The sequence below is a fragment of the Xiphophorus hellerii genome, chromosome 23 (assembly GCF_003331165.1).
Source record: "Xiphophorus hellerii strain 12219 chromosome 23, Xiphophorus_hellerii-4.1, whole genome shotgun sequence".
Taxonomy (NCBI): Eukaryota; Metazoa; Chordata; class Actinopteri; order Cyprinodontiformes; family Poeciliidae; genus Xiphophorus; species Xiphophorus hellerii.
In genome coordinates, this window is record NC_045694.1 from 21,149,368 (window position 1) to 21,221,456 (window position 72,089).

The window sequence follows — 72,089 nt, forward strand, 5'->3', positions numbered from 1 at the left end:
CTCAGACATTTTCAGTTTGTGCCTTATGGTTAACCATCTGCTGTTAAATGTTTTAGTGTTATTGTTTCTGTATCTCTGTAGACAGATTTCTTTCTTACACTACTTTTTTGGGGGGTTGTTTTATACCAATTATTTCATCAGCAGTCATGCTAAACAACAGTAGTTTGTAGTTTCTGGATGATTTAAATGATTGTAAGTCATGCATTAACAGAGTAATTTTTAAAAGTGTCTGTTTTTTTGTATTTCCTTCTGTTGTATAATTGTTACTAATCTCTGATCTAGCACCACGATAAGACCAGCAGAGCCTGCTCTTCTACTTTCACAGCCATTTTTTTTTTCCTTTTCATCTCAAGTGACTCTGTCATGGTGTTTGTTTGCCCAAGTAAAGGGACCAAAGGGTTTAACTCTAGATTCTGTTTCTCTTTCATTTATCTTCTTAGCAATGAATCATACCTGAAAAGCCTGAACGAACAGGCGCAACTCAACACATTGGATCATTAAAAAGTTATTCAGTTCAAGAAGTAAATCTTGTGTCGATTCAATAAGTGAATCGACACAAGAAGTGAACATCGAATTTCAGAAATTTTTTTTGATCTGAAAATCAATGTTCAGATAAAAATAATTGGACTATTTGAGCTGGACAATTTAAAATGGTCCAGCTCAGTCACTGTTCATGAGGATAGAATACAAAGTCTTTGCTAAAGAAGCTAACTGTTCTAAAACAGCTAAAAAATCTTGCTAAAGCAGCAGTATAACTCTCACAATTTATTTTTTTTTACATATTTATTCAAACTCATGAAATGTGAAAAGATGTAACTCATCCACCTTCTCCCATTGCTACTATTGTTGTCTGTAAAAATACACTGCTCCTGATCTACAACTAATCTGAACCAAAACGAGGATCTCTGCACTGTCAGTCATGCTCTTGTTCGTGCTGCTAAATGTGCTAATGGTGGAGGAACAACTTACTGCTACAGGAAAACTGCTTATCCAGTCATCAGAGGCCACGCTAACTACAGCTAGCATTCATAGCAAGCTCCATTGTGATGAACCAGCTGCAGTGTAGCAGAGAGCAAGGGGGAGGGTGTGAGCAACGCATGCATGAGGATGGTTGACAGCACTACAACCCTCCTCCTGGTTCTGATTAGTTGTTTCTGACAGAGGTGTGTATCTCTGTAGATGACAGACTACAGGAGAAGGCAGAGGAGCTTGAATTGTTTTTCCTGAACCAGAGGTGAATTCAGTAGCACGATACCTGGGAAAAGGAGAAACATCTAAAGTTTAATGGAGACACCAGAACCAGCAACGTGAACAGGCTGAAGGCCTCTATTAAAGCAACCTTTCTGATACAGAAGGCCAACCTATTTTACTGCTCTTATGTAACATTCTAAATTTTAAGTCTTTCTTTTGCTGTAATCGAAACTACCATGTTATGATTCAGTACAAAATCATCCTTTTTATTTGAATCACTGAGATGAATTAACTTTTGGATGGTACTTTTAACTTACTTAGCTATACCTCCTGTACACACCGAGAGGATTGCTGTAAAGGTAAAAAAAAAATGTACTGGCTGGATTTTACAGAGAGTTTAACAATTACTCAAGACGGCGGAACCTTTTAGTATATTTTCTTCCATAAGAGTGTAAAAATGACCGAGGTGGACTTTGCACGCAGACGGCGCTCATTTTCCCTCAGCTGGCAGGCCGAGCCGACACCCTGAAGGCCGTCGCTGGGCGATGCGACCCTGTGAGGCGGCTTTAAGCTCTCACAGCCATCATCACGCTTACGTCCACCTCTGATAAGAGGTGCTCAGTGTGACTCACTCCTTCAGTCGCTCTACATCCCTCTGTTTACCTTCGTCACTTCGCCTCTTACTGGCGGCGTCGATCCAAATGTGGCCACCTCCGTCAAATGACACAAAGAGCATAACTATATGTTTCATGCACTGCATGAGGTCCACACTGAATATGCTTGAGAAAAAAAAAAACCTTGCACCAAACACGAGCTGATCCAACTTTAAATGTCACATTAATGAGACAAGAAGGGATAAATTGTCTTTATTTCTGACTAAGTGAGTCATACCATGTAAAAAAAGGAGAGGAAAACTACATATAAAACATAAAAATATAAATGTATGTATAGAAAATGATTTATCATTTTTGTCATAATATTGCCACCCAGTGGCTGGTTAGAGGAACTTCAGGCACATATCTATAAGTCCATTTGTTGAGGAAGAATGAAAAGCCGGTTCTGCTCAGGAGGTCTTCACTCATGTCGATACTAGCAAGATGTTATCTGCGCAAAGGTCTTCTTCTGTGGTATAATATTAGACATTTGATGAGGCCAAGGAAGCGGTCCCTGGAGACGAGTAGAAGTCACAGAAGCCCTCCTCAGACAGGTGACCGTACTCGTTGTTGTAGAAGGTCTGTCCTGTCAGCTGGCTGAAGAAGTTGGGACGGAGTCCGGAGCTGCCGCCGTTCTGACCCAGGGAACAGTGGGAGGCCGTCAGCGGCTCCGTGCTGCTGGTGCTGCTCATCCGACTGGGGAGACGGCAACAAAAGTCAGAGCTCAGACTTTACCCACCTCTGTTTATAACTGAGCAACGCGGCCTCCAGTTAGATTAGTATTGGAGTAACCAAAATTTGCTTTGAGAAAGAGCACTACTGCAACATATTTGGTAAAAAGGTCACTCAAGTACTATAAAGATGATGTGGGGAGATAAATTCAGACCAATCTTGGAACAAAATGTTTTAGAGGCAACAAAAGTCTGATGACTGTGGTGGCGTTTTATCTTCTAGCATAACAATGAGATTAAAGCTACTGCAGGATGATTTAGGTCAGGGGTCGGCAACCTTTTTCTTTCAAAGAGCCCCTGCTGCTACAAATGAAAACTCACCTAGAGCTACAGAAAACTGTTTTGTACTACATCAAATGTTTTATTATGAAAGCCAACAAAATTTCAACTAAAATGTATTTGGAAATGTGTTTTAGAAAAGAAAAAAACACTTTGTAGAATGAGGTGAGCACTTTCTATCTATATTAACATTGACAAAGAAATTGGTAGCATATAAACTAGTTACTTTTAGAAACTTGCTGAAAATATTAAGATTTTGCACAAGAACTTGCAGAAACTCTCCAAAAAACAACATTTCTTATTGCATCCATAGTCATAAACATTTCCTTTTTGGTTTTGCAAGAGCCACAGTGGCCAAAGACCCACATGTGGGTGTGGAGCTGGAGGTTGCAGAAGCTCCTAAACATACTTGTGTGCTAAAATGAGTCTGGGAGGCAGAATATGAATATAAGCCACACGTTTTAGTTTGTTTGTAAAAAAAAACAAATGAAATACAGTTTTTAAATTATACAACCGTCATCCACACAATACTTTGTGCTGGTCCATCATGACATCCCAATACGTTAAAGTTTGAGACTGAAAATTTCAAAAAGTATGAAAACTTTGCAAAGAACTGTACACCCAGAACTCAAAGTGTTTCATGGTTTTTCAAAGTCTACTTCATGCAATTCTTTATTGCTCACAAATTAAATAGTATTACTTTAAATATTGCTTGATCATTTAAATTTAGGAAAGCTTTAAAGAGCTGCCAGAAAACTTGATAGATTTAGGTGTGATTGCGGCTTTTTGAGTTTCGTTAAGACTGAATACATCATCTGTGTGACTTACAGTAACCTGTTTTAGCTCTGACAGCTAGGAACTGTCTTTAAGATCCTCTTTTACACTCTGCAAAGTTGCTGGGTCCGGTATTCGTCTTCATTTCTACTCGCAGCTGATGTCATTTCTCAAATATTTTCTGAAAAGCGCTTCTCAAAACATGACTAAAAATGGGGCCCCAAGGTCTAAATGAGTCATATGTAGATTGAGAGCCTGCTCATGCATATTTTCTCTGCAGAGCTGGTTTCGCTGCACATGAAACAGCGAGCGACTCCTCCACCTCTTCCTGCCAAGGAAGAATGTTTTCTCATGTAGACTGAAACATGTGGAGCATCATCTGTTTGCTCATTGCTCTGAAATGGTGTCATTTGGGTGAGCAATGAGCGCGCATCACGGCAAAATGTGAAACGCTGCCGCTCAACATCCGTGCTCAAAACCCGCCTCGTGTGTCACTTTCCGCTTTCGGTGACGCAGAGCGTAGCTTTTTTGAGTGACAAACCTTTTCAACACGGCTCCCCGGTGGCTGTGCTCGATTCTCTCAAATTCCTCAGAGGCCAGAACCATCCCGCTGTCGGTCTGGTTGTCCTGGAGGAGGGCAACATGTAAATTAGGTAGAGGTTTGGAAAGCAGCGCCTTGCCGGTAATTATCCGAGGAGAAAAATCCCCAAAGACCAAAATCATTCAGAAATAAAACAAAGTCATCATTTGGTTTCAGTCAGTAAGAAGGGAATCAAAGAGCTTACCTGTGGAGGTTTCTGTGAATTCATCCCCAGGGGCATATCTTCAAATGTCTCGACTCTGGGCTGGCATATTTTAGAGGGCCCCACAAACACACAGCCGGCAAAGGGAACACAGTTATAATACCTGGACAGGAAGTGAAGAAAAGCTTCTCAGGTTAAAACCGCAAGGTATGCAGCTCAAACAAGACAAAAACAGCTTGTACTTGATGCCTAACAGAAGGTTCCGGGATTAAACAGATGAATTTAAACATTTAATTATCCTAATAAGATAATACAGAACATTTTCTACAGTTTATTCTTACATATTTAGTTTTTATTTTTCATCGTACCAGTTAAGGATCAAACCAACGTTATATTTATTCAGGTTTCCACACCTTCCAACTTTTTCTTCTCAGAATCTCACGTCAAGTTATCGACGCCAATCCAAGTCAGCCTTGTTGCATATTTGTCTTTATATTTTTTAAATATGAATTAAAATGACAATGAATGTGCAATATTAGGGAACATTTTGTGGAATCTTTATGATCGATGTTATTTTTAGACAGTAATGGTGTTCATTAAGTAAAAGATATAATGTAGTTCTGCTGTAACATATTTGAAGATTCAAGATTTCTTTAAAACAAAGTGGTGAGTCCAGTACGAGTTGGTACGCATATCTACTTCTTCCAACTCTCCATAATTTCATTTATTTAGCAAAAATAGGTTATCAGATTTCTGCCAAATGTTGGTTGCTTTAATATATCACCGTACAAAATGGCTTTCACCTGAGAAAATCTGATTTTCTCTTTCACTTTTGTTACATCATTCGAGTCAAAAAACCCCCCCAAAAAAACACATGACCATTGCCACCGATTCAGGTTTTTTGTGTCTTGACAGCAAAATAATGACCAGAAAAAGAAAAAAAGCCTAAATAAACCCCAAAATAATTTTTTTGTATAGAGCACATTTAATTTAATTCCCTCCATATTAGTTATACAACTCTGATTCTCAGCAAATGTTGTCTCAAGGGACTTTGTAAGACAAACATCTATTTTATTTACAGGAGAATATAAATCAATCCAGACATGTAGACAAAGTCAAAGCCAGCTACATGTGCTTCAGTTCCAACCTAATTATAAAACAATGCAAGCTCAGTTATTAGGTCAAATGGGAAAAAGTTTTGTTATAAGGAGACACTTGATTGCATTGAGTGACTGACTGGTATGAGTAAAGTAAGTGAATTGTGTGCATATAGCAGCCTTTACAGTAAAAAAAAAAAAAAAACAGATGCTTTCCAATAAAAAATGTCCACATGAAAATAAAACACAAAGAGAGAAATGATACTGACCTGATTAATCTACCTGCCAACAGGTTGTTCAGGAGGCCTATCAGAATAAATTTTGATTTTTTTTTTTTTTTGTCGAATCAGATAAAAATGTTTGGAATCTGCCATTTTCTACTGATAATATAACTGGAATTGTGTGTCTTCATCTGGAGAGGCTAACACTTTAGATGGGTTTGGTGTTAAATACAGGCAACATTTAGAAACGTTGCTCTTCCCCACCGTTGAGTAAGGTGGATGATCTATGAAGCAGCAAGAAAACTGAAATGTGCCGTCATTTGGTCTTTCATTGCGTGACCCAGCTTGTTGTGTGTGCAGGATGTATCGGTACCTTGTGGGCAGAGCGTTGCAGGCCATTCTCAGTTCCTCCTCTGACGCAGGACGAGATGAAGTCTGTGAGAAACCGTCATCTTCCGAGTTCTGCGAGTGGTTCAGGGGGATGTAATCCTTCCCATCCTGAGGGGAAGGAGAGGAACTTGAACCCAGAGCTACACTGTGTTTTGTAATAACCGCGGATAAAGGTTCTGGTTGTTGCTGCAGATCCAGGAGAACTTACAGGTAGACTGTTGTCCTGCAGCAGGTCTCCCAGGATCTGAACCAGAGCAGGGAACATCGGCCTCTCTTTGGGCTCGCCCTGCCAGCAGGCCAGCATGATGCCGTATCTGCCAGTAGAGGGCAGTACAGTCACAACAACAGCACATCATCTTCTAACTTGGCAACACAAATTAAATCCTGATTGATTTCCTCAGCGTGCCCGTCAGCTGAATGACACTTGGCTGCAGAAATTGGCTTGATAAATTAGAGGGATTTCAACTCATAAATCCTACTTGACAGGCAAAGAAAGCCCATTTCTCCTTTATACGAGGAAGAAATATTTACATTTCAGGAGAGGCCGTCTCCGGTGCTCTCATTCTGACGCCATCTTTCAACCGTTTGCAGAAGTCTTCATCAATCTGCACCCCCGGATACGGAGAAGCACCTGCGTGCACACAAAGGGGAGACCGGCGCATTAATTAACATGTCAAGAGACCGGGGTTGGGGAACAAGCCCACTTCTGCAAGAGTTTGCGCTTTTTTGATATGAATGAATAACAAACGACGGACCTCAAGTGTGGTCCGATTCTGAGATTACCGAGTGAAAAGATTTCCCAGAGGAGGACTCCAAAAGACCACACGTCACTCTGGCTGGTGTACACTTTGTCGAAGATGCTCTCTGGGGCCATCCACTTCAGAGGCAGGCGAGCCTGAGAGGCCGCCGAAGCAGATAAAGCGTGACAGGAGCAAAAACACTCAAATGTAATCATCATGTGGGTGGTTTAATACAATAACACAAAGTATTTTCTTGTCCAGCTGCAGGAGATAACGGTGCTCGGTGGGACTGAAGGAGACAGACATACGTTGCCTTTCCTGACGTAATCTGGGTCTTTGTAAATGTCTCTGGCCAAGCCGAAGTCGCAGATCTTCACCACGTTGTTCTCTGACAGGAGAATGTTCCGGGCCGCCAGATCTCTGTGGATGCACTGCAGACACACACACACACACACACACACACACGGTCATCAGTATTCTGCAGACAGGTGTCTGTGCATGGAGACGTTTCAGTGCATTGTCTCCTACCTTGTTTCTCCACTGAAGTGTGGGAATTTTCTTTTAAATTTTTTATCTGAAGCAGGCAAAGAGAAATGTTCTTGCTTTGTTTGTTAAAAATGCGGATGTGAGAGAGTGTGCAGTGTTTGGCTCCAGCTATATAATTATATAAATTACATCCCAATTTAATTCAAACCCTGTGATTATTATTGTGACAATTATTTGATTTAAAATTAGCTCTTAAATGTCACCTCATTTTTTCAATTTAATTTGCTGTTAGTAATTATTTGCTATAATTACTAATTATAGTAGAAATAATAATATTGTGTTATTGATTAATTGTAATTGTAGATGCATCGTTTAATCTCAACTTTAAACTTAGAAAAATTCTAGACTAGAAAAGTTAAAAGCTAACAAAAAGAAAAAGATCCTGTAACTATGCGATTAAGTGACTGAATTTGTGGAAACTGAACCTCAAATTAGTACTTAAAATTTATTGGTTGGATTTTCTTAGAAAACATCTTACAGATTATAACCTGAACTTTCCTGCATTGGTAAAGTTGGATTGAATTAGATTCCATGATGCTTGCTGACTCTGTATAAGATTTTATGATTCGATTTTGAATTTCTGCGGCTGATCCGTTTGTTGATGCTATACAAATAAATTGAATCAATAACTGGCACTCTAATGATACCCTAAATGTACTTAATATTTCTTCAAAGGTTTCACATGCAAAATCTGTAATTTAACTAGCAACTACATTTGTTAGATAATTATATGGAATAAGTTGACACTTTGAGATATAACTTGAAAATAGATGGCGTTTTTTTCCCTGTTCTTGTTTATTCAGCTTCCTTTTTGGGCTACAACACACATGATCTAATTTGTGTAAATTAGTTTTAATTAGGATTATTGTTCTATATTCCTCACTAAACTCCTGAGGTTTTGTAAAGAATTTGTCTTGGGAACAAAAGTGGAGGACACTTTGAATTATGATGCATTTAATGGGAAAAGAAAAAAATATATATTTTTCAGTATGTGACCTCTCAGTCATTGGTTAATAAATTAGTGTATTATTTATCATAAGGTATACAAGTTAAGCTCCATTTCATATGTACTTTTTTATTGGAACCATGACTGCCATCTTTAATTTTAGTACCTGTATGTGAATATTCTTTGATATACAATCTTTATTTGAAGTTCATTTTAAAAGTTAAATCAAAACCACATAATTGGTTATTGAGCAGAAGAAATAAGCAGAATGATAAATTCTGTCTTTGAATAAGAGAACTGGATGAGCCACAGATGGCTCTACATGAAAGATCCAGGTTTCAACCTGATCCATCTAGTCCACACAGCCTCATTTGCTCCTTTTTCACAGCGTAACGGTGACATTAACCTTTCTGGAGGCCAGGAACTCCATCCCACGAGCCACCTGGAAGCTGTAGCATATCAAGTCCTCTATGGTCAGCGGGGTTTTCCACAGGTCCTCCGCTAAAGCGAGAACACAGAGGAGGAAAGAAAAGATCATCGAGCTGCCTTTATTTGGAAACTATGAGTGGTGTAATTCATAACTCTGACGATGTGAAGCTGACTCACTTTTCTCCACCGCCTGGTTCTGATTGGATGCCTTGGATGATGTAACCCGAGGACTGCCGAGCGGCGAGGAGGAAGCCGGAGGAGTCCGCCGAGCTCTTTGATCCGTCTGACCGGCTTCGATCATCCGCCTCATCTGGCTCTGGGTTTTTGGTGAGCGGTCCTAAATAGGACACAGATTGTTGATTCATCTCCAAAAATAAAAAGAAAATCAATTCTAAAAGAGTTACGTATGTTGGAGCAGATTGAAACTGTTAAAGAAAAAAAAATTACATAAGGGAAAACAAAACATAGATGGAAATATTACACGGAGTAAATATAGCATGAAAAGCGGTTGAGCCACAATCAGAGCAGAAACGATTCTAGAAATGCTGAGAATGCTTCAGTGGCTGCTGAGCTCCGATACCCTGTAGGGAAGGAAGAACTCCCTCTTGGCTCGTAGGAAGTTGGAAAGATTCCCATATTTGCAGTACTCCACTATCACCATCAATGGACCTGTTGATGGAGAAGTTTGAAACATTACATATAGAATTGACTCAGAAAGGAGTTTGATCTACAACTTCTATGTGCATAATAATGAGACGAGTGAGCGTTTTGGCTATGTATAAATTTGATGCAAATTTTATTCGCCAGAATGTTTAGTGGATTGCAGCATACGAGAGATGTACATTTATGTAAATGGATACCTCAGTAGACCAACAACTTACTGTAGATCGCAGTGTGTATAATTATTAGGCGTGACAGGAAAAAGAAAATCTAAATCAATGAAGATTAATTTAAAAAATCAAACCCCAAACCCACTGGCAGGTTTTAAAAGACACTTTCTCTAGCATCAGCGCCTCTTCTTCATGAGGACCCTGAGAAAGAACCACCTGTCCTCAGAGATCCTCACGAACTTCTACCGCTGCACCATTGAGAGCATCCTCACCAACTGTATTACAGCTTGGTATGGGAACTGCTCTGTCTCCGACCGGCAGGCGCTGCAGAGGGTGATGAAAACTGCCCAGTATATCGCCGAGGCACCGCTCCCTGCCATCAAGGACATCTACAGGAAGCGGTGTTTGAAAAGGGCCGGGAAAATCACAAAGGACTCCACTCACCCAGCACACACACTCTTTTCCCTCCTGCCCTCTGGGAGGCGTTACAGAAGCCTACGGACCAGAACCACCAGGCACCGGAACAGCTTCTTTCCCACAGCTGTCACGCTTTTGAACGCCTCCCGACATAAAACATAAACTATAAGGACTGTACTCCCCTATCCTCTCATACAACAATGGACTATCCTCACACACACACACATCACGGACTGTTTTCTTCACACACACATACAACCTGTAAATTTTATCTGCCATTATTTATCTATAATCCATTCCCTAACATTCTTGTATATTCTGTATAATCTGTGCATATAGCTCCCATATTTATATTTATACACAATATCTATATCTCTTGCTATAACCCCTTATAGTCCATACATACATAGTCTTGTACACCTGTAAATAAATATTTATATCTCGTAGAGCACTTCTGGATAGATGCAAACTACATTTCGTTGCTTGTACTTGTGACAGTGCAATGACAATAAAGTTGAATCCTATTCTATTCTATTCTCTAAACAGAGGCGCAGGAACAAGTCTGCACCTTTCGAGACGTACACAGGGCAACACTGTGGTGCAGTAAAGATTTAAGATCTTACTTAAAGAGGAAACAGTAAATTAAAAAACCCCCGAACTAAACCATGTTGAGGACTTGTGGACTCTTCTTAGACCGTACGATGAAGAAACACAGTCCACCTCTCTGAACAGTGTCTGGGAGGATCTGGTTGCTGCCGCACAAAATAATTGATCATCAACAGATCCAGGAACCGATGGACTCCATGAAATCTTCTGATTGTTATTTGAAAGAAGAGTAGCTACATTGCTTGTTATGTCAGAAATTTGAATCGTTTATTACTCTACCTTAACCGTATAAAAAGGCAGGATGGGAGCATTTTATATTCATTTAGCTGGATGATAATTATTCACACTAATTGTTGCATAATAACTGTGCACACACACACTTGCATATTCCCCAGTGAAAGGTTTAACATTTTAGATTGACAGAGCACACTGCTTGTGTTCAATCATAATATTAAACTTCAGAAATGCAACTTGTCAAATAATTATGCACAGTGCAGAAAAAAAGATGATTTTTTTTCCTTAGCATATTCAGACATTCTGCAGCTTGAGTCCCCCACCCCTCACCTTGAAATTATTTACTAGGCTGCTTTTGTGTAGGATAAACATTTTCAGATGTACACCAATAATAATGTGCTCCACATGTCTTACTGATGTACAGGTTTAGGAAAGGATCTTTTTGTTTCTTATTTGGTTTATTGGCATAAAAACTGGAATGAATGCTAAAAATATCAAAAAGATGTTCCTGAATTAAAGGCAGCAAAATCATTTCACTTACACCATTTTATGACATATATGTTTGGTTGTAAACAAATTTAGTTTCAGGTTTTTAATTTGTAACTTTATAGTAAAGTTGTGAACCACTTTTTTTTCAGCCCATCTCATGAATCTCAGTAAAATATGCTGCAGCCTGTGGCTGTAGTATGATAAAATGCGAATACCTTTGCAAGGCACTTAAAATTACTGATAGGATGAGGTTTTTATACAAAGATAAAAATAAATCGGGTGATCTCAGGACTCACCACTGGGTTTGGTGCAGGCTCCTAACAGGTTAACCACGTTCAGATGGTTACCGATGTGAATCAGGATCTTTAGCTCCGACATCAAAGCCTTGTGCTCACTGGCCGTGGCTCCATCTGCAACACGCGCACAATTACTTATTTCAGACGGCTGTGCTTTTTCTCTTTGTGCTGCACCTCCATTTACACCTTCCCCTGATGTTTCCCGTGCTCACAGTGGAAGCCTGAACAATTATTTTAACAAGCTCGCAGAGATTTTCTGCAGGTGCGGCTGATTAACACTCAGCTCTGAACCTCCTTTTGAAGCTGTTTACGGCTTCACACGTCTTTCTAATGCTTCTCCTGGGGTCCCTGTAAAAGCTGCGAAACAGGCACGGTTCAAACCAGCCAATCTGTCTGGGGACGAGTAAAGTTTATGAGTAATCAGCCATAATTCACACAGAGTGGCTCCTCTCTCAAGCCATGTTTCCTGTTTTTGTCTGAAACCCCTGAGTCCTTGCAGCTGTAGGTGAAGACAAAAATGGATTAGGTGAGGGTTTATCTAGTGAACCACAACAATAAATCTGAGTTGTAACCAAAGGCTTTCCGCAAAAGACAAACTTTATTGAATTTGAAAAAGGCCCAGGGGTCTAACAGTTTCACCAAACCTAATTGACTCACAATTGTACTTAAGTTCAACAGCTTAAATGTGCTTCCATTATTTGTGTATCAACGACTTACTACAGTGCCTGATTCACAAAAAAAATGTCCATACTAAACCCAAAGTTTCACCTTTTAGCATCTTGACGGCCACCGTGTTTAAGCTGTTGCTCTTGTTGATGCCGTAGATCGATGCCTCCATCACTTTTCCAAAGGCACCGTGGCCCAAAACTTTTCCTGTGTCATTGAAGCATAGAGAAAATGACGCTAGTTATGCAAATAGTTGTGGCAGGGCATTTTGCAGAACAAACGAGGAGAAATTATGATACCAATTGCAGCATTCGGGGGGTAAAAAAAATGAAGGTACAACGTGTTGCCATAAGATTCTGTTGTGAAACAGATGCTTTTCCTTGGGGCGTTTTTAAAAAGCTCTTGTGGAAATGAGCGCATTTTGAACATTAGCGCTCCACTTGGCAGCTCTCAGCACAGCTGGCTGTGATTTAAATGCATGCTGTTATGGATTCTGGAAATGGAAAGATAATTCAGCTTCTCCCATCTATTAACGCTCAACCATCCCTGCATACATCATCACACACACCCTTCCCTCCCACATGCCTTGTTGACCATCTGTCTATCCCTCTGTCTGACTTTTCCCAAGATGCTCACCCAGTCGGAGTCTGTCTCTGGAGATCTCCCACTGTGACGAGTCGTAGGGCAGGTACTCCGACTCCAGCGGCACCTCCCCAGGGTCCATTATGATCGACAGATAGCCTGTCTTTATGTCTGCTGGGTTAACCTGCAGTTCACAGAGGGACACTATTCTTGTAAGGCAAGGAGGTAAGAGGTCAGGATAAACATTAGACGGGAAGAATACAAGCTAAAAGATGTCACTTTGCATTTAGGTTTGTTTTTTTTGTCTGTTTGTTTGACGGCGTCAAGTAGACCAACATTTAGGAGAGCAAAAAAAAGACAAAGTGTCGACTAACAGCCAGAACGCTGTGGGTTTAAAAATGATCAGTGTTTAAAATTACTTAAAAATCTTCATGACAATACCTGGAAATATTTGTAACAATGCGTGCAATATCTTACAGCAGGTATGAGTCCAGTACAGTGGTAAAGTGTAATGCAGAGGAAACGTTAAAACTTTTCCTAAGCTTAATGTTATAACATGAAAGAAAACATTGTTTTTTGTTATACAAGAAAACCTCAGAGAGACAATGTGGGCTGTTGCTCATAAAAAGCTCATACATGACGTCAAGCCGTTAGTCACTGTGACTGTTTATAGAGCATCACTGAGTGATTATGTTGATGATTTATGTAATTATGGTTTAAGTCCACCGACTCAAAGAGGGAATACCTGTTTGTATAACCAGCGCAGTGCTATTTCGTTTACATAATTTCATTCTTTTCTAGCCTTTTTTGAGGTGACAAGAAAATGTCAGATGATGATTCAATCATTTGTGATTTACAAATGTAACAGTTTGAACAGCAGCTTAATTTAGAGCAGATTATCTGCTGGTGAGATCTAGAATAGTTTACATCTTGCCAAAAATATTTCAAGGTCTAAAAGCTAAACCCTTTTTCAATTATTGGATTTTGTGACAAAATAATAATGATCTAGTATTTACCATATTCTACAATTAATACATCTGACATGAAACTAATTGAAACAAGAGACTCCTCATTGCCATTACATATTAACAAAATATGACACCAAATTTAAAAAAAAAAGAAACATGTGAAAATTAACCAAAACTAGCGGTGAATTTGAGAGCCACTTTGGGCCGAACTCTGAGATACTATGAGTCTAACACGTGCTCCAAACAAACTCCAGTCCACTTCTGGTTATATCAGTCCAAAAGTGCAAGAGAACGGAACATCCACTGCAAACAGATTGACCAAGTCCAAACATTTCACAAAGTGCTCCGAATGGGAAGACAAGACATGGTCAACAAAAATGATGAAATCCATGGGCTCAGCCCACTTCCTCATCCATCAAAAACCAGTATGCCAGTAAGCATGCCGGTCATTCCTCGTGATGCACGCTCCCACATCAACTCATCCACCATCCAAATTTCCAGTGCTGCAGATACTAGCTTTCACGCAGCTCTCCCAATGTTCCAGCTTGGCATTTTAATCAGGTTTGGTTTTGGAACTCTATTAGAAGAAATAGATTTTCTTTCATGCTCATGATCGCTCCAATAAAGCTTTTTTTTGCTTGAGTAGCTTTTTTACCTCAGGATGATAAATTAGAATTTTAAACCTTTTCTTTTTATTTACTCAGGTTATTTTTGTCTGCTATTGAAATTAGACAAAAAACTGGACAAAAGAGGGCAAAAAACAGAATAAATATGTAAACCATACTTTCTAATAGTACAGCCATGAGCATTTAAAATACTAAATTTAAGATATAATGTAAGACAGAGGTTCTTTGTGAATAATCTTTACTGTTTGAATGATGGACTTTAAACTGTTTGTAAATCACATTACAGCCCCTGCCTGATGGCACTTGCTAAAGGCCAGGACATTTTTTTTCATCCAGAAACAATAAAACCCAGTGCCCCATAAAACTGATAAAACTAATTTGAGGCTACTTTTTTACCCAGGCATTTTCTTCTTGAATCGTGTCTCATGAAAAACTGTTTATGAACAGCAACAATTAAAAAAAGGACAAAAAAAAAAGACACAACAAAAAAGAAGAATATCTGAATAACAGATAAAAGGAGAGTCGGAAGTCTCTAGATTAATCACAAAATGAGTAAAAATAACAGCAGAAGGAATGTTATCATGTTCAAGGTTGTCAGCAGCTGATATTAATGATAAGAAGGCAGGTTGTAGACACAAACATAGAGGGTGAAAAATGGCGGCGTCTGACCCGTTTCACGTTGCAGAAGATGAGGATGAGCAAAGCCCAGAAGAACACAGCGATGACTCCTGTCCCGATCAGGATAACTATCTCCACATTGGCCTTGTCGCTTGAACCTTTTCAAAAGGAGGAAAAAATTAATTTATAATAAGAAATTAACCTCCCCCCATCCTCACCATCCTGCCTCAGTCCTTCCTCTGTGCCACCTACAGGGGGTGCTGTAGTACAAAGCATCTGCCCCGTCTCTCCGACATTAAATCGTGCTGAAATCAGTGTGCTGAGCAGACTCCTTTCAGGTATTTGTGTTGGAGGCATTTCCAGCAATCCCATTAGATTACTCACTCTGCATACAAAATGTCCCAGAAGTCAATGACTTTAATTTGCTTGTGGAGAGCCGTACATCGGAGTAAGCACAAAACTTCAGCAGTGAAAGGTCTGAGAGTTGGAAAACCAGGCACGCTCCGTGTGTGAGGCAGGAGGTCAGGCGCAGCGGTGATTTCAGGCCTGAGTGCACCCGAGAGTTATCTGTGTGTGAGTGCGTTTCTGTATGTGTGTAGCTGTCTCACCGATGACCCTCACGGCGGCTGAGGAGTGGACGCAGCCTCGCTGGTTGCAGGCGGTGCAGGTGTAAAGTCCAGCATCCTCCTCTGTGACCCGCTGGATACTCAGCGTACGGTTCGAGTCATGCAGCTGGATCCCTGTGGGGGAAATGGAGAATGGTTCGTGGCCCTTGCTTGCACTTTCTGTGGAAAACTGCTTCGCTGCAACTCTTTCACCCCTCACAAGATTTTTCTTGATTTATAAAGATTCTTGTCACAGGTCTGGACTTCCAAGCAGAAGCTCTCATTTATTATTCCATCAACCTACACATCTTAGGAGCCTGTCAGAGCAAACTCAGAAAATTAGCTGTCACTCAAACTTGTGCTGACCCACTCATCTTCACCCTTTTATGAGAGATTCTTAGAATGAAAGTAAATATGAAAGAAAAATTCCGTCTAATTCTGTTTCTTGAAATTGTATCCTTACATGCAGTGTGGCTGTTTTGACATATTACTACAGCAAATGTAAATGCATCTTATTGGGATGTTGTATGAGAAATCAAAATGAAGAATTGCATACACTTCAACTGGAAGAGAACATTTTTCCAAGTTTTTTTTTAATTTTTTTAAATAAAAATGTGAAAAGTGTTGCTTGAATGCTAACTCAGCTCTCCCAGGGTCAATACTTTGATTGAACCATTTTATCAAAAACAAAACCTTTGGATACAAATTCTTCAGTTGTACCTCTGGTTCATTGTTTAGGGTTGTTGCTTCAACTCTTTTCCTTACCCTGTATTTAACTCCATCCTTTTTCCCCGTTAACATTGATTAAGTTTCCTGCAACCACCTTGTGTTGTCATAGAGATGGTTTGATTGTTTACCTTTCCACCACACAGTATTTTGAATGTAGAGTAAGTTTAATCTCATCTGGCCAGAGCGTCTTCTTGTTTTCCTGTTTGGGTATGACTTGCCAGGTGAGCTGTGGCTCTGCTGGATCACCTGTGTGGGTATATTTGCTCACCTGACATTTGGTGGAGGGGTTGGTTGTCTTTGAACCAGGACAGACGGGGCAGTGGTCTGCCCTCCACGTCGCACTCCATCCGCAAAGACTCGGTTACGTTCACCGTCTGGTTGCTGAGGCTGCGCTTGTACCGAGGAGCCTCCAGGGCTGTGAAGGTAAACAGAGATGCACGACGGCAACTAGAGTTTAGATTTATGGTCCGAGCCCAAGGCGTGCCCAACCTGAAATTTGGGCAGAAACGGGCTAAAATTATTTGCTTTACTGTCAGTTCCGGTCAGGGTCAAGCTTCTGAGGCACGTTAGATAAGTGTGCAAAACATACAGGGCAGAGAAAACCAAACAAGAATGCACAATGTCAAGTTCTGTTAATCTCCTTATAATTGCATAAATAGAGGAGTAGCTAGCCTTCAGTTTTTCTACTGTGTTTTCTGTCAGCACATATTTGTTCCATGAAAACACCAGGTGCTCCCTGTGTCAAGCGTGGATGTGGGTACCTAGGTGCGTGGGCATTAGTGAGTAGGTGTAATTGCGTGCCTCTAGCATTTAAATACCAGCTTCTCACTGCTATGACTCTTGTGTATCCCCAATGCTGGGAGCTGAACTTGAAATAGCTCCAGTTAGGCTGAATCATTCCTGTGTTGTGAGCATCTCTGTGTTTGTTGCTTTTTGTGCTCACCTTTGACAGAGATGTATCGAAACAGGCACTGTTTCTCCTCGCTGCGTCTTCCCTGAGCTTTGCACACGTAGTGTCCCTCGTCCTGCAGCCGTACGGACTCCATGGTGAAGTCCAGGACCCAGCTGTTGGAGTGCGGCTGGAAGGATGGCTCGGCCAGCAGGGGCTCAGCGTAGTGGTGCACGCTGCCACAGTCCAGCCCCTGGGGCTTGCCCTGCTGGTCCTGCAGAGCCTGGGGGTTAAGGCGAAACCACTGCAGCTGATCGTAGGTGTAGTTGTCGGCGCTGCAGGACAGAGACACTTTGTCCTGCTCCAGGGGATTCTCAGAAGGACGAACATCCACGCTGAAACCTTCAGGAATGGCTTCAAAGTAGAGACATAGGGGGCAGTGAGAGGTATGCAATATGCATTTATGGAAAGAATTGCTTTTAAAGCCAAGCCATCTGAATTGCAACAATATATAAAAAGGGCTTACAAAAGGTTTTCCAGTGGCCCATAGCCACAAAACGCAGATGAAATGGTCTTTGTTTGAGGTATCTCAATAAAATGGTGCAGTGGAATGTAATTTGGGGTGCTCACAGTGGCTCACCTTGTTCTGGGAAGTTTTATTAAGACGATTTCTTTGGCATTAAAGTATTACAGGTTATAACGTACACAGAGCCCTCCAAAAGTGCTCATTCTTTTTTAACGTTTAATATTTTGCAATGAAAAATATCTTTTCTCCACCACAAGGTACTGCATAATTTGTGAATCTAAAAGATTCAAAGAAGGAAAATACACAATTTGGAAAATGGATTGGAGAAAATTGGTTTAAAGCAGGTTATACGGTTATGACAGGTTATAAAATAATAATAATAGCTTGGGTTTTCATCAAACCAACTGATTGTGTGGTTGTGTGTGAGAGACACCAAACCCAGCATACTCACTGGTCACATAAAAGTAGATAGGGAACTCATCTTTGCCCACTTTGTTTTCAGCAGAGCACTTATAGATGACGGAAACGCTGGCGTTGCGTATCTGAAGCCTGCTCACAATCTATTAGGAGAGGAAAAACTGAGTTAAGAGTTGGATTTATGCTGAGGAAGAGTGCAAATTTAAAAAGGAAGTGATGTGATGCTGTGATGTGATCTGTATTTAGATCAGGTTTATCGCTGACTGGCCAAAAAACTGGCAAACCTAAACTGGTATGATTGAAAGAAATAGGATGTTTATATGTGTGAGCATGAGTATGCATTATTGTGGCCATTTCCTTTAATGTGCAGGCGTGTGTGTGTGCGATTCACACACGAGTCTGGATGTGTTTATAACCAACTCCTAAAGGAAGTCTGCAAAGGAAGCCTGTTCTAAATATTTCTACAGTGGAAATGGCTCCTGACTGGTAAGCTATTCTGTTTTGGAGCTCAGAAATCTGGACACTTTTGTAAAATAGCAAAACGATTAGTCTTATTTAACGATTGGATTTACAGGTTTTTAATCAAATCTCAACATGCAATGTATTTTTCTTAAGTATAAAAACATAGTAGTCTTATATTCCTAAGGAATTTCAATACAAAGCAAATATAAAAAGTTGTGATGAACCTTCTCTTGATTATCCACCACTTCAACAGATGTGTCAACAGGTTCAATTTCATTCATGGTGTTTTCTGAGTAAATGTCCTGCCAGTTCTGACAGTCTGCGGTCCTGTCACTCCCGCTCTTCCTGTCTCGCTGAACTCTGGAGGGAAGCACAGACACACCTCATGACATCTCCTCCTATTGACATGTGCAGCAGAAAGTAACCAGTTGGCAAGAATTCAGAAACATCAATCTACATCCTGGGCTTTAAAATAGGACTTTTTGTCCCCCTTCTTGCCCAAGTTGGACTTTGAAATTATCCTACAAGTCAATTATCACAGGTCTCCTAGCAACTAATGGAAAAAACCATTTGTATCGTGGCGATCCACAGTGTGAACGTCGTAGCAGAGCTAATGAAACATGAAATGGAATATTTTAGCTTTCTTGCCCAAAGGCAACGTTAATGTATTAGAAGAAGGTAATGGGATTAAGTTTCACTTTACTGCATAAATAATCATCAAAAATTCACAGGCTACCTAAACATTTCTAATGACTTAAGAAATCAGTACTATCATTAGGAAGTTATAATATTAACTGCCCTTATCGTCAATATATTGGCACCCTCAGCATCCTGTACTGTAATTAGACCATCATACTTTTCTACATACAGACCCAGATTGGATGTATAAAAGTACCTTGAAGTACCTGGAACAGTACTCAGTTCCAGGTACTTCAAGGCATAAGGTACTGTGTTAAATTTCGCAATAATAGTAATATAACATGCAGTCAACATCCATCCCGCTGACCAGATATGAAGAGTGAGAATGCAAAATAACCTACCAAGTTTACACCAAAAACGTCATTTGCAGTGTTGTATAGTAACGAAGTAAAAATACTTCACTACTTTACTTAAGTATATTTTGGAGTACTTCATACTTTCCTCGAGTATGAAAATTTTTGATGACTTTCACTTTTACTTCACTATATTTCCGAACTTAATTGCATACTTTTACTCCGATACATTTTCAATGTGTGGTTTAGTTACTCGTTACAAAAAAGCGAGAGAGAGAAACGCAAGTGTTTTGATCCCACCTACTGATTAGCAAGTAGCAAGCAGGCTACCGAACAAAGTCCGTAGCCTGCTTGCCTGGGCTTGTTCATCACCACCAATAGGATACACCTGTTTCGCTTCTCCCATTAAACACAAAGCAAGTCTCGCAATCAGCAGCAGCCACATGGAGGAGGAGACGGAGACCACAACGACTGCAACTACGTCGGACACGGCTCCAGGGGAACCACCAGCTGGTGATGAGAGCCCATAGCCTTATTTAAACACAATACACTCTTTCGTGGGTGTTAAAGATTCGTCGTACCGCATGCAGTTTATGTTATTCCTGCCCGAAGATGTGGAAATTCTATCTTACAAAAACTCCCCGTCCAACTTGAAGAAACACATCGAGGTAACTTCTTATGAAATGGTTATAATCCTCCTGTTTCAGTAACTATAGCTTGGTCACTAGACACTACTGTATTGTGAAACGTTGACCATAAATGAACTTTGTTTGGCATTGTTTCAGTTCCACACGTGGTGTATTTAGCTTAGGCTTAATGTTGACTGTAGCAGGCTACCTAGACTCCTCTGTTCAAGGGGGACAGAAGCCATAGCGATAGCAATTTAGACTAAATTTAACGAATATAGGAAAGGCATGCAAGTTCAAAACCAGGTTTACAGATGCCAATAAGCTGCATTTCCCTCCCAATTCTTTTTTTCTTTTGCATAATGACCAGTTGTGTGCACCACCTACTGACTGTAGCATTGACTGATTCACTGATTTGTGAAGTAGAGTAATCATAACAGCTCTTTTTCTTCATGTTGGCCGCATTTTCTGTACTATTTATTTTTCTCATTTTCAGCACTGACCTTACTTGAAGGGAAAACTTAAGGCTTACAAAAACTTTGTATTTTCTGTCCTGGAGGGTATACTAAGAAGCTGGTTCAGTTGTAAAGCAGGTTAAGTTAACCTTGTGCTATAGGTAAAGCACCTAATTTTCTTAACTAAATGATGCCTGCAGGTATATCTATTAGCAGGTTTAATTTTGCCTGCACTTGGTTGGGTACATTATTTTAAGTGTATTTGACAAGTTTACCAAAATATAAAAAATGTCATTCAAACTGCATTTGCTTTGTTTTACTTTTTACTTGTACTTTTCATTACATTACTTGAGTACATCCATTTTTACAGTAATTTCCATACTTAAGTACAAGAAGTTTCAGATACTTTAAGACTTTAACTCAAGTAACATTTCAGTCAGTGACTTGGACTTTTACCAAAGTCATATTTTGGAGAGGTACTTATACTTTTACTTGACTCTGAGATTTCAGTACTTTATACAACACTGGTCATTTGTGCTCATGATTAGGCACACGTTGATATAACAAAGATGAGCGTGAGCGATGTAACCCTAACCCTTAATTATGATCATGTTCCTTAAAAGGAAAATACTTCTGACTGAGACGATAAACTCCAGAGGTTGCTGTGAACATTGTGATTATTGATAAATCTCTATCCTCTCTTCTTACAAGTTTCACCATCTCCTGATAAAAAATACATCTAAAACACAGTGGTTACATCAAACTAAAATTATTTTTATAAATACTTATTTTCTTTAATTGAAGACGTTAAATTAATTATTATTATTATTATTACCTTCTAGTTTAAAGTTGGATTTTTCTACTTCCCAGATGGAATTACAACAAGATCCCTGAAGTCGGAATTGTGAGTGCAAAGGTCAGAGGTCGCTGACCAGCCCAGAGTTCAGTAACCACTATTGCTGCTTTGTACAGCAGTAAAATGCTGTGATGCGTTTCTGACAGTTTCTGCCTGTTAAACTAAAGTCACACTTAGCACTGTACAGCTTCCATGTGTGAACATGTTTGTGTTTAAAGGCATGAAATGGTAACAGGTGTATTGTTCTGAAAACAATTTGAAAATCTCAATGGTTTTCTGACCTACAATTTTGGCAAATGTGGCATTAATGCCAGATCAGAGCTTCCACTTCCAAAACAAATCTAGTGTACCATTAAATCCAAATAATAATAATAATAATGCTTCCTACAGCAAATGCCATCGGACCAATCATGAAATAAAATCTTATCGTAGAAAGATGAATTTATTTTGATTAGATGTGAAATATTTGTATAATGACAGTTAACCCTTTTCATGCTTTTTTATGCAATAATTAGCAGTGTCAATAGAAAAGATTAGTTGATTGATTGATTTTTTTATGCCGGAAAGTTCAATATCTTAGCAGTAGAATAAGCTGAAATAGCAACATTTAATGACATGGAAATAGCTTGGCACCTTTTATTCATAGCTTGTGGTTGCAAATCAATTCCTACTGGGCAAATCCAATATTGATGCTAAGCTCAGCAATTCATCTGCATAATGTACAGCTTGAATTTCATCATTCGCAGAGATGAAGATCTTCTGTCTTACTCAGAAACTAAAGGTCAAACTATTAATGTATCCAAAACATTAATTAAAAAGTCTAAACTTTTTGATTTATGTTCGTACATAAAGAAGAAGCCGCTAATTTCAAAATCATCATATTGTTCTTGGTGGTAGTCAACAGCTGTAGAGACACAAGACAGTTTTCTCTTTTACATTAGAACTTAAAAGAAAATTCAATTCGGATGCACTGCAAAAGGTCAAAATGTAAATACATCAGTCACTGTCCATGAAATGTTACATTAAATGCACCATGCATGACAAAGAACATGAACTGGGCATTTTGAGCCTAATTTTAACAAAACATATTACTCTTGCATGTTTCCATATGTCTGTATCTGTACTGCCATCATCGCTCGGTTGCTCAGACCCGCATAGAAAGGTTAGAGCTGCGAAAGCTTAGGAAATTAAGCCTTGAGGGGAAGATGGTGGAGGTGTATAGCTATCTGAAGTACTGTCAAATGGAAGTAGGCATAACACGGAGGCTTACAGAAATAGGAACCAAAGTAAATATGGTCTGTCTGGAAAATCCATTATATCGCGCTGCGCCCTTCAGTGGAGATAGAGGCAGGAAGAAAACAAACCCCGGAGCAATGCTTAGTGATAAGTCTTTGTGTGTTTATGTTTTTTTTTCTCTAAGAATGCATGTGTTTTATATATCACCATGACAAACTAAAGCACACCAGAGTAATTCATGTGCTGTTCTAACATGCATGGTTTATCTGCATCTGTGCCCCATAAAATTTTATTTTATACAATTCCAACGTCCCCTTCTCCCAAACTGCTTAAAGAGTGTATATATCTGTGATGTATATTGATCTAATGAGGACAAAAGTGTTTCTTACAGCCATTTTTCAGTGTTGTTGACGACACAGGGCCCCCAGGCTCTCCACTGCCAGCTGATGTTGGGTGCAGGGAGTCCGTAGGCAGTACATTTCAGCGTCTGGCTGCTGCCAATGCGATAAGGACTGGAAGGAGCAGCTGCTTTTTTCTCATAAATCTCTGGGGGAACTGAAGAACAGGAGAGCAGATCTATAAACCCAACAGGCCAGCAATAGGGAAAAATCACAGTGGAAGGAAACAAGAAAACATCAGCCTGAATTTCTCCAAGGCTTTTCCTGTCTGGTACCAATTTTCAGTTTTCTTTGAGGTTGTTCCTATTGATTTCAGTTTTGACTGATTTTTAGAATAATTTCTTTCTTATAGGACTATAACAAATAAAAGGAGTGTATAAAAATACAAAATAACTTAATGTAAACCAAAACAATTTAACAGTCAGACAATAAGGAAAAACGTGTTGTATTTTTAGTCGGGGGTCATAAATATCAGGAATCAATTGTATAAATACAGACTGTCTGAATTTTGATGGACTAGATTTGTCTATGCACACTACCATCACTTTTGCATTTGATGCTTATTTATAGTAAGATTACTTTGAATAGTTTATCTAATAATAAAACAAAACATGCCATCTGAAGCATCATTATGAAGTGGCATGTTAAAGTGTGAGAGACAAAGAGCTCAAAACTGTAAAACAAAAATATTTATAGTTTCACATTTTCTAAAGCAGGTTTTTCTAGAAAGGTGCTGATAAATGTCTCCACAAAATCTGACTTTGGAAATTATGTGCTGTCCCTTTAAACATTTAAAGCTGAAAAATGTTTTCTTATTGGTTCTAAGCTGATGAGAGTTTTAGGAAATGACAAAATACAAATTATATGACATTCTGAAGTTGAAAGATATTTTTGGTAAAACACATTAAAGTCATTAAACAGTATTTTTTGGGTTTTTTTATTAATATTTTATTGGGATGAATTGATGTTCAATGATTTTGGTCTTATAAATTCCTAACTTCTATTTTTGTAACGTTTTCAGTCTCGTCGTCATTCTGTGACCTTGCAGTATCTAATAAACTTCAAACCAAACTGAAATCCAAGTTTAATCCCAGGAAGACCGGCCTCTGCTACAAATCCTTTTGAAGAAAGTGAAATACCAGGTACATACCATTGACAACAACAGTGATGTTTAGCCTCTTCTCTAGCAAAGCGACACTGTTTTTCAGCACCACAGTGTACAGACCAGAATCCTCCTGACAAACATCTTTAATCTCCAAAGCGTGGTTAGAGTGCATTCTTATCCTTTTCTTCTTGAACTCCGCCCGTTGGTTTATCAGCATGCCATCTTTGTACCTGGAAAAGCCACACACACACACACACACACACACCCACACACGCACGCACACACACCTCAGCACAAAACACACTGCTCCTCAGGTGCTCTGCACCCTCAGTTAATCTCTAAATTGCAGCCATGTCAGGGCTAATTATGCTTCTGAAAATATCCCATTGCTTTACTGTGAACACACCCAAGTGGCTTATCTTACCATTGCGTTTCAGGTGTGGGAAAGGCAGAGACGTTTAGTTGTAATTTGAAGGACTTCTGGCCAGCAGTTACCTCCACCACAGGCCCATCTGTATAGTCCAGGTTGATAAATGGCCCTTCTGGAATTGAGGACATTCAGTTTTTACATAAAGCACTTTTGGCTTAAAAAACTTTGTGTGAATGGCTGGCATTCATCTCGGTGGACCGGTTTTTCAAATGTTTTTATTGATGTCTTCTCACATCATGCTGTGGTTTCACACTTTTCTACACCAACACGTCTTTTTTTCACCTGAACTCATCTTTCATTACAAGTTTGTAATGTGGACAAGAAATTGTGAAATGTTGCAAAACATTTAGATTTGCTGTTTATTTTAAAATATTCACTTTTAATATGTGATATACTATGATGAAATGAAATGTAAGAGTTAAGCATGAAGCTTCAACTCAATAACATAAAAAGAAACATGCATTTAAATAAAAGAGTAAACTTAAGAATTGATATTTGCTTTATTATTTATGATTCTCTGTTTTTTATCCAGTGCCAAGTAACAGGATGAGATTGCACGGAAAAGCAAAACAGTGATTCACAGATGTGTAGAAAGCTCAGACAATGAAAGGAAGAGGGATCCACAGTATATTTAATCAAAATTATTGTTGTGTTACCAATATCCACGCTTTCAATACTGCACTGACTGGGACCGTAACATATGGTAGCTTATTATACTCCAAGTGGCATATCAAAACTAAACACCATGCTGCATGCTGCTCCAGAGGCCAGCTGTAAGATATACACATGTGGAAAGTTGATGAATGAGAATAATATGGACTAATTGTTACTGATGCCATTCAAAAATAACATTGGAATTGCATGCTCCCCTCATTTCGTGCAGGCCAAGTATGTAATTTTACAGATCATATTCTTACAGCATATAATGCTTTATCTAAAAAAAATCTTTCACATGGATTCAAATGTGATGAAATGAAGTTTATTCTTGCAAGAATTGAGACCTGCCATGTCTCTGGGGTATGTGTGTTGCTTAAGATGCATTCTCTTTGTATATTTTATGTATATTCTAAAAAAGCCTGTAGAAATGTACAATTTGCTGCTTTGCGTAGAAGATGTAAGTAACACTTACTGTAACATTTATATTTATGTATCCCATGGCCACCTTGGGATGAATGTTCAAAGTTTTATGTAAACAGATAATTATTAACCAACTTAAACTCAAGACATGTCAGGTTGTGCTGCTGTCACTTCAAGCACTCAGCATGGCAAGGTGAGTGAATCAATGCACATGGAGCATCTGTATAGTGTAGCAAAATGATTGGATCATTGGTATAGCATTTCAGTAACAATCAAGTCATTTTTTGGGTATGTACAAAAACATATATGGCACCTTCACGGAACTAGAGATCAAATTCCGCATGCTAAAGTCAGTGCCAAAGCTTAATTTCACATATTTTCATACATCATTGCAAAGAAAGGCAGAGTATTATAGTTTAGGCAACATTTTGCATTGGTAGGTAAGGCAGATTTCTACAGTCCTAAACTCTTTCACTGAGTTGCTAGCATGCTTGTCAAGTTTTAATTTTAGGTATTTTTTACGATTACCAAGCTTCTTGGAATTTTGAAGCCTTTAAAATAAACCAAATTGGTGTAGAATTGTGTTCTGCATTGCTCACCATGAACGATGACTTGAGTCTGGAGAATTTCTGTTCTTTCCATGCTAGTAACATTGCAGATGTATGGTCCAGTGTCTGTGACGTTGACATAGTGGATGGTCAGGACCTGAACCGCCTCTGTGGCGTGAGACAGAGCTTCTCGCTGGGGCTTGGTCTCCACCCAGCTGTTTGTCTGTCGAGGAGAAATACATTGTGGGTATTATTAGGCACCAGCTGAAATATTCAACTTCTGACCGTAGCATCTGCTGGGTACCTGTTTACCGGGATAAGACCACTGGATGTCCACCCCGGTGTCGAACTCCACTGTCGCCGTGCAGTTCAGGGTGAGAGCCTCCCCCACCATCAACTCTACCGGTTCCTCAGGAAACAGCTTGACTTCGTAAATCTTACTTCCTGTCCGGGAAAAAGGGGAAAAAAAAGAAAAAATTGGGAGTGAGGCAGCGGGAGAGGTCACTGTGACATCGTCAGCAGCTTTTTTCTGTCCTCCTCACAGGCCTGGAGGAAATGACTTTCTTCTGGACCAAAGAAGTCATGTTACTATAAAAGGACGGCCTGTTACAACTTTGCACTATTTCCATTCATGTGACAAGCTGCTTCTGGGAGAAATCAAAGTAGAATATAGTAAAGTCTAGTGGGGGGAAACTGAGAAAGCTTTGGACACTGGCCAGGAAAGCTGATATAGAACCCATCTCTTTTGGCAGTGGGTGGAAATGACGCTGATGTCTGTGCAATACACTGTGATTGCTTGATTGTTTGAAACACCCCATTAGTGCTCAAAGTGAAGACTTGGTTTCTCCTCTGACTGATGCAGCTATTATGTTTGGCTGGCAGCAGCGGGGTATGACTTTCCTCTCCTCCTCTGAAGAAAGAGGTGAATGATCTCCCACTGCAGAGAAAAGTGCCTCAGGCCAAGGTCCTCAAATCTCACTCACATTGAGAGGGAACTTCAGTAAAAAGTTCATCAAGTCAGATGTCTAAAATGTGATCATGACTTCCCTTCCCTTCTTTTTTTTTTCCTGTCACATTCTGCTGGCGTAATGGCTTATGTCCCACTTAGAGAAGGGAGTAGCTTTTGAGGAAATGGCATGATTCAATAAAAGTCTTGACATTTTCTGAATTATGACATAATTGAGTGACTCATTGCCACACACAGTTATTCTGCAACTAAGCAGTACGTTTAGCACCACCTCTGATTTCTCATCTAATTTCCCTTTCAGCAAAAACAGACAGTGAAATCTCAGTTTAAAATTAAGAATGAACATGAGTCATTGTATATACGTATATATATGTATATAGTAGTCACATATGGATAGGTTACCAGTCTTAATTCATACTCATTTTTTAAAAGGTTGTAGCTTTGAAGCAACTATTTTTTTCTCCTCGTTGTTTTCAGATAAGTGATTATCCGTAAATGGCAATCAATCACTTTCTGTTTTCAAGAGAGACAATGCTACAGAAAAGAAAGTTATTTTAAAATTGATTTATTGAGTTGAATGTAATGTATGTTTTAAGGTTTTAAAACTAATACTGTGCTTAGCAGCTGATTGCAGGTTCGGCTGGAGCAAATAGCCTGACCAATAACTGGAAAATAGGGATCTGATTCAGAAGAAAAACATATAATTACCACTAAAAATGTAGCAGGTATTTCTTCTACATTTTTATTTAATGCTTCATCTAAATTATCTGAACAGAATAAACTATTTTGCTTTATCAAATATTTGTGATATAGATAAAATTACAAATATTCGATGATACAGTGAAACCATGGTAATGTTTTATACTACATTGCCATTAGGACAATTTCATATTATCCCATGCGTAATTGTAGTGTATTTTTACCAGTAGTATGAATGAAGTAGTTGTCAGAAGAGTAATCTTTGCCTTCCAGTGTGGCTATGCATGTTACAATGATCAGTGGCGAGCTGTCAATGACGTATCTGGGAATGGACCAGCCTTGCTTGTTGTCCCACTTCATACCCCTGGTTTCCAGAGCTCCAGAATACTGTGAATGAAAACATACAAAAAAAAGAGACTTGACATTTCTGATGTTCTAAACACTTGACAGGTTTAATGGGTGACACAAAAGGTGGAAGCATACCGACTTAAGGATGACGTTCAGATCAGGAATTGTGACCAGACATGGCACTATGACATGCGTGGCGGAGCGAGTGACGTAAATGGTCTCCAGTTCGCTGCTGGATCCGCCTCTCATGAGGAAGGGCTGCACAGGGTCTGGTGGAAAACAGAAACATGGAGCTGTTGAAAGGTAATCTTGACACCAGCAGGGGTAATGGCAGCTATTACTGGGGTAACTTTGCGAACTAACACTCAGATCTCCCCGGGCCTAATAATGTCCCACCCTGTGGACGGGCAGAATATGGAGGTCATTATGATTACCAGGGGCTCAGTCTGTCTCCAGCCAGCACATAGCATTAAAAACCACTATTATAAGCCAGCTGAGAGACAGGCAGCCAAAGGGTTTAATCCTCCTGCTACAGTTTCACCCCAAGCTGTCTATTGCAGGAAAATCGCTCTGCCATTTTGCTCTTTTTTTACCGCCTCAGTCAATGTAGCTGAAAGTGTTCGAGGACATCTCAGGCCTCGTATCACCAGTTTACATCACACAAAATCTCATACTGCTGAGAGATTGGCCAAAAATAACAAAAAATAAATAAATAAATAAATAAATCCAACCACATACTCAAAAATTACTTGAAATGACATGAAGCTCTAAGAAGTCAGAGGTACAAGCAGAAACAGAATACATGGGGGTTTAAAAAAATAGGCTTGAGATTTTAACATTATTTCTAAAATACAGGCAGTGCAAAAACATCATAATGGATGTAACGTTACAGTGATTCTCTTATAATCTATAAACTTTGGGTTCAATTTCAGCTTTCTGCCGTACATATGTTGATGTAATGATGTGACCCTGGGAAAGGAACCTAACACTAAATTGCCTACTGACATAAGTACTGCTGTATGAATTGGTGCATCTTGATAAATACAAGATGCTTAAAGTTCAAAGTGCTTTGAAAGGTCAGTATGCATGTGCTTCACAAATTTAGTCAATTTAAAACATAAACTTTGTAATCAGGTTGTCTTTGTTTTGAGATGTTGGAGAAATCTTTCACACATAATGATGCCATTTCTCCCTTTTTAGTATAATAAATGAGTATGTCATTTAACAACCTGTCGCAAAAGCAAATCAGAGCTTTTTCATCACAAATAGGAAGTGAGACACAGCTGTTATTTAATTTGAAAGGATCTTGATGAAAGAAAATTTGGTGATATGCTGCACATCTACTTTTTCAGCTGTTAAGAGTTATGTTTTGCAATCTGTTTGGTAAATAAAAGAAGGGTTTAGTTTTGCAGATATCCCTGAGGGAATCTGATTGATTTGGACTAGATATAAGACATCATCACTGCACTATGCTGTGAATGCTATGCCATTGTGGTAGCTCAAAAATATTATTTGTTGCTTTTAAACAAAGGTTGGAATGATCATCTGTATGTGCAGGTCAGAACTTTACAAAATTGGGCATCAGATTTTGCACATCCTCTGAGTAATTCTTTGGATTACCGAAGTCAGCACATCAAGTGTCTTCTTCTGTGACATCGAACCCTGAAAAATTGGGAACAAATGAGTTGGAGAGCCAGTGATTTCTGAGCACACCTGTGGTTTCCTTGTTCACCCTCTTTTATGAAACGATCTGAGAACAGTTGAAACACCAGAAGAGGCTAATTTTTTTAATCTCTTCAAATAATCTTTTCACATCTGTGTAATGGCTGGAAAAAAATTACCAGAGTAAGTGGAAAAATGTGAGATTTCTCAGTAGCAGACGAAAGCTGCTTGACGATAAGTGAACAGCCAGAATTAGACTCCAATCAGCACAGTTGGTGATGTAATCAGGATGTATGCTACAAGTGATCCTAAAATTAATCAGGGCCTTACAATGACCTATTTCTCAATAGAAGCACTTTATACACTGCCTAGGCAAAAAATGTTGTCACCAGAATTTAACTGAGGAAAAATGTATGAGCTTCCTGTTGGATACTTGCTGCATGGACAACTTTCTTCCATTTGGCAACAAGTTTTTTAACCTTGTCTGATGCAATGAGTGGCTCTAACCTATTAAACAACCATGAGAAGAGACACATTCTGTGGTCATGGAAAGGCTGTTAGTCTGTTTAAGGCTCAAATCATTGATATAAAGCAATGAAAACATCTAAGGAGGTTGTAGAAACTACTAAAATTGTGTTGAGAGCTGCCCAACGCATTATTTAAAGCTGGGCAATGGGAACCATCATCTTTAGAGGAAGAAATGTGGTCCGAAAAAAAAAAAAGAACCTGAATGACTTTGATCGGTGATCACTTAAATGTTTGGAGACATCAAATTGAAGATAAACAGTACAACTCAGGGCTGTTTGACAGTGTCCAAATTAGGTGAGATTATTCCTTGTTTTCATGTATAAAATACTTCAAAATGATAAAATTAAAGCATCAAAGTATTGGCTCTCAGAGTATTACTGAGAGCCAATATCACTGGCTCTCAGTAATACTGTAGGCCCTAAGCCTGAAGGCATGTATTAACATTGTATGTTTTCTCTAACTGAAGGGAGCAACTAAGATAAGATTCTTGTTATATACACAGAAATGTACTTGTATTATGTTTTTTTTAAATTGGGATTCTAAACACATTAGAAAGTAAAATTATACATGGTGGGTGAAATTTTTACAAATAATCTGGAAAGTGTGGTGAGGATTTTCATTTAACTCCTAAGTGTTAACACTTCAATGAACCACCTTTTGGCTGATGGATCAGCGCAGTCAAACTGAATGGACAGCATCTTTCATTCATCCTCACAGATTATCTTCTTATACCCCAGCTGGGGAAGTGTGGCATATTAGTGGAGTACCAGCCCCATGAACAGAGGCCATTAGGTCCTTGGTGCAGCTTTGGGTTTCAACTTCTGACCTCAGGATCTTAGCTGCTTGTCATCCCACTTCTTGCTCTTCACATTTCCAATATATGATATGCACCAAAAATTCTTAATAAATGAATCACACACTGGTGAACTCTGCTTACTCATTAGGTAAAGTTGCATTAAATTAAAGAGTGGTGAATACAAAACTCTGTGATGGACTGGTGACTATAGACTACAAATGGATGGAATAGTTTTCTGATGTTTTGGTCTATCACATCAAATCTCAATAAAATGCATCAAAGTTTGCGAGAAAAAAATGTCCAGGGAGTTTGAGAACTCTAACAAGACACTGTTTATGAACAAACTCTTGTTTGGCACTTGCTTTGGAGGGCCAAGTCAAAGCTGACTCTATCATCTCCACAAGCCGCATGAGTTAAAGCACACTGGGAGATTACATTTTATTGATGGCACCATAATTGCCTGCAGATAATACAAAAACACCCACTAAACAAAATCACTCCCAGACCTAAAGCTTGGCAGATGATGAATATTTCAGCACATAAATGTTTGAAGGCACACAGCTGAAATCACATACAAGTTTCAAAAGGAGAATCATTTAAAACTTTGGTCTGACCAAGAATGTCACCTTGGTGAAATCCGACCGGTCGTCTGTGGGTGTCTGTAGAACTGCTGAATCAACTCAAACATGTCAATTCAAAACAAACGTTTGAATTTAGTTTATGTATGACAATCTGAACAATAGGATTTACGAGCTTACTTATTAAATATCATAGATTAGGGTAAATAATTTCTAACATTAGTTTAATGTTATAAAGCATAAATATGATTGCATAGGTAGGAATCAGCTTCCTTCTGAGTTTGCTATTGTGTGAGAGTTTGGTGGACAGTAGACAGTGCAGACAGCTTGTATGGTGGACATCTGCCAGTGTAATTGAATCCATGTGTGCTGCCTCTCATCCCATCACCTGCTGGGTTTAATTTATTGCTGCCATTACATCTGTTTCTGATCAGCATGCTCGTTAGATCTGTGGCAGCTGTTTTGGCACCTTGTCGGTGGGGATAAACAGGCGCTTCACATGAGCGGTCTGGACAGCGGGGCATCCCTACATAACAATCATCTGTTCTTTTTGTTTTGTTTTTCTGATGGACCTCGCACATCTCTGCCACAGCACGCAGAGCAAAGCAAAATAAAGAGATAAGCCCCAAAAGCCGGACTTCTAGTCTAAAATCTTGGCTGTGAATCATCTGTGTGATACGATGTGAAAGCAGCAGAAAAAAATATAAAAAGCTGTTGGCAGAAAAATGTGGAGCAGTTATCGGTTTGATTACTTTGAAATTCATAGGACACGATGATTCATTGTGGGGGGAAAAAACCTGAATAGACGGATTATTATTGTTTTTATCAAAGGCTTCAAATCTCTAATTTCCTAAACTTTAATACTGCCAGCATCCAGGATGTTACAGAGCCTAACTCAACAACTTCCAGATTTAATAATACAGCAGGGGCTTTGATATTGTAATATATAAGTAATATTCAAACAGAGATTATGCTTCAATGAAGCCCCAGTTTTCCTATGGACCACCCAAAGATAACAGGAGCAAATAGTTGGACGTTCTGCTCAATCAAAGAGGGAAAATTACATCCTTTAAAAAAAAAGGATTACTGTTTCTGAATAGAAAAGAAAAATTACTTGAAATAAGATGTCAAAACAGAAGATGTAATTGTCATAATTATCTTGCATTTTGCTCATAAATTACCTTTGAATTACATGAGAGAGAAACATGAGTATTAGACATTGAACCCAAAAATCACATTCTTATTTTTATTACCATCTAGTAGGAATCAGCATTAGGTTTACATACAGTGGTTTAACCAAAGAGAAAGCTTGGAGCATGTGTGTTGTATACCCATTGCTATAAATTCACGGATTGGTTTTAGGAAGATAAATTTAAGAGAAGAAATACTGGATTGTAAAAAGTTACAACCAAACCATAACAAACTGTGCAAAGATATATAGCCTAGATATATATCTAGATACAGTGAAACCAAGACATATATATATCTATATATATATATATATATATATATATATATATATATATATATATATATATATATATATATATATACTGTATATATATATATATATATATATTTTTTTTTTTTTTACAGAAAGTGTATTTTGTATCTGTCAACAATTTTTCTACCAGTTATACAATCCTGATTGACAAAGAGATGTGAAGGTGTTGGGAATTCCTTTAATAATACAGCCAGTTAACAGCCAGCACCACATTTACTCTCTGACTCTTTGATTACTTCCTGTCATACTTAAATTACCACTAGATACCGCTAGATTTCACTTTCATGAGAAATATTTGGACATTTTGATATTGCAAGACCTCATGTCAGGACTCGTTACACCCCTGGTGGAGAGGCATTTAAAAACTTTCTGAAGTTTTTAAACTTTCTTTCTGTGCCTGTGTGTACCTGTGCTGAGGTACACACAGGCACAGGTTGTGTACCTGTGCTGGGTTAGTGTGGCTCACCTCTGACAAAAGTGTAAATCCTGACAGCAGTGGTGCCATCAATGATGGCATTAATGTCTTTGTAATGGCAACGATAGTAGCCCGTGTCTTTGCCCTGCGCGCCATGCAGGACCAGCCTCTTGCAGTACTGCTGCCCATTCTGCCCGGGACATTCGCTGATGAAGATCGTCCTCTGACCGAGTGACCTGGTGGTCTGAAACTGTTGCTGGCGATCTGTGAGTTCCTGTCCAATCAGCGTTTCGTCCGGCCAAGTCCAGGCCAGAGTGCGCTGTCCCCTGAGAAAAAGAGCATCCAAAACATAACTTTTAGGATATAACTATTTTCAAACAGGGCAAATTATCATTGTTTTAATATGAGAGCAAACTGATTAGAATTAAACTTTTGTAATAGTCACAGTTAGTGTCCAGTGAGTGAAGTGCATGTTGTTTGTTTTTCCAAAAGAAATCCTCACATACATCTGCACACCACTGTTCGCTTTGCTCTCTGTCACATAGATTTTGTTATCTTAACTTGCAGGCATTGTGAGCCGGGCTGCATGGGATCATAATGGCTCCCTGAAAACTGATAGCTCTGCTTTCATCACCTGCCCACATCAAACGCAAATGGCCAAAATCTATGGGTAGGGCCAAAATGTGATGACTGGATGAAACATTGAAAATGATGGAGCTCTGTGAAAATACCCTGAGGGTAATTTTCTAGACTTGTGCGAATAACGCCCATCTATCTAAATACAAGAAAACTGCACACCGCGGAGTATAAATGGTCAAAATTGAAATCTATACCCTGCCTTAGAGGACTCTCAGTGGTAGTGCCATTAGAGGTTTACATATAAACAAGTATTTAAGGCATGCTTTGGGAAAGGTCCAAAAGTATCACCAGCTTTCCAAAGACAGCAATTTCTTTTCTTCATTCGAATAAAATGGTTAATGGAGTGACAGCTTGGCTGCAGAAAGCAAATCTGAGATTTTATGAGGATAAATGATTGTTGCTACAAGCAAATTTACATGAGGGAATTTAAATCCATGCATCAGAAGGATATAACCAGCTTCACAAAAACAACAATATACGTATTCATAAAACAAGAACTGCAGGTTTGGAAAAACAGTGAGCACCCTCAGTAATCACTGCCAAGTTAAGATGCTTTCAAGGAACATTTAGTAACTAAATGAGCTTTAAAGTCATTACTTTTTATTTGGTTATTCAAAATTGTGTTTTAGAAAAAATTGTAGAAATACTTCAGTTTACATTAATACCAATATTAAATGACGACTAAATCCCTAATTTGGCAGTGTCACGTGTCATTTGCATAATGCAAAATTTCTTCTGGGAACTTTAAAGATGAATATTTGGAGTTAAGTGAGGCTATTGCAAGAACATGCAATAGACCAATCAGACTAGCACTGAGTTTCTGGAAAGGCTCAAGCCTAAATCCAAAAGAAAATGTATGGTTTATGCTCAAGAGCCAATTTTCTGTCCAGGAAACCAAACAGTTTAAATAAGTTCAATAATTTCTTTCAGGCAGGTTTAGTATGCAGCCAGAATTACCCTGCTATAGGGGTAGAGTAGCCTTCCTGTGATCAAAAAGTTGTAGGTTCAATACCAGCTTCCTCCTGCCACATGTTGATGTGGACAAGGCTGCATATCGGTGTGTGAATGTGATTGTAGTGTGAAGCGCTTTGAGTGGTCAAAATTATTGGAAAAAGCACTATGTAAGTTCAGTTCATTTACCATATGTGAGACAGTATGGTATCATTTTCAGCTTCTTGATTTGAAAAAAATCATAATTATTCATGAGTTTTTAGACTTTTATTGCTACTAAGTAATGTAGATTTATGAGCTATACATATTATATTCTAAAATTCGTTTTGAGTGTACCTTCACAAAAAGTACCTGCATGTAAGAGAAAGTGTTTCATTGACAGAAATTACACGATCGCCTTTGGAGCTGTCAATCGTGGGCGGAGTCATAGATAAACCAATCACCAGACCTGTGGGAACAAACAAAGCAGCTGCGTTAGATTCACGTTACACGGGTCAGTCTGAACTGAGGGGTTTTGATGGAGAGCTGCTGCTGCTGGTGGGCCACCAAGTCTCCGAGACGCATCGGGAATCTGAAATCAGACACGCTGTTCTCAACATTTACAAGCTGCGAGGGATTTTGCAGCAAGTCATTCAGTCCCTCGTGCTGAATAACACTCAGACAGAGAAATCATGACCCACTCACTCATGATGAAACAATGCTGCTCTCAGCTCTGTGGATAGCCTCTAAAACAGCCGCAAAAGTCTATTTGGCCTTGATTCATTATTGTTACGTCTACTCAGGCTTGTGCTTGGTTAATGTGGGCTTTCAAGAATGTCATTACCATCCCAGAGCCCCTACAGGGCCGTATTAGCATTTAGCAAGACTCTGCACCTAGAGTATATCATGTATAAATGTGTCACCATGACTTATGCCCCACCTGGATATCATTAGAGATGAAAACAAACACAGAGCAATAACAGAGATTGAGAGGCCCTGTGGTTGTGCGGAGGGAGATTTTCTTAACAGTAAATGATGGCATTTCTCCCCACAAAGGAATCTATGTTTATTTGAAAATGGTTGCAGACACAGATGTACTGCACATTGGCGCTTTTCCCAGCTTTATTTAACTTTCAAAAGGACACTAGAAGTGGAATCCTCATTACCTCAAAGCCAACATCTAATGAATTCTCAATACTTAGGTTATACATGTAGGTCAAATAGTAGAATCAGCACATTTTTGCACAATTTAGTTATTCATCTTGAAAAATCTGCAACATGGACAACGGACGAGGCACCGGGAGCAGGAAGGGGTACGGACGGTTTCTCAACACTCTGCAATCACACGCTGCCAATCAAAACCTGGATAGCTGCTTATCTTGTACACAAACCCAAATCCTCCAACACATCCTGCTGGTCGGGGAGCACAATGGAGCAAAGTTATTCTTGTACAAATATTTTCCCTAACATGTTTACAGTGACGACTGATCCCACTGGAAGAAGACTGATCAGCCTGAGGTCCTTCCAAGTCAACAAAATCGCAAAAATACCCCTCGGCTTAGAGAGGTCACCGCCGAATGGAGTACAAAGTCTACAGCAACAACACAAATTTAGGCATACACTTTGAGAAATGTGTCTCACTTGTGAATGAAATAGAATGTAAAAGCATTGGCTGTCGATTCTCAACACCATTTAAAAATAGAGATGAATTGTTCCAAGCTAAATCAGTGACTAAACTACAAAAACAATTTCCTTAGCCACTGTCAAACTATTCTAAATAACACATTTTTATCTGGACAATATAGTCTTTATTATATAGAGAACTAAGGTGACAATTGCTTTAGTTTCGGTGTGTCTTCTTAATTGCAGTGCAATGAGAAAGCATTTTCCTCCAATCACAAATTTCTGCTCTTTTAGCTTTCTGTCACACTTAAATGTTTCAGGCTATCTGAAGAAACAAATCAAGCTAAAAGTAATTGAATCTAAAGATCTGCAGGCCTCACTTATCTCATTAAGGTTGATGTTCATGATTCAACAGTAAGAAAGAAACTGTCTAAAATCACATTTTGTGGAAGGTTGGTTTAAATTTTTTTTCTTTCCATTAAAAACTGACAGAAAATCCCACATCTGTTATACTAAAATTTGCTGCAACAACCTGAAACATTTATGCATGACAAAAAAAGCCAAAACAGGAGTGATCAAGTACTTTTTCACAGCACTCTTTAATGAGTTTAATTTTCCTGTCTGATGCTTTGATAGATAATTGATTAACTTGTACACGTTAATCAATAACAATATCCTTAGATTGGGATACGAGAAAATAAAATAGTTATTTTCTTGTCCAGAAAGCAAACTGGAATCCTTTCAGCTTATATTTATTTATGTCTTTGTGGTCATGATCATCCTTGATTCTCTTTTCATAACAAATACATATATTTGGAGTTGAGTTTTAAGAGTAAAAACATCAGGAAGTATATTTTCAACTGAAGTAAAAGCTATTTCACAGTCTGAGTGTTTATGCACACCAAAAACAGACAATAAGGAACATATTGTAGAACATATTGCTCACTAAAATAAACATTTTGAAAGTAAAAGTAAGAAATGCTGCCAGTGCATGGAGTGCTCCCTGCTTGGTGCCCAGCAGGACATTCCTTCCCCCGCAGCCTCACACGTTCTTAACTTGGGTTTAAATAAGAATTAGTTTCCCCAACACATTGTCTCACATCTGATGTGAACCTGCAGCCACCCTCAGTCCCATCTCCACCCGCATCCAACTCAACACGCTCTGTTCCCTCTTCCTTCACACCTCAGAAAGCTGTCAACCTACACAGAGTCATCTCAAAAGCACAAAGGATCAAAACATTTTTTGTCACTATTTTCAGAAAAACAAATGTCCTTCAGCAAACCAGTGAGCTCTAGACCTCCTGCACCTTCACTTCTAAAGATCGCACAGCTTTCTTTCTTTTCGTACAAGGTACAACAAACATCGAAGTGAATATCTCAGTCTGTGTTTGTGTGACTTTCAATGATCTGATCAATAAAAAGAACTTCAGAAGCACAGTTGGAGGATAAATTAGTTTGGTTACCCACAGAGAGACGCAGTGGGCCAAAAAGGCTGATAAAAAACAAATATTATAAAAGAGCACACAAAATAAATGTTTAGTCCTGCTTCAAGTAGAGACTAATTATATAACTTTGCAGGGCCTTTAAGCTTCTTGGAGATTTTCAACTTTGCTAACTCATTGTGTGGTTTCCTATAGGTAACATGCTGATTTTATTCTGAGTTATATACCTCCTTAAAGCCAGTTCTCCCTCCTAACTCAGAGGATTTGGAGGATTGCTCTGACCCGATAATTTTCCACAATCAAAGAATAGTCAGATCTAAACAAGAGATCATTAGTGTTTGAAATAGGCCATTAAACTCAGCTGAAAGCTCTCCGGAGGTGACTGCAGTTTACTGGTTTGAGATGCAACATTGTGATTATGGCGAATTTAAGAAGAAATCTGTTGCAGAAGGAAAACTGCTGCTTTCAGCCTGCATTCATATTTGTAAAAACGCATATGAAAGCAAATGTTTGCCTGAACCTGAGATGTTTTTCCTTAATGAAGAATCAATTCATTATTTAATGAAAATGCCAAACTACAACGTAATAAAAATGTAAAGCTTTACATTGCAAGTCTGCCAATTTGCTAGACTAGAAGGAGACAAATCTGCTTAGATGGAATTTGCTGCAGTATGTGTATCCAGACTCAGCATCAGGGACTGAGAAGCTGAAAGTGAAGGTGTGCTGTGTATAAACAATCTGCAATTTTAAAGTCAAGGCAAACACACTGTTTTAGTGATAAAAGCTTTTATAGATGGAACACGCATCTAACCTGTGCATGTAGTTCCTGCAGAACCAACGCCTGCATTGTCAGAAAAGAGGTCAGAATGGATCTTCAAAAATTGAAGATCCATTACTAAACATGTACTAAATGTACTAACTATTAAACATGTACTAAATATTAAACTGATGCAAACACACAGTAAGTAGTTCACAAAATCTTTTTGAGGAGGGAATTGGCATCAAGGGGTTTATTCCTATGAAGACTGATCAGAAGACATGCAATAGACTACAAAACTAAGGGAAATTGAAAGAATCACAGTAGCCCGAATTCCACTGTGGTGACCTGTTAGCATAGTTATATTGTTGTAATGGTTAGCTCAGGGGCAAGTGTGATGGAGGACAGGGATGTTATCACTCTGACGCACATAAAATAACATTTAAAAAGGGAGAAAATCTTATAATTATTTGTTTACCCACAGTTACCGCCAAGGAAACTACATTTGCATTAGATTACCTATGTTGCACCAAAATGCTTATCAAATCATCAAAAACTTTATAGAAAGACTCCAGAGCTTTCTGGTTTGAAGAAAGCTCCAGAGTGCCAAAAAAAGGTCCAGCAAGCATAAAGTGCTCTCGTTAAGAGGATTGTTTTTTGCAGAGACACCACCAGTGCAGAGCTCAGTGAGACTGAGACTTTTGAACAGTGGTGTACTGTCAGGAAATGCAGCAAAGAAGGAACTTTTCTCAGGAGAAGACAAAATGTTGTTTTGCATGAAGTATAAGGATTGATCTGCTGAAAAGTGAGATGTAGTTATTTTTCTCACAACACCCTTTCTCCCCTCTGCAGATGTTTTTGTTTTTTTCACAAGCTGATAGTGAAGCGTCCTTAGACCAGGTTGCTGGTTGAGTCCCTCAGATGAAGAATGAGATCAAAACATCCTTTAAGAGCCAAGGGACTAGAGCATCAAACCATTGAAATTTGGGATTCATGGTCTAAAACACACAGATCTTAATTCCATCAATAACCTATTGAAACTTTACACATATTTGAAATATTTCTCCATTAAAGCCTTTAAAGCTTAAGGTTGATCTTTGAACTTCCGTATACCATAAAAACCAACAAAATATAAAACTAACATCACGCTGTAAAGTTTGTTAGATAACATTTTTGTCAAACTCCACATTATCAATCATGACTGTTGGCAGCAAGAACCATTTCCTTCAAATCCTCTCTAAAGGCCGCCTTGATGATTCCAAAAACACTAAAGCACCCCCATCTGCCCAGATCCAGCATAATGTGCTGTGACATTTTTATTCGGTTTTGCAACAAACACTCTCAGATGACTTTTGAATTATTGTAATTACATCTAATAATATAATTTGCACATCATGAATTCAGGTTTATAACCCAAGGACGGACCTAATTATGTGCAGCGACATTATTTCTGCCTTTGGGGTGTGCAGAGTGAGCGACAAACTGCAAGCCAAATACCTATTGTAGCTGGCTCCCGGTGATGGATGTCTCCCTCACAATCTGTTGAGAGATCACGCTCTGACAGACGGGATGCGAATTGTAAATCTTTTCAAATGTCAGCGCTGAGTAGTGAGCCCTGAGAGATCAACAGTCAAGATGCTAGAGGTGCATTTAGAGAGAAGAGGAAGTGGGAATAGACAAGCGGGAGGTCTCGGCTTTGGCCCCTGGAAGTGCTACGACGTTGAGTCTCTGTGGCTATCACAGGAGGCTTTACAGAGTGGAAGAAAGTGAAGAAAAATTTCCACGGATCATTCAAACTGGTAACCTCCTTGTATGTGCGGTTCTGAACTCTTAGCACCTCTGAAGTGGCCTGCTACCAGGGTTAGTTTGAGGATGATATGTGCCACTGCACTTGTCAAGGCTTTGTGTCGCTTGTATTACTTGTCATATTAAGTGTCTCCACTCTTAAATGCTGGAAGAAAGCTGCATAAAGTCATAGCTTCTTGAGTGGTGTGAAAAAGTCCAGCCACCTTTTTATTGTTTGGACACTTGAGATTGATGAAAGAAGAGAAGAACATTCTTCTTCTTCTTATAGGCGGCTCTTCAGCATGGTTACTAAAGAGCTCGGAGAACATTCTCCCTTTGCTGCTTGAGGGACAGATGTCTGAGTGCCGCACTATGTATACATTATATTTCCAAACTGTGAAACACCAGACACTGCTGCCTGCCCATCTGTCAGCTCTGTAAATGGTCTGAGAAAACAAAAATAATGACGATACCATTAGTAATTGTTGGCATTCTGTCAGACTCACTAAAATATACAGTTCAACATACAGAAATGTGAAAGGAATGCCAAAGAAAACCAAACACATCCATGTCCAGAGTTTCACTGCTGATAGTATGTCTTATTAGGATAATAAACACATTTCTCCGGCAGGGCGGATGGTTAGGACTGCTATCTCTGAGTTAACTTATACTAAAGACCTCAGAAAGGTTCACAGGCCCAAGGTATTGTGGAGGTTTTGTTTCAGCCAGACACTCTGAACCAAGTAGTTCAAAGAAGAGGCAAAACTGGCCTGACCCCTAAAAGACATTACATTTATACACAGCAAATTGAAGGATTTTGAGGGAGAACATTTTTTATAGCATCAGCCTAAAAACCAGAACAAAGAGAAAAGGTGTTTCAATCATGGCCCCCTGCACAGCCATGTCAGAGCTTGGAAAAAGTTACTTTTATCCAACAGGCTGAAGATGTTCAGTTTCTGTTTGCTGGGCCGTTTTATCCAAGACCTTCAAGTTCAGTGACATTTTCAGCAGTTTTAGTTGAGCAGGTGTTGTACTTTATGTCTGTTATTTTTATGCTTTGAGACTCCTTAATTTAATGAGTCTCTACTAAAGGTTTTTAAAGTTCAGTCTATAGTGAGCAAATTTTAATTTTCTATCCATCTCAGATTTTTGTCCCCATTCTAATTACAGTGTTCCCTTTTGTCATTACTAATTATCCTTGGTAATAACATTTAAGGAGCTTTAAGATAAATTACAGAAGTGAAATCTAAAATATAAAGTTTCATACACATTAAATTATATGTTTAACATATAAAAAGATGAATAAAGGGCTGAATTTCCTGAAAAAAAATATGGAATGGTTTTTAATCTTAGGCACCATTATTACAAGCACCCCTATCAATTTCTATAAACTGAACCTGAAGCTTTACTTTTTAATTTGATGAGAGTTTGTACTACAAACTTTTACTTTGTAGTACAATAGCTCCTGTTTCCACAGGTCATAAATGTAATGAGACACAGATGGACACTGTGCAGCTGGTTGCTAAACACGTTTCTGTTCCACATCATAAATGAAAATGTTTGGCCATTGCTAAAAACGTCTGGGTCTGTTTTGGTCAGACAAGAGTATGAACATTTCTAGTGAAACTGACCTGATTTTTCTTCCTGTATAAGAGGGGGATGTTTGCATGTGTGCTCCATGCTTTTCAGGTTTTTATTTTTTTTAAAAAGGCAATGTATCTGTCTCTTTTTGTTATCTCACATGAAATCCCAATCAACTTTGCAGTTTGTGGTTGTAGTATGGTTAAATGTAAATTATGAAGTCTTCTGATATATCTCTGGTTCCCAAATGATTGGATTGCTGGCAACCACCTTACAAATGTAATACATGGCTGTGAGCCAAAAACACATTTGAGCTTGGTTTTCCTCATTTCCCATGCATTCCAGCTGTTGGTGCAGAGATAAGCCCCAGCTTTGAGAGATTAGCCCCCAACTACAATCAGCACACTTTAACCAGCAAAGATAACACAATGCACTTCCACACTGATTTCTCCCATGTCTCTTTGTATTATTATTTACAGAAGTTTGATTTTTAAGGTTTGAGAGGAAGAAATGCTACATTAACAGTAACTGGTATCAAAATGTCATTTATTAGCATTTTTAAGAGCTCTAAATGACTCCAATGACTTCATTAAAACTTCTCTCCCACGATGTGACACTCTGAGAAGCAGGGAGGGTCACAGATGATTAAATTCTGACATCAACAATTATCAAAAACTTCCTCAATGACAGCCTTTCTCACATCAGAGCGACAGGTCACGGAACACATCTTTGTTATCTAACAAAAAACTGACGCAGCTCTCAGGAAAAGTGATTTCTCTTTGTCGTTGTGAAAAGCTTCTTTCACTGTGGGGAGGAATGTGTGGACCGTGCGCTACGTCCAGCTGGCTGTGCCAAGCAAACATGAAGAAATGAAAAACATTAGCCTGAAGCATTAGTAAGGAAAGAGGAAATGAAATGCTCTTTGATAGGAAAAAAAATGTTGCAAAGATAAGGACAAGACGGTGCAAAGAGTTTGCTTGGTGTTCTGAAACATGCAGAGGACATGGCCGGGATCGCGCAGAGATGGTTGAATTAGACACACTTTGCTGGGCTGCATGCCTCTGTGCTGATGGAAGGGCCAAATGTGAGCTGTGAGCCAGAAGCCTGTATTATAAGGACAATTGTGCCTGTTCGCTCAGCATGTGCGTCAGGCGGCACTTTGATGTGTCAACCCTCCCTTACCTGGCTGACAGGGAGGGGGGAAAAAATGCACGACCGGTATAAAATGTTCTCCAGAGGAACATATTCAGTGGCTCCATGATTTCTGCTCAATAAGTCAGAATACTAAGAAGTATGAAAAGCAAAGTCATATCCAAGTGTTTTGCAAGAATGATTATGTAAAGTGTAAACATGTCATATATCAGCTGTGCAGATGCAGGATGGTGTCGGTTTCCTATCATCCTCCTGGTTCAAATAACAACCACAGAATGATTAACATTCCTGGGTGAATACCAGTATCCCTTGTAAAACCCAATCTTTGCTGGATGACATTTTATCCGTCTCTGTCTTCCCCTCTCCTGCCTGCTTCGTGCTGTCTCCTCGAATACATAAATTCCTCAAAAGTCATGAAAGGGAAGACTGTCCAATCTACGTTCTCCGTGGCTACTAAATAGCAGCAGGAATCCCTAAATCCATGTTTCAATTCCTCGTTCCCACTGGTGCATCCACAGCTGCTGCAAAGCGTGCACCACGTCACGGGGCTTGCAGAGTTGCAAGGAGTTTATCTACTGACATGTAAATATTTGGTCAAACCTTTTCCTACTCAGAACTATTTGATAAGATGTTCAACAGAGTCCTAAAATTCCAGATGTTTTTTTTTTAAGTTTCAAAACTTAAAAAGATGAAAGTGGAATGGATAAGAATGCTCCACGAAGGTTTAGACTTTTCAAATTTCATCCAAGCATTCATACTTAAAATCATCTACACCGATGTGTAGCACAGGTATACCCACAAAACAACTAAAAGACGTTATTTTGTGAGATACAATAATGTAGATGTGTTCCTAGTTTACAATGATGCTAAAAAAGTTTTTTGCTTTTTACAGGTTTCTTTGAGTTCAGCAATTATTTTGGTCACATTTTAGTCTTCCAGATCAAATGAATTTTATGAATAAATTAAAATTAGAGGAAAAACTCTGCAAATCAGTCAGATTTTTAGGGAGAAATGTATTCTTCTTGTGGTTAAATGTTAAATTATCTGTGGTTGACGACATTGTTGTTTTTTTTTTTGGAAAGCTTAATTAAATTTAACCATTCACATCCAGGCTTGATTATTGATAAATAAATCAGTTAAACAGAAGAAGCATGAAGTAGGATGAAAGATAATAAAAATATAAAATTATCTAAACAAATTTAAGAACAAATGTGAAGCAAAGTCAGAGACATCTATTTGACTAAAAAGGGTTGCAAAGTTCTTACTGAAGCTTTGGCACTTCAGTGATCCGCAGTGAAACCATAAAACACAAACAGAGAAAACATGGAGCAGCAGTGAACTTTCACAGGAGGTATGAGTCTACCAAAATTATTCCAAGAGCACATTGACAACTCCTCCAGGAAGACACAAAAAACAGAACATCTAAATATATACAGAGCTCTTGGCCCATCTGCAGGCCAAGAGCTTTTTTTATTGAATTAACAATAAGAACAAAACTGAGAAAGTCATCTCTAAAATAAGAGTTCTGGGGTGACAATGTCTGCTGACCAAACTGAACACAAAGGTCTGTCTCACTTTAGTGGAAAAAAAAAAAAGACTTTATGAACTTTGTGACTTTTTGGAAAATATTGTGTGAACACAAGAAACAGAAATTCTTTGGAAGGTGTGGATCCAGTTATATCTGGTATAAAGCAAACAGAGTATTTCAGAAAAAGAGCTTCATGCTGGAATACTTGCCATAGTCCACATAAACATGAATTCAACTCTTTACCAAGAAATCCAAAAGGAAAAGGTTTCTTGAAGTGTTTAGTCGTACGATTTAAAAAGCACTATGATGCAATCATGGGACTGCTGTTCTGTTCAGTCTGTCTATGTCAAAGTGTGTTTGTCCCTATCAAATAAACTTTGGGTGTATTCAGACCAACCCAGGATTAGATTTCTGAATCAGACTCTAATCCGTTTGTCTAGAAAGTTTTTCGGGAGGTCTGAATGCAAATTTGAATTCCAAAACGGACTTCAAAACTGAGCTCTGATCCGCCTAAAAACCTAGGTCTCGGTCAAGTTGAAGTGGACTCTAAAACGGTAGAAAACCTGTCTGAATGCAACCTGACTAGAGACCGTTTCAAAAGCAGGAAGTTAGCTACAGTGCAGAACATTCTGGCCAAAATATTACTCTCTGCTCTGCGGGTTAACAAAGATGTTGTATCGGCTGTCATATCAACGGGTTTGCGTGCCGACACTAAGCAAGGAAAAGCAGAATATAAATGGTCTGAAGTTGTTTTACAACTTTTTATCGGCTTATTGTCCCATTGCCGTGGCGCTCTGCAGCTGCTGTAATTTTTAAGCCTTTAGTACATAACAAAAACTGAACTAATTGCCTCCTTTGTTTGAACCTTTAATCATCAAATAGGATGGAGGAATTTGCTTAGTCCTTTCTTGCATTTTGATAGAAACCAAACTGTTTATAGATTTATATCAAGGGAGAATACTTACAAACATTAGCAATTTTCTCAGCTTTAATTTAAACCATGTTTATAGAAATTGGGTAAGAAATAAAGGCCCTGCGATCATTTTTGTGATTCCTGCTCATCCCGCATTGGAACAGCCTGGTTTAGTGGACAGACTCTCCGCGTAGTAACGGCGTTAGCGGCTAACAGGCCATGTCCAAACCAGTAATTTATGTGAATGAAGAAATCCTACAACCGCTAAAATCTGACACTGCTCCGTTTTTGTTTACTTTTTGTGAAGAAAAAAGTTGCGCTGGCCTTCTCTAGAGGTTTTGTGTCGATTTCTTCAGTAGTTCTTGGTGCAGCGCCCCCACAGGCGATGGGGGGAACAGGTTTTTCAGTTAGTTTTAGTCGTTTGACACAGTGCAGTGTGAATGTAACCTGGAGTTCTGAAAATGCAACAAATGTTGCAATTTTAGTCCCCAATCGAACCGAGTCTACCGGACTATCCGGTCTGAATGCACCCTTAAATTAAATAACATCTGTTGGAACCGGATTAATATAAAACCTTCATCAGAAATCTAAACCTTTTTGAATTTTGATGCATTTGCATTCAGATTATTCTCCTATGTGGGCTCACACTCATCATTCTTTCACATTCAGACAGCTTTGAAAGGAGCCTTTCTAACCTACGGAGAACACCTGCTGATATGATAAATCAGGAACATAGAAAGGGGGAAAGAATTAAACGTCAGCGCCAATGAAGCCCTTTGAGTCATTTCAAAATGTAAAGCTTCTCTAACAGCATTTTGAAAGTGGGTGAGTGCTGCAAGTGCAGAAGGTAAGGCGGCAAGCGGAAAGCTCCTTTCTTCGTGGATGCAACACGGGGGCACATTAAATCCTGTATGAAAAGAAAATCAGCGAGCAAATTTCCTGTGTTCTTTATCACAGTGATGATTCTCCCACACTTCCCGTTTTCATGTACAGCGAAAAAGATTTGGCATCAGAGTTTGTATCACTCATCAGTAGTTTGTGCTTCTGACAGATCGTGTGACAGGAAAAGAGAAACCTTGAATAAACATATCAGGCTACATACAGAAACGCATGTAGATGTGACAAGGGAATAAAATAGTGACAAAACAGCATGTTTTGTTGCTATAAATCTTCAACATATGAAAGTCTCTGCATCAAATTTAAAAATAAAACTGGCTGAATAATACTTATTCAGATTTGGAGGGCACAGCCATGCCTACATGTTTACTTCAGCAACACAATATCTGAAAAAGGTGAAGGCTGCAACTTTTTGAAAAAACTCTGAGCATCTGCAGTGAAATGGGATGCAGTGCTCTGCACATGGAGCCATCTTGCCTCAGGCTCTGAAACACACCCGTTTTCTCAAAAAAGAATAAATAAAATAGTCCACTTCCTCTGTCATCTAGATACAAGGCCAAGGCTAAGCCGGGCGACGGCCTGACTGGCAGCCCAGCTTTGATTTCATTGTTACAACAGAGGGGAATGACACCCACCACGTCCCTGTCCTCTCCACCAGTAGTGACGGGACAGGCTTCTCCAACATCCTGTCAGAGGAGGGGTGTAAAATTAAGGATGCGGCAACAAGCCATCTGGGCCAGCTTCCTATGTTTTAGAACCTCTGTCCCTGACCAAAACTTCCTGTATCTTCCTCGCAGGCACACAGGACAGCTCAGTCACTTCCTCTGTGCCGGAACATTTTGGCTTGTCATCATTTTCATAACTGAGAAATTGCTTCCCTTGAACATTCTGGTAAACAATTCACCCTGTCTGAACTGGTAATGACATTTCACTTGGAAAACTAAACATGAGATAGTTTTTTACAACTAATGTGTAAAAACAGTGCCTTTCCAGGCTTTCACTTTGGAAGGGGACTGATTATCCCCTTCCAAAGTTCATACTTCAATTCTTCAGAGTATATGGAGGCAACTCGTCCTCTTCAACACAAAAAGTTGTGGCACATCTTGACAATCTGAAAGTGCTGTAGCTTTCCAAAAACTCTCAACCCATTTGACTTGAATTACATCAGAAGCTCCTAAATTGGGAACTATAAATATCCAATGTAAGAGCAATAATCTCTACAAAACCCGTATTGAAAGGTTTCCGACTTTCTTTAAGAAATACAAACTCATTTGTGTAAACTCCTCACTCTATCTCTACTGCAAAGTCCAGCCACCCAACAGAGGAAGTCTACTTTAGACAAAGCCCTCACCTATGGTCAGGAAACATGAATCATTATAAAATATGTTGACCATTGGTCAGTATAAACAGACTAATAAATCAAAACTTTGCTTTTTGACTAAACTCTTTCTACCAAGATAGACCTGAGCAGGACTCACATTACAGCAGACGAATCCCCAGTCTGTCTATATGCCATCACTCATAAACAAGACACCAAGATGCCTGCTTCTAACCCTGAAAAAGCCGTCCACTTTGTTTCCGTTGAGAAATATGGCCTCAGACTTGATGCAGCTCACTCTCTTCCCTGTCTCTTTACAATAGGCAATGAATCACTCCAGTGCACACCAATTGTCATGATGCCAACAGAGCCGCATCATCCACCAAAACAAAAACTGACACTTTGAGCTTCTCAAACCAGACATCCTCTCTCAACGACTAAGCCCTAAGATCCCGTTCATGAGCACCACAAATAGGATCAGAAAACCAAGCTCCTGTTACTCCCTTGGCAATTCAGCAAGGGTTTTGACATAGTCCTTATGTCAGGGTGAAAGCCACAATGCTCCTCCTAAATTAGAGCTCTCCATATCAGCTAGGGACTCTCTCAAGTTATTGGATCACTTGATTGTTGGAAACGCTGTCTGGTCCTATTCCTTAAAGGATGAGACTAGCCTCCCTGTCCGCTACTCCACAGGTGTTATTCCAGTTCTCCATCGTTATTCCAGATGCATCTATCGAAGATGCATATATCAACCATATCAGCTTCAAAATTTTCAGAGTTTTCAACATCATGCCCTGTTGCTGGGTAGCTTTTGAACTTACTCCTTGATTCCTGAATCAGGAAGCTGTGCTGCAGAACAGCATTAGTTAGCTAATGCTAGCCCATTGGGTAAGCTAATAAACAGGAAAAGAGAGGAGATTCTGTTTTTTTAATTCGGTGATTTTTTTAAGATAAACCATACTGTTTATATATCAGCTTATGAAAGATAGCCTTGGTTCTCCCTCCCTTCTAACTCTACTGTCTTGGAGGATAAATCATTGTGTTTGTTGCTCAACTCCCAGCAATTCAGAAGCTATAAAATAAGCCTCTGCTGCCATGCCAGATCTCATGGTGAGGTAAATCACTGCGGAAGCTTAAGATGCTGAAGAAAACAAGGCAAACTAGGGAGTGCAGGGTCAACTATTATAGTACTGAATGCCTAAGGGGAGGAAAGCTGGCAATTTCCTCAGGCTTTGCCAATAAACTTTTTCCCATACATTTGAACCAAGCTCAACAGCCCAGCTACACATAGAGAGCGATTATATACACCAAGTACACAGCTGAGACTGAGCTGGATTTTAAAGGGTTTTTGAGGTTGGGTCTATTAATAAATACTCTAAATGATTCCAGTTTCCAAGCAACAAAGTCACTTTAGAGTGTCAGCTTGACTGTATTCAGTTTCATATCATGAGTAGAGAGATCAGTCCTCCGTAAAACGTTCCTCAACAGTCTAACTACTGTACTCTAATTGCGATAAATGTCCCATTATTGACTCATATTGGTGGAAAACAGAATGCAAAAAAGAAAAATCAATTCACGCAACACATTTGTAGTTTCAAGTTGCCGTCTATGGAGTCAATCAGCTTGTGTACTTCTCATTAAGACCCAGAGTACAAAAGATTTATGTATAAAATGCATCATCATTTCCCTTGATGGGAGGTTTTAAGAACCCTGCAATAAAAAACACTTTGAAAACATTATGCTTATGCACACTGCAATATGAAACTCCAGAAGGATTTAAAAGGACCAAAAGAGCAGGAGTCACAAGAGGGGAAGAAATCAATAGGTTAAACCTTTCCTGCATGGTAATTGCTCTGAGAATGGCGGTGCCTTTATAGAAGGTAAAGAAGAGAAAGCAAAACTGAGACCTAAAGGACATTTAGTTTGCAACAGAAGGACACAGGTTGTCAATACAGAAATGTTTCTGAATGAACTTGAAATAATCTCTCTCCGTCATAAGTTACAGACGCTGACAGATATAATTAGAGAGAAGGAACTGTGTTTGATTCTGAGAGAACAGCAAAGCTATTAGCTGTACAATTGATTTGTATTATTTTATGGACAACAAGAAGTACAGGTGTAAGACGTCAACTGTTTCTGTCACCCTCCCTCTGCCGTGTTAGATTGCTTTCTGAATTTCAATTACCCGCATGATAAGGCTAAGCAGAATGTACAGACCACTTCTGGGAAGTCTGACTGTTATTTCACCTTTCGTCTGCCAGCTCTGGATCTCCTCATGCACTGAGTACTTTGGACCATCGTACAGAAACAAACTTCTACAACTTAGTTTTTCTACATTGATCCAGAACCCTGCTCATGGGAATAGGCTTGTCTTCAGATTGGAAGACAGACCTGAAGCAGTATAAAGTCAAGCAGCAGGGGTGAAAAATGCATCAACACTTAAAAGTCTGGCCATGTAATTTATTTACTGCACATTGGAGAATAGACAACTTCTACAACAAAAGAGTGATTTTTTTTGGGCAGATTTGTTTTGGAATTGTGTTTCACACCTTGCATCATGAAACTGCAAGAAGCTAGCCTCTTGTTTTGGATCACAAATTCAAGTTTTATAACAATTCTGTTATCTGCTGTACACCAAAGTACTCTATCAAGTTTGGTGCAAAAGTTCCCCTGCAGGTTTTAGAGTCAAGACACAAAATGTCAGCATCAACCACTTTGTATCCAGGAGATGTGTTTGTGTGAATTCATTCAGCAGGAAGCGACGTGAGGTCATTTCTCATGTTGCTAAGAGCAAACGCATATCTTTAACGAGTTTGCAACACTGTAACTCAGCTTATTCTGCTGTTGGAAGCTTTCTCTCTGGCACAGGAGGTCTGTTGCTAATTCAAGTTGTAATGGCAAATCATGTTGAAAGCGGCTTGATTGAATACAGGTAAACAGTCCGTATACATAGAAAAACCACCGGAATGTACTGGTCATAATCAACTTAAAACCATCTACAGCTCGACTGCAGTTACACTGCATGAAACCAAAAACATTTTGTGTAGAACATAACTAAAATGACTGAGACTAGCTGGCCAATTATTTTGCCTTTCTGGGAACTAAAAAACACATTCTGAGAGAAGATTCATATGCAGATCAGTATCGCAAGCAGATAAGAGGCAGGAACTCTGCCTCTCTGAGATTTGAGAGTAAAAATAATTTATATTAATTGCATTTCAAAAGTATTCATACCTTTTGAACTTGCAGCACTCCAAAAATTGGTTTGCAGAGTTATCTTAAACTAAAGGGCTATTTCTTTGGGTTGTTTTGTTTGCATAAGCAGATAAATATGGATTACTCTGCACTAGTAAGTGATTAATTAAAAACAAACCTTGTTAATGTGCTAAATATAACATGTTAATATTAAAAAAATAATAATTTACCTACCAAATTTGATACTTTTATGAAGTTACTTCATAAAAGGATTGCTGTTTGTCAAAGGGTGGTGATCTTGAAAGCACCACCACTGAGCACAAAATAGTTATTTATTTAAGATATAGACCCTGTTGGTAATAACAATGCTAAATGTTGGACCTTAATTTGACATATTCACTCATATCGATTTATATTGTGTCTAATTGCGTCTTGAACTTACCAAAGTGCTTCACAAAATGAAACAAGTAAATACAAAATACAATAAAACAGAAAGAGTGCTAATTAAAAAGCTAAAAGAAAGAAAATATAAAAATACTAAAAGTCAAACAGCATAAATAAATGGATCTTAAGTTTGGCTTTGAACAGAACCAGGTCAGAGATGGCACATCTCTGGGCTGTTGGGCCAGCTGCAGAAAAAGACCACTCCTGTCAGACATCTCCAGCAGATATTGACCAGCAGACCAGCAATTTCTGCTGGGCTGGTGGGTTTTCAAGATTTCAGAAACTTAGGGTGGTGCAAGGACGCCCAGTGCTTTAAAACAAACAGCAACAGTGTAAACTGTATCCTAACCTAGCCTGAACCCGGAGCCACAGCAGAGATAAAAGGAGTGATGTGTTCATGTTTTTGTGAGTTAAGTCAATAAGTGAGCAGCAGAGTTTTGTACAAGCTGCTAACAGGAGTTGGTAAACTGGCTGACTAAGAGATAGGCTTATCAGAGATAGGCCTGTTATCTCTGACATCAGGCCTAGAGATAAAATCATGGAGAGCCTTTTCTGGGTGCATGTAAAGAATGGCTTTACTTTAGACAACAGAAAAAACTGAAAAAAGTTATTTTTCAAAACGACTGGTTTGTCAAGTTTTACCCCCCAAAAAGACCTAGACTGGATGAAACGTTGCATAACGTGCTGGAAGCATCAAACTAAATCCATTTGGTTTTATCATTATTTAGATCGAGAAGTGTTTGAGAAAGCGATAGTTAAATATCCTTTGAGCACCTGTCAGTGGAGTTGTTTATGTTGATTGTTGGTTTAGAGAATCCAATCTAATTGTTTTATACAATTAGATTTGTATAAAACACTATGATTATTATACATTATGATAATTTTACTGCCACAGCCAGTAAACAAGTTCTCTAGGCAATTGTTCTGATGTAATGGTACAAATACAATACAAAGAAAAAAGCAAAGATAGAATCAAAAATAAATGACATAAAATAAGAAAAATACAAAAATTTTAATAAAAATGTGCGATAAAGTCGGTAATATGTATGAAAACAGTAAAATGATTCTCCTGCAAAACTGTTAACTCATCCAGTATCAGATGTTTCACTCTGGCAAAATTAATGTCAGAAACACTTCTTTATTAATATTCATAGTGAGTTCAGTATAAAAGATCTGTCATGTTTTATTCTGTAACTATTCTTCCGTCATGAATTTTGGCTTTCAGATCTACTTTGTTCTTAATTTCTGCTTTCCCTCAATGTCAAAAAAAATTACATCTTGAATCTTTCTCCTCACATACAATAATATTTTTGCTCGAGTTGTCAAGCCAATCAGTCTCAAGTTAATGTCCTTTAAATGGTTTTGTTATTGTTTCCCTTTTACTTTTAGATTGTTCTGCTCAGAGAAACCCGGTTCCCAATATCTTCATTTTCATACTTTTGGTCACCACAATTTTCTCAGCCATGTTTAACACTGAAAACAACCATTTATAATATTCAAACTCCCTGAACCTTTTTATATGGTGTTAATATTTATAAGCAAAAAGAGGCTTGCTCCATTTGCTGAAACACAGCTGATTGCATATTTTCATCCACAAGCACCTGGACTTACTCATTGTGCTGTGCCCTGATTTACGTGACTTAAAAAATTTAAACTGAAATCGAGGAGGAATCAGAAATATGAAGCTAAAAACACCACAGGCGGTTTTCATCTACTGTCCAACACCTACTTTGACACATTTTTGGCTTTCCCCTGCAAATTCCTAATGCTGAGAGAGCTTATCACTCTTCTCCAGTCATAGTTGGTGTTGTTGGTGCTTTAACATGATGACCAAGCATCCAAAGGCCCAAGGACCCTCGAAATACTCTGGCAGTGATAATGGAGGCACCAGAGACCTTGTTTATTTGGGCTTTCCTGCCGAAACCTTCCCACAGGGTGCAGCAGCAGCATTCCTAGCCTCGTCTGAGCTGCTCTCCAGCTGATAGAAGAAAATATTGAAGGTCAGACATCATGAGTTTGCTCCTCTGAGTCCTGAGGTTGAATTCTGAGATCAGCACTGAGAATATCGGGAGGGGGTAATGTTGGCCAGTAAAAACTCAACCTCCGTGACTTGACAGCTTTAATAACACCAAGAGTTGAGAGTCAGATTTCTGGGATGATCTGATCAAGCGGTGGTATGAGTACAGAAAACACTCTGCTTTAAGAGAAAAAATCAACAGTAGGAAGCAAAGCCTGAGCTAAACATCATCTGGTCCTTCATCTTAGTCAGAAATTTTCATCATCTTGGTACGTTTTGGTTTTTTTTGGGAGGGTAGGGGGAGGTGTTCTGCTCTGTAAACTCTAAATGGCCAATTTAGCTGTAAAACAACTATAAGAAGATTAATTAACCAATTTCCAGCAACAGCTTGCTCCATCTCGTCATCATTTAATCAAAACGTAATTTCTATAACAGTTCGAAAACCCACATAATTTAAAGCAAAGACTAAGTTTGATATGAAGATGGTAGAAAATGTTTCTAGATGCATCTTGAAGCCCAAAACTTTGTAGCTGATGTGTAAATGATATCCCCTCTACACCTTACATGATAATGACGTCTGGTCTGGCAGGTCTGCAGTATACTTTCTCTCAGTCTTCCCCTCTGATTTAGATAACAACATGTCCTATTTCTCTAACCTCTGGTGGGCCATTTATTCCCTTCAGTGACTTCCTGTGAGGCTTTATTAGAAAAATGTTCCTCTGTTACATGGAGTGCTTTGCCTCCAGGATACACTTCCACATTTTGTTGCATTAAACCACAAACTTCAATGAAATTCATTGGGATTTTATTTGATAAACCAACACAAAGCGCAATAGTACTGTGAACTGGAAGGATTTAATAATCTGAAAAGTGTGTTTTGTACCTGCTGTCAGTCCTCTCTGCATTGTTATCGCTGAGTAAAAACCAGAGCAAATAATTGTTTTCACATGTCTTCTAATTAGTAAAAAGAGCCCACCTGTGTGTAATTTAAACTCAGTATAAATACAGCTGTTCTGGGAAGCCTTCAGAGAAGATTAAAAAACAAACAGGCTCATGAAGAGTGAACAACAACATGCTTTAAGCAGCTCTCAGAGCTTTGTTTCATCCAAAAATGGAAGGAGTATTTTGCAACAACTAAACTATCAAGACATGGCGGCCTGCCTAAAATGACAGGATGGGCAGGGAAGATCAGGGATCAGGGATTCATCAGAGAAGCAGCAAAGATGCCCATTGTACCTCTGGAGGGGCTGCAGAGATTCACAGATCAAGAGGGAGAAATTGTTGACTGGACAACATGATAAACTGGACAACTATTTATCATGTCCTGCAAAAATCTGGGAATAATGAAACTGTGACAAAGAGAATAGAAATAAGACACAATTCACAAGAAGCCCTATCTGTGCTATGTAGGTCGCAAAGTCAACATGTGGTATGATGTCTTCTAGTCAGAAGAGACCAGAACTGAACCTTTTGACTTTTATGCAAAATTCTATGTGTGGTGAAAAATGAACACGTCACCTCACCGTGAGCACATTCCTACAGTGAAACATGGTGGTGGCAGTGTGATGCTGTTGAGATGCTTTTCTTCAGCAGGGACAAGGAATATATAATATAATAGTAGTACTTTTGTGGCACACTGTAACTGTGACATACATTATGTTCTTTCCTTCTAGATGTTTTTATTCCTAAGTTATAGTCTTGTCAGCTGTGATTATTAATAGAATATGTTGTGAATCTTTATTTTGTTTCTCATACTGAAAAACAAATCTGCATTATAAAACGATCAGAGTCATAGCATCTACTGTACATAAGGCCTCAGCTCATTTATTTATGTTCTGACTGCATAAATCCCGGTCAGCATGGCAGCTCTGAGATATTATAAAGGAGCTGGAGTTATGATCTGAACAGCCATATATTGACTTCCCCCCTCACAGAGCCTTTTCCTGTTCGTTATGAACAGCTGCTAAACAGCAATCACAAATGTACAAGTCAACAAAGACATTCAGCAAAACTGCAGACACCCATAACGTAAAGCAGGGAAGCAAGTCAAAGGGGTAAGGAGAAGGAATGTGTTTTACATTACACAGCCTTACATGCCTTTCCACTGGAGCACAACAATGCCCACATGAATGCAAATCAAACTCCTACTTCTGGAGGATATGAACAGATCTGAACCCTCAGCCCACCTCCCTCTCCCCTAAATGGGTCTGGTCCAGATCAGCGGTCTCCCCTCCCACTAAATGTGCCTCTAAAAACGGGGCCCCTGCGAAACACACAATCTCTTAAAAGTCCCACAACAAACCCCGCTATAATTTACCCCTCTGACTTCTTTGTAACATCAGTATCAGCTTCATTTCTAATAAACACAACAACAGCATACCTCCCCCTAGTGCCTATCTTCATGCAGACTTGTGACATTTGATTATTGAGTTTCTGAGAGGAACTCCATCCATAATTTATAAAGCCTGTCTTAGTGGTTCCCGAAAAAGATTATTGTTCATTGTTATTGCAAATAATTGTATTTAAATAATTGCACTAGCTTGAAAATTACACTGATAAACAAGCTTAATTAATGACAAATCCTTGTAACAATGTATATACCATCAAACATGATGGATTATAATAAATATTTCTGAGCAGGAATTTCATAAGTTAGACAGCTAAAAGGCACTTTAAATCAGATAAATTTCAACCACACTTTAAAATGTGTCTACTAAGTTAAATTCATATGTAACTAATTATCAAGTCCTTTTTTCTTAGCTGGTTTGTCCATCCATATTACAAAGAAACATTTTTTTAATCTTATGCTGGTGTAATAATGAAATAGTTGTAAGGTGGCATGTAAATTGTAAATGTCCTGCTTTTTAGGGTGAGCAAACTCCATTTGACTTTGAACACTGTCACTTATTTTTACTGAGACAGCATTAAACTTTTTAAACCTACTTTAAGAATGTGGCGTGTAAACTGTTTCCCTGAACAGAACTTTAAAAGAACTTTAAAAGAACTTTAGCTAAACTCGGGGTTTAGCTAAAGCTTGCTAGCAAGCTCAACTTTAGCATTAGCTCTGTTGCTAAACTAGATAAAGTTGAGTGAAAACTTGAATTCTTGTTCTAACGCAAAAGCTTCATAATTTCAGTTTTTGACAGCTTATTCTCAATTAGAAAAAAAAAATACAAACAAAAAAGTAATAAATGTGAGCCTTGCTGTACTTTTCTAGACGTCGTACAAATTTAAGACGTGAGGGTTGTCTGTTAGCTTTTCCTGTTCAGAATGTTTCGGAAAGATTTACTTAATAGTCAAATTTAATTTTATAATTCATGAACATTAAATTTACAAAACAGTACCCTTTAATCAAATACATAATTTTAATGACTAATATTCAATACACCCCCACCCTCCAAAAAAAAAAAAAAAAAAAAAATCCTTATTTTAAGTGCAGTCTGACTAAATAAGGAAAAGTTTACATCCCATGGCTATTAAAACAAAACATAATGATTTACTGCGTATTGCTCCAAAAAGTTAAATTATTAGCTCAAATATTCCAAACTTTCCGTGTTTCTGGTGGTGTTGCTCACCTGAGGCGTATGCTATTCCAATCCAAGTCCGGCAGAAAAGCGTGAAATCTGTCTTCATCTCCAGATCTCCGGTCCAGAATTTCCCAAGCTTGGTAGGATTTTCTCTCCCTTTTTTTGCTGTTAATGCAGCTAGAAAGTGTTTGAAAGTGATTTTAATGGATGACAAATTACAAATCCGTAATAGCGAGAGGAGGGAGGCGGGGTGCGCTCAGGTGAACCTCGGTCAGTCTGTGCGTGTAAGCGGACTGCTTCTGTGTCGGAAAACCGAAGTGCTGAGGGAAAGAAAGGACATGGAAAAAACTTATTGAAAAGAAAAAAAAACCTTTTCCTCTTTTGTCAAAAGGATGCACAAGGTACTGAATGAGATTTACAATGATTTCCCTTTCCTTTGCTCGTGACTGGAGCGCACCCACCCACTCAGTTCATAAAACAAGCTGATTTGGAGGAGTGTGGGAGAGAGGAGGTGTGTAAAGAGAGACTGGGGGTAGGGGACGGAGGGGAGTTCACACTAACATCCATGACAAATTTCCTTCCTGCTAAATCCCATCCGTCTCATCCTCTGTGTGTGAAAGACCTGCAGCGGTTGCAGCACTGTGAAGAAAGTAAAGGTCTCATTAAAGCACATTGAGAGCTGTATAGAACGGCTGGTGTAGATTTTATTTTCAGGTTTAAGTTATGTGGAAGAGTCCTGGCACCTGAATAGCTCAGCAGGTTATCCTGATGCTGTGGGAATTGCAGTCGAAGTCACCACAGGAAGTGCCAACAAGTGCCCCAATATAGATGGAAGCAAAACACACCACTCCAAGTGTCAGGCAAATAACACTTAAAGTGTTACTCGGCACGTAGGCAGGTATAGTATAAACTTCTTTTTTTATACAGGTTTGACCTAAATTAAAGCATAATTTTGCTAAAGAGCATGTTTTTGTCTTTAGTTTCATCTATCTTCCAATTACCTTCGACCAGCCTCCTTGTCTTTCATAACAACATCATCCTCACTACATGATGCTGCCACTACCACTTTTCAAAGTTTGGGACGTTGTGTTCAAGGTGATGTGCAATGTCAGGTTTCCTTCACACACAATGTTTTGCTTGTAAGCTAGAGAGTCCAGTTTTGGTCTCATCTGGCCAAATTGCCTTCTTCCACATGTTTGTTGTGCTTGGACTTTTTATGGCTTTTATTCAAGCAATAACTTTCTCCTTGCCAGTCTCCCATCCATAAAGACCAGATTTGTTTGAGTAAAACGACAATTGTTTCAAGTCTCCTTTCAAAACTCTTTCAGAGCTACCATTGGCTTCTTGGATTAATGCTGTCATTGCCTAACCTGTGACTTTAATAGACATGTCTTGGTTTGTAGTTATGTCATACTTTTCCAGTTTAGAGCTGTGGTTTGAGCAGTGCTTTGCCAGATGCCCAAACATTTTGAAGTTTTTTTATTATTAAAAACTGCTTTAAATAACTTCCCCTTTGACCTTGGTTCCTTGGTCCTAATGATGCTGATTTTCTGTCCAACCTGAGAACTTCACAGATCAGATGTTTTTATTCAGACATCAAACTACTCACATGTAGACTCTGTATACTAAACAGTTTCTGCACTGGGTTTTATTTAGGTGCATCACTGTAGAGAAGACTACATGCATAACACAGCTTCCCTTGTATTGTACAAAATGAGAATCTGTTCTTCCATAGTTACATGGTATTTTGTGAATTACATTTCTAAAAAAAATCACTTATCAGTTCAGATCAAATTTTAGCGATTACTTAATGTTCAGACAAGATGAACACAAATTCTTCCTCAGTTTTGGGAGTGTCTTATTTTATTAAGAGCCTGCAGTTATTCATTCAGAGAGTGAGATATAAAGGTGTCTCCAATGAACTGCATGGAGATCTTCCAGGCTTGTCCAGATCCCGATAACCCCACTCCACCCATACATCCATCACCTCAGGGGAGTCTTCAGAGTGTAAAGGAATATCTTCAACCGAGAGTGCAACAGACGGGCCCCGCGGTGAGCTGCTGTCAGCTCTGTTTTATTTCACGGGCAGGGATCTTTGCAAATTGAAAACCAGTGTAAACTCAAGAGTACAAAAAAGGGTAGTAGGGTTGTGCACTTTGGAGATGGAGTGTCAGGTGCAGCTTGTTCATTAACAGCCAGATCTTGCATAAGCTCTGAGGGACGATCAACTTCTGGTGGAGAAGAAACAGAATGCAGGTTCAGGCCAGTGTAATCGATCCCACACATCTTTACCGTCCAGAGCCAGGGGTATGGTGCAAATCAACAAGGTGCTCTATCTCCACTTAAAGACTGGAGACTGTTACAACAAAAATAAAACCACCACTGACCCCAGATTCTTTGCTAGCTCTGCCCTCAGAGCCGGGGGAGCCCTTGTACATCCATCATACTGCTGCTGACAATGAGACAAAAGAGAACAAAATATTTTCAGAGATGTGAATATGTTGTCATTCTCAGCTATGACGAACATGGAGCGTGTGGAATAACAGAGCCAGAGGATCATGGCATGTTATTGTGGGCATGTGTTTCCCTCTAGACCCCTTAAGGCAATCCACCTCTGTTCATAAAACACAATGTTGTGATTGAATGGTTGTAATTAAAATGTTTTCCCTGGCTTCAGCCCTGGAGCGACGTTGGCTTCAGAGGAAAATAAACACCCCAAATTGTGCTGATAGTGGCGCAAAGCTTAGGCCAGGGACTTGCCAAATCTCATTATGGATTTAAAACAGATAATGCTGACGTAAGAAGACTCGAACGGTCTCATTAATAAGACACTGCTTACATCCAGACAACGGCAACAATGCCCCTCATGAAGGATGGCTCGGATGTCTCTGCTGTGTCAGATGAAAAGGTTGGAGTTAAATAATCTCGCTGGCTCCATAGAGACATCCAAGAACTCAAGGACCCGTCCTTGAAGTGCCAGCACTCCATCCGGCCCATCCTCAGGTCAGGAAACAGACCACAGCTCCGCACAGCAACTACCATAGGAAGGATGTGGAGCAAGTAAAGCTCTCTCTAGCTCAGCGAAGTTCACATCCACATACCTTTGGGCCAAACGCCACTTCGCTGAACTTCTTTGAAGTTGTATACAGTGCTCAGTAAATGTTTTGTTTTGGTTTGGTTTGGGAACATCAGCCAAAATTTCACGTCAGCCATATAGTCGTTCATGTTTATAATGCAGGAACTCAGTTTTTCATTCACAAAATCAGCAGCCATAAAATTAATCATACAGAGTAAATCGTACATATTTACATCATAAATTGACTTATGTTGCCTAATTTTTTTTAAAAACTTTTAGAAATGCATGTTTTGAACCCCTCATTGCATGTTTTAAATTCCCTCCCAGCTACTGACAAGATTTAAAAACATACCCATGGCTTGAAAAGTAGGTCCGAAACTTTTTCATACAAAGTGTCCCAATTCAAAATATTACCAATCAAATATAATATTTAAACTCTTTCAACAAATGTTAACTGAAGTCTATATAGTAGCACAAAAGGCAGCAAATTAACATCAAACTATAACATTAAATCTCCTATTTAATGGGAGATTTTGTAGAGCTACTGTCTGTTGTCACATTTGAACAGATGGCTTTCATTATTTTAATTTCAGACTACTGCTAAATTTTACACTAATAAATTTATGTGAAAATCTGGGTCATAAATAAGCAAAACACACATATTAAAAGATGATAAAGGGAAATTAGGCTAAATATTTGAGCTGGAAGTACATATTTTTCCTAATTTCTGTAAGGTGCTATAAATTGGTAATAATCGGGTGTTACTCTAAAATAGACAATATTAAAAAAATCAACAATGGGTCACATTTTTAGTTTGTCAGAGTAGTGCTAAAAGTCTCAGTTATACTTTGGCCTTAACTATGCAGATGATTACTGATTACTTTAATTCTGAACTAAAAATCCATGCAGTACAAGAAACAGCAAATTAATCCCACAGAATAACAAGTCATTACATTTTTAAACTTTTTTAGAGGAACAAAAGGTTTGTCTTGTTTACAGTGGGTACATTATTTTTGTAAGGAATGAACAATATTAAAAGAGCCTTGCCTGTTCTTGATGCAGCATTTCCATTGTCTCTATGTAAACTCCAGGCGTCCTTTGGTCTGTAGTTTTTCTTGAAAATCCTTTTTATCCCCCCAAGTAGTCGGAGTTGCTGAAGTGACAATGTTTTGTACTATTTATTAATAACAGTGGCAATCTGATTAATATACAGCAAATATGCATGTCAGTGACAGGTAAAGCTAAACAGGATGTAAAATGTTTTGCTCATATCATAAAAAGTTGGAAAATAACCCACCCCAACAAACCTAGTGAATATAAAAACTCAAGTATCGTTTTTGAGTTTTTAAACGAGTACAGGCAGATCACCCAACTGCTTTCAAATGATGTCATTTCATTTTTAATACTGTATTGTAACCAATTCTAACTTGAAATGCACATTTAGAAATCTGCATTTGATCAGTAATTCTGGTAGAAGACTCTAAAGATAACACCGGAGTGCTAGTTTTGTTCAAAAGAAGCATACATGCACAACATCTCAACCTCACAGGATCCACAGAATAAAAGTTCAAATTTTGTTTGTGCTTTTGCCAATTAACAAAACATTTCACAGGAAAAGCACAAATCCCCGTTTGGTGTGGTTCATTGTGCCACTCCTCCGTTCAGAGGAGCAGGCAGCAGCATCCTGCTTCTCGTGCCCTTGAGGGCTGTCAAAAAACAGAACCTCAGAAACAACCACACTGTCACTCTGTTTGCCTGACCTTTCACCTGACGGGAGGAAACAGGACGTCGGTGCTCTAGTGTGTTTGTGGAGATAACCAAAAGCCCGCCTGTTGTCGCTGCTCTAGTGTCAGAGATGGCTCACACGTTCACAAATTCCAGTCCAGGTGCAGCAGAGTCAACAAGCTTCCACTGTCTCGGGGTTTAAATGGTTTTGGACTGCCATCAACCGCGGAGTATGCAATTGTGCAGCCTGCTTTGATGATGCCTTATAACATCCTTCATAGGTTCAAGTAGTGAGGACTTTAACCCTTCAGAGGTGACGAATCCGTGCAAAGTTGCAGCTGCTGAAAAAAATCAAAGGCAGTCAGCTTAAAAAGAAACTTTGACTTGGTTTATTGTCCATATCAGCAGGTTTACATCTTACATCCATGTATACAATGAAACACAATGCATGCATTTGTGTTTGAATCTAGGCACATACAATCACTACGAATTAATGTTTACAGTTCAATTCTGTGAAACTGGAAAGCTTACAGACAGCACCGACTTATTTCAAACTCATGCATAAAACATGAGGAAGCCATTTAATCAAATATAACATCTCAAAGTAAAGTGCACAGATCATTCATGCTGATTAAAAACAAAATGAAAAGAAAACCTCTTCCTCAAGACACTAAAGACAACAACCCTGATCCTTTTTTATGAGAATGCTATATCTATTTCTATATAATGCAACAATTACAGCTTAGAAATGATCCAAAAGTGAAGTAATGGCAGGGGTGCCTTTCAAAGTCTTTGGTGAATAACAGAACAGGTTTTTAATGCTGAACAGTATCAACCGACTTCAGTTAGTTGTACAGAGCCCCGTGGAGGAGCTTCATAGAGTGGGGTTTCTGTCCGTTATCACTGATGCACGGGCTGAAGAAGGGGAACACTTTTCCTCTCGGCCCCTGGTTGAACAACCACAGCAGGTTCATATCGTCGGCGTTGTAGAAGGCCACCTTCCTCTCGTCGCAGTCCAAGTACACCCCGATCCTCTGCGGGGGCGACCCGAGCTGCAGCCTCGTCCATGGCTGCGTCCCGGCCCAGTATTCGCTCCCGTTCCGCAGCCGTAGGGTCCAGTAGCCGTTCTCGGGGCTGAGTTTGATCCGGGCGTGTTTGTCCACGGTCTCGGAGGCAACGCCCAGGTCCCATTTTTGGCTGGAGCCCACTTCAACTTCCCAGTAATGTCGCCCTGACTGGAAGGCCTGCGCAGCCAGGATGTTGACGCACTGGACAAAGCGCTTGCTGTTGCTCATGTGCGGTGTCATGACATCGCACTCGACAGCCTCGGTTTTGTCCCGGGATACGTGGATGCTGGGATGTGCCGTCTCTACGTCAAACGTTAAGGCAGCAGGACCTTTGGGTTGAAAAGATTTATCAGGAGTTTGCACAAATATTGTTTGTGCAATAACAATTTGACATGAATTCACACCTCTTTGTGTTTTTCAGTTTTTGTCACATTACAGCTACAATATTCAGTGTATTTATGAGGAGATTTTATGTGACAGACCAAAACAACAACATACATCATTGTGAGGAAAGAAAAATACTACAATCAAAGCCTGAGATGCACTCTGCAGTGTTTAATGGTGACAGTCTGAATGGTAGTCCAACTCTGTTCGACTGGGGACCAAAATTCCAACATTTGTTACATCTTTAGTCGATGCTGGTGTGAAAGCAATGTAAGATTAATTCATTTAAGCAAAGCTGGAATCTACAGAGTTGGTTTAAATGGATTTTATTCAGGACTAACAAAGTAAATGGGTCTAAAGACACATGAACCCCAAACATTTCTGACCTTTAGTTATTCAAAATATTAAAAACCCCATCTGCCATTTCTTTCTACAACATAATTATGGTCATGATGTGACCATGGGAAAAGGTTGACAAGGCATGAATATTTCTGCACTGTCATTTCTCTAAAATGCCTCTGAAAGTTGCAGTATCAGTCTGTGTTTAATGATGCACATCAGATGGAAAGTTACCTGGCTTCAGGGCCTTGAACATCCTTCTCCATGTGATGTATTGTAACGGAGCCAAGTATTTGCTGCTGAAGGCACTGATATCAAAATCTGGCGCCACGTTCACCTCCACACAGGGCCTGTGGATTAAACACATTTTATTAGGGTGTCTAAGATCAAATAACATTAATTAGATGTCAAATGCTAATATGTACATGACTGGTGTTAAAAGGCCTGGAGCAATTACTGTGTCGCTCTACAGCAGTAAATGCTTACCTCAACTGTGGAAACTGTCAGGAAGGAAACCAAAGAAATCTCATTAACTGCATGTTACACACTGGCAGAAAAGTTATAAATTAGATGAAGCTCAAGTTTTTATTCCATCATAATATTTTAAATTATGGTTAGATACAAAAAAAAAAACTTTACAAAATTAATAGACTTGGACTGAGAAAGCTCCACCTCAGTCAGTGTGATGTTCGACTCCTGCAGCAGCTTTACGTTATTTTCCAGCTCCCTAATAGCCAGCTCTGCGTCCTCCAGGTGACGTTGGACCTTCTCCAGTTCCTCTGCTTCCTCTCTCTTCAGCTGATCCAACATATGATTCTCCTCCTCCTGCAGGATCTGATGCAGAGCTCTGAACTCACTTTTGACACACCCCTGCAGATCTGCTCCAACCCTCTGGAGAAGTGAGAAAGTACTGGTACGTCAGAAACATTGACATTGCCAAGTGACATGGATACGTCAAAATCCAGTGCCCTTACAGTATTTAATTTTAAATTCCACATTAAAAGACCAATACAAAGCACAAATGATTGACAAGTTGAAGGAAAGTGATCCACAGCTTTATAACTGCTTTAAAAAGAAAAGTGTGGCAGGATTTCTATTCAATTCCACGAGGTCAATGCTTTGTAGAACTGTGCAAATGCAGAATGAATCTCCTTCCACTGCAGTTTCTGCTGCACGACTTTAGGGGAATGACGTTTATACATCTAGATAATGTTTTTTCCTTTTCTTCTTTGTAAAATAAGTCAGGCTTAGTCCAATTGGCTGGAGAACTTCAATGAACATTTGTTTTCCAAGTCATGTAAAACATTTTTCAATTGGAATTATTGTGGGACTTTGACTAGGCCATTCAAAACCAAGTCTTTTAAAGCGCCAAACAAGTTTAGAGGTAGAACTATACGTACTTAGCTCCATCCTTCTTGAAGTTAACAAACTTCTGATTAGCTAACTTGTTGCTGCTAAAGCACAGTGCATCATGCCCACCGTGCGTCACGGTGGGCATGATGTGTTCAGCCTGATGTTTGGTGTTTTCTGCCCCATAGCATTTTAAACATGCAGCCTTAATGTGGATTATAATTACTAATTTATTGACTTCTGGAGGCCATTTGTTGCGCTGAATTTTATTTGGAGGGTTTGCATTACAGGGAGCTAAACACAAATGCACATTATGCTCATCAGAAAACCACATATCCTTTTTGTTCCACTTCATGGTTATGAAGTGGAACATAACCACTTCATGCTGCTCTACCACATATTTATCCAATAAAATACATTGAAATCTGTGTCTAAGCTTAATGGGGAATGAACACTTTCTTTGCTTGCATCTGAAGAGGTACAAGCAAAAAAGTAGTGAAGCAATATTTAAACCTATTTCACACATTATAACAAACCTTAATCTACGAGCAAAGAGGAATGCCAAACTATATTCACAAGACTCAATGCAGCAACTAGATCTTGCAGCAGAATCATGGATGAAGATCTGACCAGCACACGTGGTAATTTATCAGATGAGCTGTCTGAACAACTGTCTGAATTAGCTGGGTGCCACTGAACTAAGTGTGTTTGATGAGGTCCGACCTTGTTAGACTGCTGCAGAATGATTTATCAGAAAGCCTCAAGGTTTTAACACCAGTCCAGCAGTTGCACTCCAACATATTTTAGATGAAGAGGTGTTCAAATGTTGTAAAGCAGTTTAAAAGGGGTTGAAATTCTAAGAAATGCCTCAAACAGCCACAGGAAGTTTGCACTGATGGTTTTCTTTTCATCTACTCAGAGCACACAGCAAGCTCCCATCTGCTTATCAACACTTGAATCTTATTCGCAACTGATAGTCCGTTAAATGTGAGAAGCAGAATTGTGCTTAGACATTCGAGGAACACAACAAGAGACTATGAACGCAGCTGAAAACACAACTGGATGTGCATAATGAAATATTAGGTTCTGTTCAGTCGAGCCTACCTTTATGGTATCCATCTTGTCTTTGTCTTTGCGAATGGTGCAGAGGAGATCCTCCTTCCTTGAGTTATGGCTCTGCAACGCCACACTCAGCTTTTTCTGCAAAGCAATATGCAAATAATGTCTGGAGAAGCTAATTTATAAAATGTAAATCGGTACAATGTAGTGGGATAGGAAAGCCTGAGTAATCAGAACCCTCATTGCTACCTATTAAACTCCTTTAAAGCTATATTTTGTGCTGGAGCTGCATGACTATGCATTTTAGAGGAAGCTATATGCTTGTATTTTCTCTTAACCCAATGCAACAGTGGTACACACTACTACAAAGTCCAAGTGCTGTGGATTTGGAAGAGAAATCAATGTTGCTATCAGCTCCCAAGATGATAAGAGTGCACCAGCTGTGGACATAAAAACATAAACAAATATCGCACAGCTGCAGTTTGAAAACAAAAATCAGGGATTTTGGTTTAAACAATTGTAAATGAACTTTTTACATGTTTTTAGGTTATAGTCATAGACTTTAATATATTTTACTGGGATTTCAACATGAATCAACATAATGCATAAAAATGAAGAAAAGAAAAATGTAAATTTTTCAACCCAGGCAGATAAATCTATTTACAAGGTCACTGTAAGCCAGGCGAGACATTTGTAAATCATCAGTGGTAGATTTTTTTGGTGTGGTTTTACACAATGATCCTTATTTAAAGGGAGTGGAAGTGGACTTTGGCCTGATCGAGTCAAGCACAACATGTCATTAAGACACAGATGTGGACTGAAAAATGGAACACAGTTATATTAAACTTTTACAACTCAAATGGAAATGTCTGATCATTACTAGGTTTACTTTGGGACATTTTATTATCTGCATAAGATATAACACACACCAATCTAAAAATAAACGTGAGGCAGCCAAATGATAAAACACACAAGGGGAGGAGAAAGCAAAAGCGATGAAGTCACCTCCAGATTCCTGATGTAGGTGTCTGAAGAGGAGGACCGAACCTTGTCCACCATCGCTGCCACCAGGTAGTTGGTCTGAAACTGCTTGGACCTGAACTCTTTGCGGCATTGTGGGCAGGTTACAGGACCCAGTGTTCCCCTCCAGTACCTTGAGATGCACGCCTTGCAAAAGTGGTGCATGCAGGATAGCATGACAGGCTCCTGGAACAGGTCGCAGCAAATGGCGCAGGTCAGGTCCTCCCTCAGGCTGAGTTTGGATGAGGGAGGAGGAGCAGCAGGAGCAGCAGCCATGCCGAGATGTCTTTTCTCTCCAAACTGAGGAAGTGAAAGCAAAAGATTAGAAAACTAGAAGAAACTCGGGGTGGAGAGCTGGCTTTTGTTCCGTCAGCAGAAAAACTCTGATGGTAAACTAAAGACATTACATTGTCCTGTCATGAACTCATGGCAAAAAGGTTCGACTACAGCTATCAGTTATTTATTGTAAAATAGACTCCCAGAGTATGTGTAAAAAAACAATTTCCAGTGTAAACTCAAATCAAAGTGATTAGGACTGGATAGCAAGCGACCGATCACATGATTCGTACTGTAAAAATCATTTGCTTACACTGTTGAATTTGCCGAGAGACTGTTAGCATTTACAACCACATAGCCGTCCATGAGAAGTTCAACGGACTAAAAACCTTATCAAAACTATTATGTCACTACGATATAAGCGGATATTAAACACTTTAATGAACTTACTGCGTCTGCTGTTAAGAGAAATGCGTGTCCAAACACTTCAAAGTCCCTCCTTCTTTGCTCCTTGATCCTGCGCTGTTCCTTCCTGTTGTGTTCGGGGAACCACAGCTGTCAGAAATGAGCATGCGCAGGATGAAGGGCCGACGTTTGATTGGTTCATTGAACCCCGGAAGCATGGCAGTCAGAGAGTGGTCAGCCACAGTTTATTATCTTTCTTGTCTGTTTATTGTTTTGCTTCGCTCACACGAAATGATAAGTTGCAAAGAGCAAAAACACGCTGTATGCTTAGAGTTATATTTTATTTTTTTTATTTAGGGTTTTCATGAAAGCCGAAGCTGATAGAAAGTCGATATAACAAGATGTGAAGTGTTGCCTTGACCATAAATGTTTTATATCCAAACGAATAAGCAAAAAGGAAAACGATAAAATATTAGTTTAAAATGCTGAAAGGATTTTTTTGAAACGTGTTTCTTTTGTATAAAAAAAACAAAAAGAAGAAAAATAACACTATTTACATGCCATTAAAATATATAATGTCACAATATATTTTATCTACCCATCCTACCATATAATGACAGGAAGGCTAAAAAGAATAGCTTGTAATAGATTAGAAAAAATCAATTAAAATACGTTTTTCTTGTTTGTTTTATTTTTACCTATAAATATAGCCAAAGTAGTTTTTATTGTGCCTTTTCTTTATCTTTTTTTTTTTATTTTTTACATGGTATGTAGAATATTTTATCAGGAACCCATGACATCTTGCTTTACAGGATACGACAAAGCACATTAGCTATTGGGACCATGGGAACACGCCTTTTTAAAGGTAAGCTGAGTAATGCCCAAGGAAATAGGTACTTGCTAAAACGTGCCTTCCTAATACACACAGAATTAAAAGGTCTAAAACAACTGCATGGTGTTAGAAACAGGTCTGAACAAGGATGCATGTCCATTTTGTTGCCACCATATGTAGGAGGAAAGATGTGAAGGTTTAAATAATACCCAAAACACACTGTTGGAATTGTTCAATTGGAACTGATCTTGCCAATTTACCACAAATAACATAACTGTTTTAATAAAGCTTTATTGTAAAAGCAAATTTGGTAAGAATAATTTGAGCTTGACCAAAAACAAAACTCTAAGTATTATATCTAGCTAAATATTACATTGTTTTGTCACAATTGTTAACAAGCATGAAGTCTCCTGGAAAAGTAACTAATCACTGTTTATTCCTCTAATGCTTAATCTAAATATCTCCTCTTTTTTATTGCAGAATTATTATTTTTTCATTGTTTCCCAAACTCCAAGTTGAGCATAAAACAGAAACCCTCATAACTTTCAGGCATTGTCAGTACTGCCAGTCAGTTGGTTTGCTCATTATGAAGACCTGAGTGAGCTACCTGTCTTAGAAAAATCTCCAAATTAGAACACAGGCTTTTCGTAATTCCTTTTTGTGTTAAAAAACAAGCCCTACTTGGAGTGATTTTGCAGTTTTATGAATGGTTCAATGGATTTTAAAAGTGGGCTCGACACCTATAAAGCACATTTAATGAAAATACTGTCTTATATCCACTAATTGTATAATTTAACCTCTCTCCCTCCCAAAGCCTGCAAATTCACTGAAAGTGAGATGATCCTGGGGTTCTCCATGAAGCTACAAGGTTATTGCCATTAAAAATGAATTCAATTGGACAAAGACGGAAGAGAGGAAAAAATACAAGATCAGTTTTACTTCTTGCATCGAGTCCCGAGGCATAACAGAGACTTCCCACACAAACATTTACCTCAGGAATCCAATTTGCAAACTTCACAGACTATCCATCCCTCTGAATCAATATGTTCAATCACCTGTGACTTAAAGACTTTCATCTGTCTGCATTAGAAAGTGTTTAGCCGCCAGAGTAACCTTCATGAATAACACCAACAGCAAAAGGAGGAAAAGCTTTGGCACAGAAAGAGAACTATAAATCTGTCTTTTAGCTTAAAGAAACATGGAGAACCCACCCATTCTCTGTAAACATGATCAGATTTCATGTGCAGAAGTTACATGATGACCCATTCCCATTTGCTTGTAAAAACATATATAGTAGCATAACGTTTTTACTTATACAAGGAAGTCCACCTAAACATAGCTTTATTTGAGAAGCAGAAACTTAAAGAATATGTTAAAAGGACTGTAAGTCTTTAGAGTTTGTGGCAGATTTCTTTACATTGTTGAAAGAAATCCATAACAAGCTTTTCACTAAAACAACTGTGGAAAAGCTGAGTGGATATAAATGCTTTTACAAGTCATTAAAAACAACAAGAAAAAATTTAGTGCATTTGGTGTTTTTTTTTTTATGGGGAAAAATTATTAGCTATATTGCGCATAATATAAAAAGGCAACAGTGGGGATTGGTGGGTCATTTAAAAGTGAAACTAAAGTAAAAGGTTTCCAGGTGAATGTGATAATACACTCTGGATGGTCACATTAAAGAACAGGGACTTATAAATGTCTGACCTTCATGATGCTTTGTGGAAGTTTATTGTGGCTGCCGTAAAGCTTTCAGAGGACCTCAGTAAAAATATGTTGGTAATCATCAGGTTTGGAAAGGTTACAAAAAGTGATTGAAAGTTCCAAACATTTAAGACCATTGTCACCTTCCCCAGGAGAGGTCGTCAAACAACGGTCATTCTAGCAGCATAGCTTGTAAAAAAAGAAAAAAATATTAGAAGTAAAAACAGCAACTAAAGGCCCTAGTGACTATGGATATCTGCCTTTGTCCAGAATGCTAAAGATTACATAAGCAAGATGGCCGATGGAAATAATAGGTTCAGATTTAAAGCATTACTGTGTGACAAAAGAAAATGTCAGAACATCTGTCTGTGAACTAAATCCAAGAAAGTGTCATTTTTCGGCAATAAAACTACTTTCAAAAAGTCTTTAGCAACCATTTTTAAAAGGTTGCTAAGAATAAAGTTATCGATTTGAAATGACCAAGTAAAAGTACTGACCTTTCTCAGATATAAATGTTGTAGATGGATCTATGAGAGAACTGTTCATCAGAAGAAAAACCACCAACATCACACATAAGAAATGAAAAAAAAGATTAAATTAAAAAGAAAGTAAGTGTTCAAGTCGGCTTTTTTTTGATATTTTGATTTTTTTTTTTTTTTCAAAAAAATTAATCCTGTTTTAACATATTTTCTGCAAAAAAGCCTAAAGATTTACTAGCTTGATGCATGATTGTATTCAAAAGATTGCTGCAGTCACACGCAGAAGGTTCAATGACAACCCAAAACTTTCCTCAGTGCCACAACTCAAGCCCTGCTGTTTGACGGTCTCCAGAATCAAACGACTTCATTTACATGTGGAGGTTGTGGGTGAATCTCATTGTTAAGACAACAAGCTAAGGCCATATGGCTGCCTTACCAAATCAATAAGGCTGATCAGCACTCTAAGAACAAAGAAAAGGAGAGGACTGGGAGTATCGTCAAATCCCCTGAACCCAAACAGTTACTTAATGTGGCTCCTAAACAGCTTCAGGAAGGTGGATAAATTAGTCTCTAGAGACCAAATATACAAAACATCCTCTTATAGTTTAGTAAAATGTTCTTCAGCTTGTAGGCTCTTGTTTTCTCTGTAGTTCTGAAAAAATAATAACTCTGAACCATAGTCATGTGACCACAAGTTAGACCTCA

General features: G+C 38.9%; 3 protein-coding genes across 4 annotated transcripts in view; 1 reads left to right on the top strand and 2 right to left on the bottom strand.

Moving 5' to 3' along the window:
• The window catches only part of ergic1 (endoplasmic reticulum-golgi intermediate compartment 1), a 23,970-nt gene extending 23,561 nt beyond the window's left edge, over positions 1-409 (top strand). For both annotated transcript variants that reach the window (XM_032554384.1, XM_032554385.1), the window contains one exon: positions 1-409. This exon is cut by the window's left edge. The gene's annotated coding sequence lies outside the window, so the exon portion shown is untranslated.
• A 1,619-nt stretch (positions 410-2,028) lies between these two features.
• Positions 2,029-58,143, bottom strand: flt4 (fms related receptor tyrosine kinase 4). The gene is made up of 30 exons (XM_032554382.1): positions 57,717-58,143; positions 35,862-35,958; positions 33,972-34,246; positions 28,573-28,706; positions 28,314-28,476; positions 26,728-26,867; positions 26,475-26,646; positions 24,793-24,910; positions 24,414-24,598; positions 23,255-23,420; positions 18,925-19,060; positions 18,273-18,381; positions 17,350-17,709; positions 16,675-16,821; positions 15,681-15,812; positions 15,124-15,230; positions 12,915-13,044; positions 12,381-12,485; positions 11,613-11,726; positions 9,321-9,409; positions 8,918-9,077; positions 8,718-8,812; positions 7,128-7,250; positions 6,863-6,974; positions 6,611-6,710; positions 6,288-6,393; positions 6,063-6,187; positions 4,414-4,534; positions 4,170-4,255; positions 2,029-2,540 (listed from the first exon to the last, which is right to left on the bottom strand). The coding sequence occupies exons 1-30, from the start codon at positions 57,772-57,774 to the stop codon at positions 2,327-2,329; spliced, it is 4,179 nt and encodes a 1,392-aa protein (XP_032410273.1). The 5' UTR covers positions 57,775-58,143; the 3' UTR covers positions 2,029-2,326.
• Positions 58,144-62,835: 4,692 nt separating this feature from the next.
• On the bottom strand, positions 62,836-68,527 carry trim105 (tripartite motif containing 105). Its single transcript, XM_032555413.1, has 7 exons — positions 68,415-68,527; positions 67,674-67,988; positions 66,714-66,809; positions 64,932-65,150; positions 64,746-64,759; positions 64,494-64,609; positions 62,836-63,865 (listed from the first exon to the last, which is right to left on the bottom strand). Exons 2-7 carry the CDS (start codon positions 67,962-67,964, stop codon positions 63,315-63,317), a joined length of 1,287 nt encoding a protein of 428 aa, XP_032411304.1. The 5' UTR covers positions 67,965-67,988; positions 68,415-68,527; the 3' UTR covers positions 62,836-63,314.
• Positions 68,528-72,089: the final 3,562 nt, after the last annotated feature.

What these genes read in the sequence shown, in the direction of transcription:
- flt4 (XM_032554382.1), bottom strand. Translation starts at nt 57,774, where the DNA reads ATGAAGACAGATTTCACGCTTTTCTGCCGGACTTGGATTGGAATAGCA. An exon ending in GATTTACACTTTTGTCAGAG is followed by an intron (nt 28,707 to 33,971) that starts GTGAGCCACACT and finishes GTTTTCCACCAG; the next exon opens with ACCCTGTGCAGCCCTTCCTC. An exon ending in GACTCAAGTCATCGTTCATG is followed by an intron (nt 24,911 to 26,474) that starts GTGAGCAATGCA and finishes CCTCAATTCCAG; the next exon opens with AAGGGCCATTTATCAACCTG.
- trim105 (XM_032555413.1), bottom strand. Translation starts at nt 67,964, where the DNA reads ATGGCTGCTGCTCCTGCTGCTCCTCCTCCCTCATCCAAACTCAGCCTG. An exon ending in CCTACATCAGGAATCTGGAG is followed by an intron (nt 66,810 to 67,673) that starts GTGACTTCATCG and finishes ATTGCTTTGCAG; the next exon opens with AAAAAGCTGAGTGTGGCGTT. An exon ending in GTTCAAGGCCCTGAAGCCAG is followed by an intron (nt 63,866 to 64,493) that starts GTAACTTTCCAT and finishes TTCAACCCAAAG; the next exon opens with GTCCTGCTGCCTTAACGTTT.